At 50.0% G+C, this 71,529-nt stretch overlaps 3 protein-coding genes across 3 annotated transcripts; 2 read left to right on the top strand and 1 right to left on the bottom strand.

Annotated features, from left to right (window-relative positions):
- Positions 1–39,654: 39,654 nt before the first annotated feature.
- LOC109738875 (BTB/POZ domain-containing protein At1g67900-like) lies at positions 39,655–42,811 on the top strand. The gene is made up of 2 exons (XM_040402227.3): positions 39,655–40,593; positions 42,707–42,811. Exons 1-2 carry the CDS (start codon positions 39,841–39,843, stop codon positions 42,809–42,811), a joined length of 858 nt encoding a protein of 285 aa, XP_040258161.1. The 5' UTR covers positions 39,655–39,840.
- Positions 42,812–55,213: 12,402 nt separating this feature from the next.
- Positions 55,214–59,480, top strand: LOC109738873 (coleoptile phototropism protein 1). The gene is made up of 3 exons (XM_020297974.4): positions 55,214–56,410; positions 58,669–58,992; positions 59,071–59,480. Exons 1-3 carry the CDS (start codon positions 55,625–55,627, stop codon positions 59,341–59,343), a joined length of 1,383 nt encoding a protein of 460 aa, XP_020153563.1. The 5' UTR covers positions 55,214–55,624; the 3' UTR covers positions 59,344–59,480.
- A 157-nt stretch (positions 59,481–59,637) lies between these two features.
- LOC109738874 (uncharacterized) lies at positions 59,638–63,039 on the bottom strand. Its single transcript, XM_020297975.4, has 6 exons — positions 62,683–63,039; positions 62,355–62,589; positions 62,104–62,266; positions 61,796–62,013; positions 61,325–61,697; positions 59,638–61,232 (listed from the first exon to the last, which is right to left on the bottom strand). Exons 1-6 carry the CDS (start codon positions 62,842–62,844, stop codon positions 59,876–59,878), a joined length of 2,508 nt encoding a protein of 835 aa, XP_020153564.1. The 5' UTR covers positions 62,845–63,039; the 3' UTR covers positions 59,638–59,875.
- Between the last annotated feature and the right edge of the window lie 8,490 nt (positions 63,040–71,529).

Genomic DNA, 71,529 nt, shown 5'->3' with positions numbered 1-71,529 from the left:
GGTTTGATTTATGTCGTCATGCACGCCCTTCATAAATCGAACCATCACCGAGGAAGTTCAATGCTTTCGAGAGGGAAATCACCAAGATTGAAGGGGAATCCAAATTTCCGTCCTAGTTTGTCATTCAGTTTTTTTTCCAACGATCAACATACCGCCTCAAATGCAACATGTTCAAATTTGACATTTTTTCTGAACTCATTTACCATATTTAGGGGATTATGTGCATTTTCTAGGCATTAATTATGCACATAATTCAAATTCGAACAATCGGTGCATGAAAAGGTGCACAAGAATGGTCTGGAAAACCATGCTCGTGCTATTTAGTACGTTCTCGTGTCTTTTATAAGGAATGGGCAGATATTTCAAGGAAATGTGTGGCAATAGTCAACCATAAATGCGTCGTTTACTGGGTTAACAACTGTACAAAAATGAAATACATGCTTGTAAAACATGATGCCTGGTGTGGTGCCATGGTATGGCCTCACCGTGCCCTAGTAAAAATGTTGTCATGCACGCCTTTCGTAAATCGAACCATTACCGAGGAAGTTTCATGGTTTCGAGGGGGAAATCACCAAGATTGAAGGGGGATCCAAATTTCCTTTCTCCTTTGTCCACGAGTTTTTTTCCATGATGGACATACAACCTGCAAATCGCCGTGTTCAAATTTGGCACTTTTCTGGGTTCATTTGACATATTTAGGGGATTATGTGCATTTCCTAGGCATTAATGCACATAATTCAAGTTCAAACAATCGGTGCATGAAAGGGTGCACAAGAACGGCCTGGAAAACCATGCTCGTGCCATTTAGTAAATTCTCATGTCTTTTACAAGGAATGGACAGATACTTCGATGAAATGTGTGGCAATATTCAACCACAAATATTTGCTTGTTTAGTTTTCAACTATAGAAATAATGAAATAAATGCTTGAAAAACATGACGCTTGGCATCGTGCCATGGTATGACTTCACCATGCCCTGGTAAAAATTTGAGAAGGTTTGTCTTATGTCGTCATGCACGCCCTTCATAAATCGAACTATCACCGAGGAAGTTCCATGCTTTCAAGAGGGAAATCCCCAAGATTGAAGGGGAATCCAAATTTTCGTCCTAGTTTGTCATTCAGTTTTTTTCCAACGATCAACATACCACCTCAAATGCAACATGTTCAAATTGGACATTTTTCCAGGCTCATTTACCATATTTATGGGATTATGTGCATTTTCTAGGCATTAATGGACATAATTCAAATTCGAACAATCGGTGCATGAAAAGATGCAGAAGAACGGTCTGGAAAACCATGCTCGTGTTATTTAGTACATTCTCATGCCTTTTACAAGGAATGAGCAAATATTTCAAGGAAATCTGTGGCAATAGTTAACCATAAACGCGTCATTTACTAGGTTAACAACTATACAAAAAATAAAACACATGGTTGGAAAACATGACGCCTGGTGTGGTGCCATGGTATGGCCTCACTGTAACACCCTGAGAATCATGCTACAGTAACTCCCTGTGATTAAGCTAATCATGTTGCTAAACAGGGCTTGATCACATTTCTTTTCAAACTCCTAGATCAAACTTCAATTAAATTTAAAAGTGGAAAATACAAGTTTTCAAAAATTTAAACAAAAATGTTCGGTGGGTGCCAAATAATACACTGGTAATTATGGTGGAGAAAACACATTTTTATGAAATACCTAAATACTTTTAAATGAAATAAAACAGCAAAGAAAATAAACAAATAAAAAGAAAACAGAAAACAGAACAAACAGAGCAGAAAAAGAAAAGGAGAAGCCCTCCCCCCCACTGGACCCGTGGTCCATCTGGACCGAACCCCCGGCCCAAACTGGGCCGCCACCCCCCGACCCCCGGCCCAGCCCACTCTCCCCCTCGCCCCCTTCCCTGTTCCCCCGACCGGGGTCGAACAGTGTCCGTCCCCGCCGCACCCCCTCGCCGGCGACGGGGAGGATAAGGGCGCCAGCTCCCCCGCCTCCTCGGGCCTCTCTCCCACTCGCCCCCGCTCGTCCCTCGGCCTCTGCGCCTCCCCCCCGCCAGATCCACCTCCCTCTCCCCTTCGTTCCCCTCTGCCCGAGCGCGCTCGCCGCCGTTCACCGTCGAACTCGCGGCCACCGTGCCCCAATCGCCACCTCGCCGTGTCGTACGCCGTCGCCGCCCTCGACTACGTCACCTCCGCCTCTCCGTTGGAGCTTGGAGCCACTGCACCGGCCGCAACGAGCTCGTCTTCAACCTTCGGCCGCCGACGATCGCCGCCCCGTTTCGCCGCCTCGAGCCTCCCCGAGCACGCTGCCGTCCCCCTACAGCCTCGCAGTGAGCCTCTCCTTCTCCTCCCCCTCTCCGTTAGCTCGCCCGCGCTCCGTAGCTGCTCCCCCACGCGCGCCCGAACGCCGCGCCGCGGAGCTCGCCGCCGGCGGGTCTCCGGTGACCTTTTAGTCACGGGCTCAAGCCCGTTGCACTCCCCACCGTCCATAGATGCCCCCAGCCCCTCCGCTTGCTCGATAGGCCGCCGTAGCCGCGTTTCCGTCGGGCACCCGTAGCACCTCGCCGCCGGCGAGCTCGTAGCGCTCGCCCCCGGCCATTCCAGCCCCTCCGACCACCGCAGTTGGACGCGCGACGCCGAGCCGCGTCGAACGCGCCCAGCCACGCCCCCGCAAACCCACCGTAGCGCAAACCCGCACCCCCTCCCGAACCGCGCCGCCGCGTTTGGCTCGCCGGAGCCGCTCCGGCGCCGGCCGCCGACATGGCTGGCCTGGGGCCACCCCAGTGCCCCTGCCAGTGGCCCCCACGGGCCCCAGTTGACTGGGTTGACCCAGTCAACTGCTGACTGGGCAGGCCCAGCCACTGACATGCGGGCCCCGCCGCAAAATTAAAAAAAAAGGAAAAAGAAAAATGTTTTATAAATAAAAATAATTAGTTTAACTAATCACTCACTGACATATGGGGCCCACCCCTCTAATTAGACTGTTAGATTAGTTTAAATAAGTATTAAACTAACAGAGGCTGACATGTGGGTCCCACTGGACCCACCTGTCTGGTTTGACTGGTCAGCCGACCTGTTGACCTGCTGACGTCAGCATTGCCTCATGCTGACGTCATATTTCATTTTTGCTTAATATAAATAATTCCAGAAATTCAAATAAACTTTGAAAATTCATATCTTTTAAACCGTAACTCGGATGAAAATGTTTTCTATATGAAAGTTGCTCAGAACGACGAGACGAATCCGAATACGCAGTCCGTTCGTCCACCACAACCCCCTAACCTATCGAACTAGCAACTTTCCCCCTCCGGTCCGTCTGTCCGATAACGCGAAACATCGGGAATACCTCCCGGATGTCCCCCCCCTTCGCCGGTACCACCTACTGTCGCGTTAGGACACACCTAGCACCATTCATTGTCATGTCACGCATCGTCATGCTTATGTTTGCATTGTATTTACTGTTTCTTCCCCCTCTCCTCTCCGGTAGACTACGAGACCGACACTGCTGCTGCCCAGTTCGACTACGGAGTTGACGACCCCTCCTACTTGCCAGAGCAACCAGGCAAGCCCCCCCTTGATCACCAGATATCGCCTATTCTTCTCTATACTGCTTGCATTAGAGTAGTGTAGCATGTTACTGTTTTCCGATATCCTATCCTGATGCATAGCCTATCCTTGCTACTACTGTTGTTACCTTTACCTGCAATCCTACATGCTGAGTATAGGATGCTAGATTTCCATCAGTGGCCCTACATTCTTGTCCGTCTGCTGTGCTATACTATCGGGCCGTGATCACCTGGGCGGTGATCACGGGTATATACTTATATACTACATTCATGACACATGTGATGACTAAAGTCGGGTCGGCTCGTAGGAGTACCCGCAAGTGGATCTTTGTGGCGGAGCGACAGGGCAGGTTGAGACCGCCTAGGTGAGAGGTGGGCCTGGCCCTGGTCGGCGTTCGCGGTTACTTAACACGCTTAACGAGATCTTGGTATTTGATCTGAGTCTGGCCATTTGGTCTATACGCACTAACCATCTATGCGGGAGTAGTTATGGGTATCCCGGCGTCGTGGTATCAGCCGAAGCCTTCTTGACGTCAGCGACTGAGTGGCGCGCGCCGGATTGGACTGGAACGCCACTAGGCTAGGTCTGCTTCCGGCCGCGTACGCAACGTGCAGGTGTGCATAGGGCGATGGGCCCAGACCCCTGCGCGCATAGGGTTAGACCGGCGTGCTGACCGCTCTGTTGTGCTTAGGTGGGGCTGCGACGCGTTGATCTTACGAGGCCGGGCATGACCCAGAAAAGTGTGTCCGGCCAAATGGGATCGAGCGTGTTGGGTTATGTGGTGCACCCCTGCAGGGAAGTTTATCTATTCGAATAGCCGTGTCCCTCGGTAAAAGGACGACCCGGAGTTGTACCTTGACCTTATGACAACTAGAACTGGATACTGAATAAAATACACCCTTCCAAGTGCCAGATACAACCCGGTGATCGCTCTCTAACAGGGCGACGAGGAGGGGATCGCCGGGTAGGATTATGCTATGCGATACTACTTGGAGGACTTCAATCTACTCTCTTCTACATGCTGCAAGATGGAGATGGCCAGAAGCGTAGTCTTCGACAGGACTAGCTATCCCCCTTTTATTCTGGCATTCTGCAGTTCAGTCCACTGATATGCCCCTTTACACATATACCCATGCATATGTAGTGTAGCTCCTTGCTTGCGAGTACTTTGGATGAGTACTCACGGTTGCTTCTTTCCCTCTTTTCCCCCTTTTCTTTTCTATCTGGTTGTCACAACCAGATGCTGGAGTCCAGGAGCCAGACGCCACTGTCGACGACGACACCTACAACACTGGAGGTGCCCACTACTACGTGCAGCCCGCTGACGACGACCAGGAGTAGTTAGGAGGATCCCAGGCAGGAGGCCTGCGCCTCGTTCGATCTGTACCCCAGTTTGTGCTAGCCTTCTTAAGGCAAACTTGTTTAACTTATGTCTGTACTCAGATATTGTTGCTTCCGCTGACTCGTCTGTGATCGAGCACTTGTATTCGAGCCCTCGAGGCCCCTGGCTTGTATTATGATGCTTGTATGACTTACTTATGTTTTAGAGTTGTGTTGTGATATCTTCCCGTGAGTCCCTGATCTTGGTCGTACACATTCGCGTGCATGATTAGTGTACGGTCAAATCGGGGGCGTCACAAGTTGGTATCAGAGCCGACTGCCTGTAGGAATCCCCCTTTCCACACTCCTTGGCCGAAGTCGAGTCTAGACATTACAAAACATTTTACTAACATGGCTGTGTGTCTTACGGGCCCACGTCGCCATTGGGTGGTACTAGGATCTTTTACTCCTCGACCTTTACTCTGGGACTCTGAACTCTCTTCTACTCGGGTTAAACGAATTTACTAACTCTAACACTAGGATCCCGTGACCGTATTCACCCCAAAGTTGGATAAGCCATAGTTGTTTCTTAGAATGGTATTTTGAACAATTCACACACTGTCATTTGACTCCTTTGAAACGTCTTTGCTTTCAGATGGAACCCACGAGGCAGGTCGTGCGCCACACGACGGCCATTGGTGCCTCGGGATCACCTGCGGTGCTAGCTGAGATGATGACCTATCTGGGTTATCGCTGGCACCCTGAGTACACCGTCCACGAGGAGTACCAGGACTTTAACCAGGAGCAGTACCGTGCCATCGTCCATCTCTACTCTCGGGAGTATGACTCCACTACTGTGCTGCACACCGCACATGGTGTTGGTATGACCATCGATATGGCTGTCCACGATGCTGCCTATGCTGCTCTGACACGTCTTCGTGGAGAGTATCGGGAGTTGGACACCTCCCCTTTCAGGCACATTGCTATCGCCTCTGATGTTGGTGCGGAGGGATACTATACTGTTGCCTACTCCACTGTCACCCGAGAGCCCTTCTACCATCAGCACCTGGTTCTGCATGCTGATGGGCTGGATCGAGCTAACCGAGCTCTTCGCCACGAGATGTACACCACCCGTCAGCACCTTTACCGTGCTCTGACGCTGCTGCACCCCTTTGTCCGGTCTGGGCAGGTACCGCGTACTGCGATCTACCCAGCCAGGACCGTGATGCCCCACGGTGTCGGTTGGCCAGAGGTGGGAGGCTACTCTCCCGCACTTGGTCCTCTTCTGCCACCTGAGCGTCGGGCTCTACGCCTGAGTATCCGCGGCCCCCAGCCTGCTGACGTGGAGGACTATCCGTTGCCTCACTACCAGCTGTCGGGCTACGATTACCTCCACACTACCTCTTGGGACTGATGTAGGCTTGCTTGTAGTGTTAGATGCATTCGCCGCGAGCCTGTGTGCCGCCTATGATGTTTTAGTCTATGTACTGAACTCTATGTACTGAACTCTATGCATGACCCCTTTTGTAAGTTATGCCGACTACTATGTAGTAGCTATCGTGCTCCTTTCATTATGCATGTTTCATCATGAATGATTCTTGTCATTGCAAATTTCTCAATGCTGAACTACCCCTGTTATATATTAGCAGGATGGTTAGACCAGGTGGTCGTGGTCGTGGTGGCGATGCCCCACCACCACCTGAGTACATGGCTGGTATGATCCAACAGTTTGAACTGATCCGCCAGTTCATGGAAAATATGATGGCTCAGTTTCCTCGCCCCAATATGAACCAGCAGCCAGCCCAAGTGACTCTTCAAGATTTCATACGCCTCAACCCAACCATCTACCGCAGCTCAACTCAGCCTCTGGATGCTGATGACTGGCTCCGTGACATCACCTACGAGATGGAGTCTGCTGATGTAGCCCCTGCCAGCTATGTCACTTTTGCTTCCTTCTTCTTGAAGGGACCCGCAGCTCAATGGTGGGACAGCCACAGGCGTACTCTGCCAGCTGGAACAATCATCACATGGCCAGACTTCCAAGCTGCTTTCCGTGCCCGCTTCATTCCTCAGGGAGTCATGGACCGGAAGAAGCGTGAGTTCCGCAACCTCACCCAAGGCAACAAAACTGTCGAAGCTTATCAGCGGGAGTTTCTGGACTTGTCCCGCTATGCTGAAGAAGACATTGCAACTGATGCACGCGGACAAGAGAAGTTCCGTGATGGCCTTCAAGCTGACATCAAGCTCGCACTTCTAGTGCATGACTTTGATGATTTCGCCACCTTGGTGAATAAGGCCATCAATGTCGAGACTGGTCTGCAGGAATACCAGAGCTCTCACAGGCGCAACCGTGACACGGGCTCATCTTCGGGCTCGCCCGCACAGAAGCGTAAGATATGGATCCCGAACAGCATGTACCGTCCAAATGCATCTGCCCCAAGGCAGACCTATGCTGCACCTCGTCTGCCTCCACCACCATCTAGGCAGTCAAGACTTCCAGCTCCACCATCCCAAGCTCCTGTTCCCACTCCGAATAATGGCTTGTGCTTCAGGTGTGGTCAACCAGGGCACCGTGCTAAAGAATGCAACCAGAACCAGAATCAACTGGCCCTTCCAGCGACTGGCCGTGGTAACAATCAGCCCCGCAACAACAATGCTAAGTCTTATGGTCGTGCTCATGCCAACCACGTTGATCTCAACGAAGCTCAAGACCAGCCTGCTACTGTGATGGGTACACTCCTCGTAAATTCAGTACCAGCATCCGTTTTATTTGATACAGGTGCATCGCATTCATTCATGTCAGAAGATTTTGCATACAAGCACGACGTTAAATGTGAGGAGATGAACACTTTGGTACTGGTCAAAACCCCCGTGGGACAGTGTCAAACCTCCTTGGTTGGCATCGATGTTCCCGTGGAAATCGAAGGGCTGGAATTCTATGCCTCTCCCATTATCCTGAAGTCGTCTAACATCGACCTCATTTTGGGTATGGATTGGTTGAAAGCGCATACTGTTTCTATAGTTTGCGCCACTAAGACCGTCCATCTGCTACACCCTTCTGATGAAATAGTTGCTTACCAAGCTCATCTGGTGCAAAATGCCGAGGCAAGGCTCTATGCATTGAATGCATTGAACGCTGCACCACTCGAGGGCATTGAAAACATTCCCGTCGTGCGCGAATTCCTCGACGTCTCCCTGAAGAACTTCCGGGGATTCCCCCTGCTAGAGCTGTCGAATTCATCATCGACTTGAAACCAGGCACCACTCCCATAGCCAAGCGACCCTACAAAATGCCGCCGCATGAACTCCTTGAGCTTAAGGAGGAAATCGACAAGTCTCTTCGCAAAGGATTCATTCGCCCAAGTTGCTCTCCTTGGGGAGCACCTTCTCTCTTTGTCAAGAAGAAGGATGGGACAAACCGGTTAGTTCAAGACTACCGTCCTATAAACCAAGCTACCATTCAGAATAAATACCCTCTTCCTCGGATCAATGATCTGTATGATCAACTGGCGGGTTCGTCAGTGTTCTCTAAGCTCGACTTGAGGTTGGGCTACCACCAGATCCGTGTTCGCGAAGAGGATATCCCAAAGACCGCCTTCGTGACTCGCTATGGTTCATACGAGTACACCGTCATGTCTTTCGTTTAACCAATGCTCCAGCCACCTTCTCTCGCCTGATGAACTACATATTCTTGGATTACCTCGACAAGTTCGTCGTGGTTTATCTGGATGATATCCTGATATTTTCCACGAACGAAGAAGAACATGCTGAACATCTTCGACTCGTGCTGGAAAAGCTACGAGAGCATCAACTATATGCCAAGTTCTCCAAATGTGAATTCTGGCTACCCGAAGTAACCTATCTCGGGCATGTCATCTCTAAGGATGGTATTGCCGTCAACCCTGAACGAGTTCAGGCTATTCTTGATTGGACTCCTCCCAAGAACGTTAAGCAAGTCAGAAGTTTTCTCGGTCTCGCCAGCTATTGCCGTCGATTCGTCGAGAACTTCTCTAAGATCGCCAGGCCTCTGACTAACCTGTTGCATAAGGGTGTCAAGTTCCAATGGACAGACAAATGTCAGGAAAGTTTCCAGGCACCCAAGGACAAGTTGACTTCTGCTCCAGTTCTAGCTCCACCTGATACTAAGAAGGACTTCGTCATTTACTGCGACGCTTCCCGTCAAGGATTAGGCTGTGTCCTAATGCAAGACCGCAAAGTGATTGCTTATGCCTCTCGGCAATTGCGCCCTCACGAAGAGAACTACCCAGTTCACGACCTCGAACTTGCTGCTGTCATTCATGCGCTGAAGCAGTGGCGACATTACCTTCTCGGTAATCGTTGCGAGATCTTCACTGACCACCAAAGTCTGAAATATCTGTTTACTCAGCCAGATCTGAACCTCCGTCAACTGAGATGGATGGAGCTTGTTGCAGACTTTGACTTGGGTATTTCCTATACGCCAGGCAAGGCTAATGTAATGGCTGATGCCTTGAGCCGCAAGTCTTACTGCAACCACCTCCAGGTTCACAAAGTTCAGCCCTCGCTTGTTGAAGAATTCAGGAAGCTGAACCTCCATATTGTTCCTCCGGGTGCACTCGCTCCCCCTCCTAAGGAGTTTGGCAAGGTGAACCTCCACGTTGTTACCCAGGGTTCCCTCAATAACCTAGTTGCCAAACCAGATCTCGTGGATAGCATCAAAAGGCTACAGAAGTATGACTCTGAAGCCCACAAGATTAAGCGCTACCTCGCAGAAGGAAAGCCCTCATTCTTCACCATTGCTGAAGATGGCACCCTATACTTCAAGGGCCGCCTAGTGGTGCCATGTGCAGAGAAAAACCTGGATATGACACAGGAACTTATGAAAGAAGCTCATGATACGCCTCTGTGTATCCATCCTGGTAGTACAAAGATGTACCAAGACATCCGTCAGAGATTCTGGTGGTCTAATATGAAGCAAGACATTGCTCGTTATGTTGCTGAATGTGACGTTTGCCGTCGTATAAAAGCAGAACATCAAAGGCCTGCTGGAACTCTGCAACCTATCTCTATTCCTGAATGGAAATGGGACCATGTTGAGATGGACTTCGTCACTGGATTTCCCAAATCACAGAAAGGTAATGATGCTATTCTTGTCGTCATTGACCGGCTTTCCAAAGTTGCACATTTTCTGGCGGTCAAAGAAACGATCACTGCTAGCCCGTTGGCAACGCTCTATATGTCCAGGATTGTTTCACTCCACGGTATTCCATTGGTTATCAGCTCAGACCGTGGCAGCTTATTCACTTCAAGATTCTGGGCAAGTTTCCAAGAAGCTATGGGAACTCATCTGTCATTCAGTACTGCATTTCATCCTCAATCGCAAGGGCAAGTTGAACGCGTCAATCAAGTTCTCGAAGACATGCTTCGAGCTTGCGTTATTTCCTTCGGCAAGAAATGGGAGGAATCTCTCCCGTATGCTGAGTTCTCTTATAATAATAGCTATCAAGCTAGTCTGAAGATGGCCCCCTTCGAAGTGTTATATGGACGAAAGTGCCGAACCCCTCTGAACTGGTCAGAAACTGGGGAACGTCCACTCTTCGGTCCGGATATTATCCAAGATGCCGAAGAACAAGTCCGCATTATTCGTGAGAATCTCAAGACTGCTCAGTCACGTCAGAAGAGTCAGTATGACCGTCATCATAAAGACATGGTCTATCAACCTGGCGAAAAGGCTTATCTTCGAGTCACACCTATGAAGGGTGCTCACCGCTTCGGGATCAAGGGCAAACTAGCTCCTCGCTATATTGGCCCATTCACTATTCTCGAAAGGCGTGGAAAAGTGGCATACCAACTGGAGCTACCGCCGAACCTTTCTCAGGTTCACGATGTGTTCCATGTGTCACAGCTCCGCCGTTGCTTCAAGGATCCAATCCGAGCTGTGGATCATGAAGTGCTCGAATTGCAGCAAGACCTCTCCTATAAGGAGCATCCGGTCCGCATTCTCGACCAAGCTGAACGCCGCACACGTCAGAAGGCGATCAAGTTTCTCAAAGTCCAGTGGTCGCACCATTCTGAAGATGAGGCCACTTGGGAACGAGAGGATCGTCTGCGCGAAGAATACCCCGCACTGTTTCCTTCTACCTCCTAAATCTCGGGACGAGATTTCTTGTAGTGGAGGAGATTTGTAACACCCTGAGAATCATGCTACAGTAACTCCCTGTGATTAAGCTAATCATGTTGCTAAACAGGGCTTGATCACATTTCTTTTCAAACTCCTAGATCAAACTTCAATTAAATTTAAAAGTGGAAAATACAAGTTTTCAAAAATTTAAACAAAAATGTTCGGTGGGTGCCAAATAATACACTGGTAATTATGGTGGAGAAAACACATTTTTATGAAATACCTAAATACTTTTAAATGAAATAAAACAGCAAAGAAAATAAACAAATAAAAAGAAAACAGAACAAACAGAACAAACAGAGCAGAAAAAGAAAAGGAGAAGCCCTTCCCCCCCACTGGACCCGTGGCCCATCTGGACCGAACCCCCGGCCCAAACTGGGCCGCCACCCCCCGACCCCCGGCCCAGCCCACTCTCCCCCTCGCCCCCTTCCCTGTTCCCCCGACCGGGGTCGAACAGTGGCCGTCCCCGCCGCACCCCCTCGCCGGCGACGGGGAGGATAAGGGCGCCAGCTCCCCCGCCTCCTCGGGCCTCTCTCCCACTCGCCCCCGCTCGTCCCTCGGCCTCTGCGCCTCCCCCCCGCCAGATCCACCTCCCTCTCCCCTTCGTTCCCCTCTGCCCGAGCGCGCTCGCCGCCGTTCACCGTCGAACTCGCGGCCACCGTGCCCCAATCGCCACCTCGTCGTGTCGTACGCCGTCGCCGCCCTCGACTACGTCACCTCCGCCTCTCCGTTGGAGCTTGGAGCCACTGCACCGGCCGCAACGAGCTCGTCTTCAACCTTCGGCCGTCGACGATCGCCGCCCCGTTTCGCCGCCTCGAGCCTCCCCGAGCACGCTGCCGTCCCCCTACAGCCTCGCAGTGAGCCTCTCCTTCTCCTCCCCCTCTCCGTTAGCTCGCCCGCGCTCCGTAGCTGCTCCCCCACGCGCGCCCGAACGCCGCGTCGCGGAGCTCGCCCCGGCGGGTCTCCGGTGACCTTTTGGTCACGGGCTCAAGCCCGTTGCACTCCCCACCGTCCATAGATGCCCCCCAGCCCCTCCGCTTGCTCGATAGGCCGCCGTAGCCGTGTTTCCGTCGGGCACCCGTAGCACCTCGCCGCCGGCGAGCTCGTAGCGCTCGCCCCCGGCCGTTCCAGCCCCTCCGACCACCGCAGTTGGACGCGCGACGCCGAGCCGCGTCGAACGCGCCCCGCCACGCCCCCGCAAACCCACCGTAGCGCAAACCCGCACCCCCTCCCGAGCCGCGCCGCCGCGTTTGGCTCGCCGGAGCCGCTCCGGCGCCGGCCTGGGGCCACCCCAGTGCCCCTGCCAGTGGCCCCCACGGGCCCCAGTTGACTGGGTTGACCCAGTCAACTGCTGACTGGGCAGGCCCAGCCACTGACATGCGGGCCCCGGCGCAAAATTAAAAAAAAGGAAAAAGAAAAATGTTTTATAAATAAAAATAATTAGTTTAACTAATCACTCACTGACATATGGGGCCCACCCCTCTAATTAGACTGTTAGATTAGTTTAAATAAGTATTAAACTAACAGAGGCTGACATGTGGGTCCCGCTGGACCCACCTGTCTGGTTTGACTGGTCAGCCGACCTGTTGACCTGCTGACGTCAGCATTGCCTCATGCTGACGTCATATTTCATTTTTGCTTAATATAAATAATTCCAGAAATTCAAATAAACTTTGAAAATTCATATCTTTTAAACCGTAACTCGGATGAAAATGTTTTCTATATGAAAGTTGCTCAGAACGACGAGACGAATCCGAATACGCAGTCCGTTCGTCCACCACAACCCCCTAACCTATCGAACTAGCAACTTTCCCCCTCCGGTCTGTCTGTCCGATAACGCGAAACATCGGGAATACCTCCCGGATGTTCCCCCCCTTCGCCGGTAACACCTACTGTCGCGTTAGGACACACCTAGCACCGTTCATTGTCATGTCACGCATCGTCATGCTTATGTTTGCATTGTATTTACTGTTTCTTCCCCCTCTCCTCTCCGGTAGACTACGAGACCGACACTGCTGCTGCCCAGTTCGACTACGGAGTTGACGACCCCTCCTACTTGCCAGAGCAACCAGGAAAGCCCCCCCCCCTTGATCACCAGATATCGCCTATTCTTCTCTATACTGCTTGCATTAGAGTAGTGTAGCATGTTACTGTTTTCCGATATCCTATCTTGATGCATAGCCTATCCTTGCTACTACTGTTGTTACCTTTACCTGCAATCCTACATGCTGAGTATAGGATGCTAGATTTCCATCAGTGGCCCTACATTCTTGTCCGTCTGCTGTGCTATACTATCGGGCCGTGATCACCTGGGCGGTGATCACGGGTATATACTTATATACTACATTCATGACACATGTGATGACTAAAGTCGGGTCGGCTCGTAGGAGTACCCGCAAGTGGATCTTTGTGGCGGAGCGACAGGGCAGGTTGAGACCGCCTAGGTGAGAGGTGGGCCTGGCCCTGGTCGGCGTTCGCGGTTACTTAACACGCTTAACGAGATCTTGGTATTTGATCTGAGTCTGGCCATTTGGTCTATACGCACTAACCATCTACGCGGGAGTAGTTATGGGTATCCCGGCGTCGTGGTATCAGCCGAAGCCTTCTTGACGTCAGCGACTGAGTGGCGCGCGCCGGATTGGACTGGAACGCCACTAGGCTAGGTCTGCTTCCGGCAGCGTACGCAACGTGCAGGTGTGCATAGGGCGATGGGCCCAGACCCCTGCGCGCATAGGGTTAGACCGGCGTGCTGACCGCTCTGTTGTGCTTAGGTGGGGCTGCGACGCGTTGATCTTACGAGGCCGGGCATGACCCAGAAAAGTGTGTCCGGCCAAATGGGATCGAGCGTGTTGGGTTATGTGGTGCACCCCTGCAGGGAAGTTTATCTATTCGAATAGCCGTGTCCCTCGGTAAAAGGACGACCCGGAGTTGTACCTTGACCTTATGACAACTAGAACTGGATACTGAATAAAATACACCCTTCCAAGTGCCAGATACAACCCGGTGATCGCTCTCTAACAGGGCGACGAGGAGGGGATCGCCGGGTAGGATTATGCTATGCGATACTACTTGGAGGACTTCAATCTACTCTCTTCTACATGCTGCAAGATGGAGATGGCCAGAAGCGTAGTCTTCGACAGGACTAGCTATCCCCCTTTTATTCTGGCATTCTGCAGTTCAGTCCACTGATATGCCCCTTTACACATATACCCATGCATATGTAGTGTAGCTCCTTGCTTGCGAGTACTTTGGATGAGTACTCACGGTTGCTTCTTTCCCTCTTTTCCCCCTTTTCTTTTCTATCTGGTTGTCACAACCAGATGCTGGAGTCCAGGAGCCAGACGCCACCGTCGACGACGACACCTACGACACTGGAGGTGCCTACTACTACGTGCAGCCCGCTGACGACGACCAGGAGTAGTTAGGAGGATCCCAGGCAGGAGGCCTGCGCCTCGTTCGATCTGTACCCCAGTTTGTGCTAGCCTTCTTAAGGCAAACTTGTTTAACTTATGTCTGTACTCAGATATTGTTGCTTCCGCTGACTCGTCTGTGATCGAGCACTTGTATTCGAGCCCTCGAGGCCCCTGGCTTGTATTATGATGCTTGTATGACTTACTTATGTTTTAGAGTTGTGTTGTGATATCTTCCCGTGAGTCCCTGATCTTGGTCGTACACATTCGCGTGCATGATTAGTGTACGGTCAAATCGGGGGCGTCACACTCACCATGCCCTGGTAAAAATTGGCGAATGTTTTCCTTATGTCGTGATGCACGCCTTTCATAAATCGAACCATCACCGAGGAAGTTTCATGGTTCCGAGGGGGAAATCACCAAGATTGAAGGGGGATCCAAATTTCCTTTGTCCTTTGTCCACGAGTTTTTTCTATGATGAACATACAACCTGTAAATCACCGTGTTCAAATTTGGCACTTTTCGAGGTTCAATTGCCATATTTAGGGGATTATGTGCATTTCCTAGGCATTAATGCACATAATTCAAGTTCAAACAATTGATGCTTGAAAGGGTGCACAAGAACGGCATGGAAAACCATGCTCGTGCCATTTAGTAATTCTCATGCCTTTTACAAGGAAGAGACAGATATTTCGATGAAATGTGTGGCAATAGTCAACCACAAACGTTTGTTTATTGGGTTTTCAGCTATAGAAAAATGAAATAAATGCTTGAAAAACATGACGCCTGGCATGGTGTGCCATGGTATGACCTCACCATGCCCTGGTAAAAATTTGAGAAGGTTTGGCTTATGTCATCATGCACGCCCTTCATAAATCGAACCATCACCGAGGAAGTTCCCTGCTTTCGAGAGGGAAATCACGAAGATTGAAGGGGAATCCACATTTTCTTCATTCTTTGCCCTGGAGTTTTTTTTACGACGAACATACACCCTGCAAATCACCGTGTTCAATTTTGGCATTTTTCTGGGCTCATTTACCATATTTAGGGGATTATGTGCATTTTCTAGGCATTTAGCGCATATAAATAAAATCTAGCTACAGGTGCACGGGTGTGATGTGAGGGTCGTGGATTGCCGTTCGATCGCGGCGCATCCTACGGTGCACACACGCGATCTGTGTGGCTGGGGTTCCAACCAATCATAACGCAACACACAACAGGCTCAGCGCACACTGTTTCCGGAAGCGACGGAGATGAACCGTGTGCGATAATGAACGAGCAAAATTGTAAGGAAAGCCAAATTTCTGTTGTCGTTTGTCATTGAGCTCTTGAATACCACCGCACTATACGGCTGCCCGGCCCCTCCATCCTAGAGCTCTCTCCAGGCGTCGTCCATGGCACTGATACGTCTCCAACGTATCTATAATTTTTGATTGTTCCATGCTATTATATTATCTGTTTTGGATGTTTATGGGCTTTATTAAACACTTTTATATTACTTTTGGGACTAACCTATTGACCCAGAGCCCAGTGCCAGTTCCTGTTTTTTCCCTTGTTTCAGTGTTTCGAAGAAAAGGAATATCAAACGAAGTCGAACGGAATGAAACCTTCTGGAGAAGTTGTTTTTGGAAGGAAAGCAACCCGGGAGACTTGGAGTCCACGTCAAGAAAGCAACGAGGGAGGCACGAGGCAGGGGGGCGCGCCCACCCCCCTGGGCGCGCCCTCCACCCTCGTGGGCCCCTCGTGGCTCCCCTGATGTATTTCTTCCGCCTATATATACCCATATACCCTAAAACGATCGGGGAACAGAATAGGTCGGGAGTTCCGCCGCCGCAAGCCTCTGTAGCCACCAAAAACCAATCGGGACCCTGTTCCGGCACCCTGCCGGAGGGGGGAACCCTCACCGGTGGCCATCTTCATCATCCCGGCGCTCTCCATGACGAGGAGGGAGTAGTTCACCCTCGGGGCTGAGGGTATGTACCAGTAGCTATGTGTTTGATCTCTCTCTCTCTCTCGTGTTCTTGATTTGGCACGATCTTGATGTATCGCGAGCTTTGCTATTATAGTTGGATCTTATGTTTCTTCTCCCCCTCCACTCTCTTGTAATGGACTGAGTTTTCCCTTTGAAGTAATCTTATCGGATTGAGTCTTTAATGATTTGAGAACACTTGATGTATGTCTTGTCGTGCGTATTTGTGGTGACAATGGGATATCACGTGATTCACTTGATGTATGGTTTGGTGACCAACTTGCGGGTTCCGCCCATGAACCTATGCATAGGGGTTGGCACACGTTTTCATCTTGATTCTCCGGTAGAAACTTTGGGGCACTCTTTGAGGTTCTATGTGTTGGTTGAATAGATGAATTTGAGATTGTGTGATGCATATCGTATAATCATACCCACGGATACTTGAGGTGACATTGGAGTATCCAGGTGACATTAGGGTTTTGGTTGATGTGTGTCTTAAGGTGTTATTTTAGTACGAACTCTAGGGCTGTTTGTGACACTTATAGGAATAGCCCAACGGATTGATTGGAAAGAATAACTTTGAGGTGGTTTCGTACCCTACCATAATCTCTTCGTTTGTTCTCCGCTATTAGTAACTTTGGAGTGACTCTTTGTTGCATGTTGAGGGATAGTTATATGATCCAATTATGTTATTATTGTTGAGAGAACTTGCACTAGTGAAAGTATGAACCCTAGGCCTTGTTTCCTAGCATTTCAATACCGTTTACGCTCACTTTTACCACTTGTTACCTTGCTGTTTTTATATTTTCAGATTACAAAAACCTATATCTACCATCCATATTGCACTTGTTGTTGGGGAACGTAGTAATTTCAAAAAAATTCCTACGCACACGCAAGATCATGGTGATGCATAGCAACGAGAGGGGAGAGTGTTGTCCACGTACCCTCGTAGACCGATAGCGGAAGCGTTATCACAACGCGGTTGATGTAGTCGTACGTCTTCACGATCCGACCGATCAAGTACCGAACGTACGGCACCTCCGAGTTCTACACACGTTCAGCTCGATGATGTCCCTTGAACTCCGATCCAGCCGAGTGTTGAGGGAGAGTTTCGTCAGCACGACGGCGTGGTGACGATGATGATGTTCCACCGACGCAGGGCTTCGCCTAAGCTCCGCAACGGTATTATCGAGGTGTAATATGGTGGAGGGGGGCACCGCACACGGCTAAGAGATCTCAAGGATCAATTGTTGTGTCTCTGGGGTGCCCCCCTGCCCCCGTATATAAAGGAGCAAGGGAGGAGGAGGCCGGCCCTAGGAGGGGGCGCACCAAGTGTGGAGTCCTACTACGACTCCCTAGTCCTAGTAGGATTCCACCTCCCATATGGAATAGGAAAAGAGGAAGGGAAAAAGAGAAGGAAGGAAGGGGCGCCCCCCTTCCCTAGTCCAATTCGGACCAGAGCAAGGGGAGGGGTGCGGCCACCCTTGAGGCCCTTTTCCTTCTTTCCCGTATGGCCCAAGAAGGCCCAATACGTATTCTCGTAACTCTTCGGTACTTCGAAAAATACCCGAATCACTCGGAACCTTTCCGAAGTCCGAATATAGTCGTCCAATATATTGATTTTTATGTCTCGACAATTTCGAGACTCCTCGTCATATCCCCGATCTCATCCGGGACTCTGAACTCCTTCGGTACATCAAAACTCAATAAAACTGTCATCGTAACGTTAAGCGTGCGGACCCTACGGGTTCGAGAACTATGTAGACATGACCGAGACACGTCTCCGGTCAATAACCAATAGCGGGATCTGGATGCCCATATTGGCTCCCACGTATTCTACGAAGATCTTTATCGGTCAGACCGCATAACAACATACGTTGTTCCCTTTGTCATCGGTATGTTACTTGCCCGAGATTCGATCGTCGGTATCTCGATACCTAGTTCAATCTCGTTACCGGCAAGTCTCTTTACTCGTTCCGTAACACATCATCCCGCAACTAACTCATTAGTCACAATGCTTGCAAGGCTTATAGTGATGTGCATTACCGAGTGGGCCCAGAGATACCTCTCCGACAATTGGAGTGACAAATCCTAATCTCGAAATACGCCAACCCAACAAGTACCTTTGGAGACACCTGTAGAGCACCTTTATAATCACCCATTTACGTTGTGACGTTTGGTAGCACACAAAGTGTTCCTCCGGTAAACGGGAGTTGCATAATCTCATAGTCATAGGAACATGTATAAGTCATGAAGAAAGCAATAACAACATACTAAACGATCGAGTGCTAAGCTAACGGAATGGGTCAAGTCAATCACGTCATTCTCCTAATGAGGTGATCTCGTTAATCAAATGACAACTTATGTCTATGGCTAGGAAACATAACCATCATTGATTAACGAGCTAGTCAAGTAGAGGCATACTAGTGACACTCTGTTTGTCTATGTATTCACACATGTATTATGTTTCCGGTTAATACAATTATAGCATGAATAATAAACATTTATCATGATATAAGGAAATAAATAATAACTTTATTATTACCTCTAGGGCATATTTCCTTCAGTCTCCCACTTGCACTAGAGTCAATAATCTAGTTCACATCGCCATGTGATTTAACATGAATAGTTCACATCACCATGTGATTAACACCCATGGTTCACATCGTCATGTGACCATCACCCAAAGGGTTTACTAGACTCAGTAATCTAGTTCACATCGCTATGTGATTAACACCCAAAGAGTACTAAGGTGTGATCATGTTTTGCTTGTGAGATAATTTTAGTCAACGGGTCTGTCATATTCAGATCCGTAAGTATTTTGCAAATTTCTATGTCTTCAATGCTCTGCATGGAGCTACTCTAGCTAATTGCTCCCAATTTCAATATGTATCTAGACCGAGACTTAGAGTCATCTAGATTAGTGTCAAAACTTGCATTGACGTAACCTTTTACGACGAGCCTTTTGTCACTTCCATAATCGAGAAACATATCCTTATTCCAGTAAGGATAATTTTGACCGCTATCCAGTGATCTACTCCTAGATCACTATTGTACTCCCTTGCCAAAATCAGTGTAGGGTATACAATAGATCTGGTACACAGCATGGCATACTTTATAGAACCTATGGCCAAGGCATAGGGAATGACTTTCATTCTTTTTCTATCTTCTGCCGTGGTCGGGTTTTGAGTCTTACTCAATTTCACACCTTGTAACACAGGCAAGAAACTCTTTCTTTGACTGTTCCATTTTGAACCACTTCAAAATCTTGTTAAGGTATGTACTTATTGAAAAAACTTATCAAGCGTCTTGATCTATCTCTATAGATCTTGATGCTCAATATGTAAGCAGCTTCACCGAGGTCTTTCTTTGAAAAACTCATTTCAAAACACTCCTTTATGCTTTACAGAATAATTCTACATTATTTCTGATCAACAATATGTCATTCACATATACTTATCAGAAATGCTGTAGTGCTCCCACTCACTTTCTTGTAAATACAGGCTTCACCGCAAGTCTGTATAAAACTATATCCTTTGATCAACTTATCAAAGTGTATATTCCAACTCCGAGATGCTTGCACCAGTCCATAGATGGATCGCTGGAGCTTGCATATTTTGTTAGCACCTTTAGGATTGACAAAACCTTCTGGTTGCATCATATACAACTCTTCTTTAATAAATCCATTAAGGAATGCAGTTTTTGTTTATCTATTTGCCATATTTCATAAAATGCGGCAATTGCTAACATGATTCAGACAGACTTAAGCATAGATACGAGTGAGAAACTCTCATCGCAGTCAACATCTTGAACTCGTCGAAAACCTTTTTGCGACAATTCTAGCTTTGTAGATAGTGATACTACTATCAGCATCCATCTTCCTCTTGACGATCCATTTATTCTCAATTGCTTGCCGATCATCGGGCAAGTCAACCAAAGTCCACACTTTGTTCTCATACATGGATCTCATCTCAGATTTCATGGCCTCAAGCCATTTTGCGGAATCTGGGCTCACCATCGCTTCTTCATAGTTCGTAGGTTTGTCATGGTCTAGTAACATAACCTCCAGAACAGGATTACCGTACCACTCTAGTGCGGATCTTACTCTGGTTGACCTACAAGGTTTAGTAACAACTTGATCTGAAGTTTCATGATCATCATCATTAACTTCCTCACTCATTGGTATAGACGTCACAGGAACCGTTTCTTGTGATGAACTACTTTCCAATAAGGGAGCAGGTACAGTTACCTTATCAAGTTCTACTTTCCTCCCACTCACTTCTTTCGAGAGAAACTCCTTCTCTAGAAAGGATCCATTCTTAGCAACGAATATCTTGCCTTCGGATCTGTGATAGAAGGTGTACCCAACTGTCTCCTTTGGGTATCCTATGAAGACACATTTCTCCGATTTGGGTTTGAGCTTATCAGGATGAAACTTTTTCACATAAGCATCGTAACCCCAAAATTTTAAGAAACGACAACTTTGGTTTCTTGCTAAACCTCAGTTCATAAGGCGTCGTCTCAACGGATTTTGATGGTGCCCTATTTAACGTGAATGCAGCTGTCTCTAATGCATAACCCCAAAACGATAGTGGTAGATCGGTAAGATACATCATATATCGCACCATATCTAATAAAGTACGATTACGACATTCGGACACACCATTACACTGTGGTGTTTCCAGGTGGCGTGAGTAGTGAAACTATTTCACATTGTTTTAACTGAAGGCCAAACTCGTAACTCAAATACTCTTCTCTACGATCAGATCGTAGAAACTTTATTTTTCTTGTTACGATGATTTTCCACTTAACTCTGAAATTATATGAACTCTTCAAATGTTTCAGACTTATGTTTCATTAAGTAGATATACCCATATCTTCTCAAATCATCTGTGAAGGTGAGAAAATAACGATATCCGCCACGAGCCTCAATATTCATTGGACCACATACATCTGTATGTATGACTTCCAACAAATCTGTTGCTCTCTCCATAGTTCCGGAGAACGGCGTTTTAGTCATCTTGCCCATGAGGCATGGTTCGCAAGCATCAAGTGATTCATAATCAATTGATTCCAAAATCCCATCAGTATGGAGTTTCTTCATGCGCTTTACACCAATATGACCTAAACGGCAGTGCCACAAATAAGTTGCACTATCATTATTAACTTTGCATCTTTTGGCTTCAATATTATGAATATGTGTATCACTACGATCGAGATCCAACAAACCATTTTCGTTGGTGTGTATGACCATAAAAGGTTTTTATTCATGTAAACAGAACAACAATTGTTCTCTAACTTAAATGAATAACCGTATTGCAATAAACATGATCAAATCATATTCATGCTCAACGCAAACACCAAATAACACTTATTTAGTTTCAACACTAATCCCGAAAGTACAGGGAGTGTGCGATGATGATCATATCAATCTTGGAACTACTTCCAACACACATCGTCACCTCGCCTTTTACTAGTCTCTGTTTATTCTGCAACTCCCGTTTTCGAGTTACTACTCTTTAGCAACTGAACCAGTATCAAATACTGAGGGGTTGCTATAAACACTAGTAAGTACACATCAATAACATGTATATCCAATATACCTTTGTTCACTTTGCCATCTTTCTTATCCACCAAATACTTGGGGCAGTTCCGCTTCCAGTGACCAGTCCCTTTGCAGTAGAAGCACTTAGTCTCAGGCTTAGGTACAGACTAGGGCTTCTTCACTTGAGTAGCAACTTGCTTGCCGTTCTTTTGAAGTTCCCCTTCTATCCCTTTGCCCTTTTCCTTGAAACTAGTGGTCTTGTTAACCATCAACACTTGATGCTCTTTCTTGATTTCTACCTTCGTCGATTTCAGCATCGCGAAGAGCTCGGGAATTACTTTCGTCATCCCTTGCATACTATAGTTCATCACGAAGTTCTACTAACTTGGTGATGGTGACTAGAGAATTCTGTCAATCACTATTTTATCTGGAAGATTAACTCCCACTTGATTCAAGCGATTGTAGTACCCAGACAATCTGAGCACATGCCGCCTCCGCCTCCCGGCCCGCCGCCTCCAGCCCCCCAGCAGCCGGCTGCTCGACCAGCAGTCGGAGCCATTCAGGATGAGTTCCCAGATGAGCACGCCGCCTACGTCGTCTTCACGAGCCAGTTTGAAGACAAGCGCAGCCGGCGCCGACAGCACCAAGAGGTCAACGCGGTCGCCTCCAGCAACCCCGAGTTCATGCATTGGTCTGAAAGGCCTATCAGCTGGAGCCGGGCCGATCACCCAGAGGTGATGCCGTCTCCTGGCTCCTACGCGTTGGTGTTGGACGTCACCCTCGCGACGGAGAGGCGAGTTGCCCGATTCTCCCGCGTGTTGGTCGATGGCGGAAGCAGTATCAACATACTGTACCGCGACACCATGGAGAAGTTGAACCTCAAGGCGAGGCAGCTCATGCCAAGCCGGACCGTGTTCCATGGCATCGTACCCGGCCTGTCCTGTTCCCCAATCGGCAAGATCAAAATGGATGTTCTCTTCGGAGACAAGGATCACTTTCGCCGAGAAGCCATCTGGTTTGAAGTAGTGGACCTAGAGAGCCCTTACCACGCCTTGCTTGGCCGACCTGCCCTGGCCAAGTTCATGGTTGTGCCCCACTACGCCTACCTCAAGATGAAGATGCTGAGCTCGAAGGGAATCATCACTGTAGCCGGCGACTACAAGAAGTCCATCGAGTGCGCTGCAGCCAGCAGCCGACTGGCCGAGTCCCTCGTGGTTGCAGAAGAGAAGAAGATGCTGGAGCGAGTTGTGGCCATGGCCGGCAAGCAGCCGGCCCTGTCCCCCAACCCCAAGGAATATGATGCGCAGGGCTCCTTCCAGCCGGCCAAGGAGACGAAGAAGATACCTCTGGACTCGGAGAACCCGGAGAGGTTTGCTGTCATTGGTGCAAACCTGGACAGTAAATAGGAAGGCGAGCTTGTCGACTTCCTCCGTGAGAATCGAGACATCTTTGCATGGTCCCCAAAGGACATGCCGGGTGTTCCGAAGGATTTCGTCGAGCATAAGCTACACGTCCGAGCGGACGCGAAACCAGTCAAGCAGCCTCTCCGCCGATTGTCGGAGGAGAAGAGAAGAATCGTAGGAGAAGAAATAGCCCGGCTCCTGGCCGCCGGCTTCATTATGGAAGTGTTTTTCCCAGAGTGGCTTGCCAACCCGGTCTTGGTGTTGAAGAAGAACAACAAATGGCGTATGTGTATAGACTACACTAGCCTCAACAAAGCCTGCCCCAAAGATCCGTTTGCCCTACCATGGATTGATCAAGTGATAGACTCCACAGCCGGATGCGAGCTGTTGAGTTTCTTGGATGCCTACTCAGGATACCACCAGATCAAGTTGGACCCAGCGGACCGCCTGAAGACCGCCTTCATCATGCCATTCGGAGCTTTCTGTTACCTGACTATGACATTCGGCTTGAGGAATGCCGGTGCCACTTTTCAGCATTGCATGCAGAAATGCCTCCTCAAGCAACTCGGCAGAAATGCCCACGTCTACGTAAACGATATTGTGATAAAGACGGAGAAGCGCGGCACCCTGCTGTAAGACCTCAAAGAAACATTTGCCAACTTGCGCCGATTCCAGATCAAGCTCAACCCCGAGAAATGCGTGTTCGGAGTACCAGCCGGCCAGCTTCTAGGCTTTTTGGTCTCCGAACGCGGCATTGAGTGCAACCCTGTGAAGATCAAGGCCATTGAGAGAATGGAGATTCCCACCAAGTTGCGAGATGTTAAGAAGTTCACCGGGTGCCTGGCCTCCCTAAACCGCTCTATCAGCCGGCTAGGGGAGAAGGCTCTCCCCCTGTACCGACTCATGAAGAAATCCACTCACTTCGAGTGGAACGACCAAGCAGACCAAGCCTTCCATGAGTTGAAGAAGATGCTGACCACTCCACCTGTCCTGGCGGCGCCGACTGCGAAGGAGCCCATGCTCCTCTACATTGCCGCGACTAGTCGAGTGGTCAGTACAGTCATCGTGGTCTAGTGCCCAGAAGAAGGCCGAGCCCAGTTAGTCCAGAGGCCGGTATATTATTTAAGCGAAGTACTGTCCACCTCAAAGCAAAACTACCCGCACTACCAGAAGATGTGCTATGGAGTGTACTTCGCCGCCAAGAAGCTGAAGCCCTACTTTCAAGAGCATCCAATCACGGTCGTATGCACCGCCCCACTTGCCGAGATCATAGGCAGCCGGGATGGATCCGGCCGGGTGGCTAAGTGGGCCATTGCGCTGGCTCCTTACACAATCTTCTACCAGCCCCGCACCGCCATCAAGTCCCAAGCATTGGCCGACTTCCTTGTCGACTGGGCCGAGACCCAGTACCTACCGCCGGCTCCCGACTCCACTCATTGGCGGATGCACTTCGACGGGTCCAAGATGCGCACCGGCTTGGGAGGCGACATCGTCCTCACCCCTCCCAAAGGCGACAAGCTCAGATACACGCTGCAAATCCATTTTGCCGCCTCCAACAATGTGGCCGAGTACGAGGCGCTCATACACGGGCTCCGGCTAGCCAAAGAGCTCGGCATACGCCGGATCCTGTGTTATGGCGACTCGGACTTGGTGGTCCAGCAGTCATCTGGCGACTGGGATGCCAAGGATGCAAACATGGCGAGCTATCGATTCCTCGTCCAGCAGATCAGTGGATACTTTGAAGGGTGCGAGTTCCTCCACGTGCCACGGGTCGACAACGACCAAGCAGATGCCCTGGCACGGATCGGCTCCACCCGACAGGCCATACAAACCGGTGTCTCTCTCCAGCGCCTCCTCAAACCGTTTATCAAGCCGTCTCCAGAATCGGACTCTATCTTCGTACCACCCGCCCCTGATGCAGCCGGATCCGACTAGAGGAACTAAGTAGGCGGCTCGGGGACTTCGACGAGCGGCCCAGGGACTGCCATAGTCGCACCCGGCTCGGGGACTTCAGAACCCGGCCCGGGGATTGCAGCAGTCGGCCCGGGGACTGCAGCGACAAAAGAGGCGGTGGCCGACTCCAACTCTCCACCACCCAACCCACCCACCCGGGTCACAGTGGCCGTACTGACCATAGAAGAAGTCACAGCTCCATCATGGGCCCAGCCCATCCTCAACTTCCTAGTCAACAGAGAGCTGCCGACTAATGAGATCTCAGCAAGACTAGTGCAACGCCGAGCCGGAGCATACGCAATAATAAACAGAGAACTTGTCAAGCGTAGCGTCACTGGAGTCTTCCAGCGCTGCGTCGAGCCAGAGAAGGCATAGCAATCCTCAAGGACATCCACCAAGGCGAATGCGGCCACCACGCAGCCTCAAGATCACTTGTCGCCAAAGCTTTCCACCATGGTTTCTTCTGGCCGACTGCTTTGGAAGATGCCAAGGAATTAGTCAAATGCTGCAAAGGATGCCAAGCCTTCAGTTCCAAGCAACACCTGCCGGCTTCTGCACTCAAGACCATCCCCCTCACCTGGCCCTTTGCCGTTTGTGGGCTGGACATGGTAGGCCCATTCAAGACAGCCCGCGGCGTCATGACATATCTGCTTGTCGCCGTGGACAAATTTACCAAGTGGATTGAAGCAAAGCCGATCAAGAAACTGAACGGGCCGACTGCCGTAACATTCATTGCAGACATCACTACTCGGTATGGTGTACCACACAGCATCATCACCGACAACGGCATGAATTTTGCCAAGGGAGCACTGGCACGTTTCGGCGTGACACAGGGCATCCGACTGGACTTAGCGTCCGTTGCCCACCCGCAGTCAAACGGCCAGGTCGAGCGAGAAAACGGCCTCATCCTCTCCGGCATCAAGCCCTGACTGGTCGTACCACCGGAGCGTTCGGCCGGCTGCTGGCTCGATGAGCTGCCGGCTGTCCTCTGGAGTCTGCGTACTACCCCAAACAAGTCAACCGGCTTCACTCCGTTCTTCCTTGTATATGGTGCCGAGGCTGTCATCCCAACTGACATCGAGTTTGACTCGCCTCGGGTCACCATGTACACGGAGGCGGAGGCCAAGGAAGCGCGAGAAGACGGCGTCGACCTGCTGGAAGAAGGCCGGCTGTTAGCACTCAGCCGGTCCGCCATCTACCAGCAGGGTTTGCACCGTTACCACAACCGGAAGGTCAAGCCAAGATCCTTCCAAGAGGGCGATCTTGTGCTCCGGCTGATCCAGCGAACAGCCGGCCAGCACAAGCTCTCTGCCCATTGGGAAGGCCCTTTCGTCGTCAGCAAGGCCCTAGGCAACGACTCCTACTACCTGATCGACGCACAGAAGCCAAGAGCACGCAAGAGGGATGATTCCGGCAAGGAGTCGGAACGACAATGGAACGCCAACCTCCTGAGAAGATTTTATAGTTAAAAGCAGTATGTATCATGCTACCATTTTGTATTAAGTACGAAGCAACGGCCCCCCCGAGGCGCACTCGGGGACTGCCCTCCTTTATCTATGAATGACAAGTGTCATATCCATGAATGTATTATTACATTTGATTTTCTATCTGGCACCGGATTCGACTAGTCGGCCCGGGGACTGGCCGCCTTAAGTTATATTAAAAGTTCTACCTGAAGTCAGACAAGTAGTGTGCTAGCACCCGAGCCCTCTCTTGTTGTAAGTCGCAGCTCGAAGAACCGACTGTCCGACTGGCAAGAGCCAAAGGCAGAAAGGATGCCCACACGAAAAACGGCTAAGGACTAACGAATTTATATAACGCCAGCCGGCCTCCAACCACGCCTACCGGCTGTCAAAACAGCCGGCTGGCCGGCCTCCCAGTCACTTCGCTACAATCCAACAAAGCTAGAGTACTTGCCCTCCCAACTGGCCAAGCACTTCTCCAGCCACAGACTGCAGAGCAGCTGTCCGGCTGGGAAGGCGGCAACCAAGGGAGGGCGGCAAAGGAAACAGCCGAAGGATGAAAAACAAAGAACAAGGGAAAGCCAAACGCATGCATGATTATATTTACACATAAGGCCCTCAACAGGCCGGCAGTCAATATAGTTCGAATACACCCCAGTGGGTGGAACTGTGCAAACTTAACAAAATACTGTTCCAAGAGTAATAAAACAGGAAAGTAGAGGCAGCAGATTAGACTAAGGGTGCAGCAGGGGAGCCGGGCTGGTCGGTGGAGACGGCGGCGCCGGCTGGAGGAGTGGCCGGCTGACGAGTCTCGGCTTGATCATCGCCGGCTGCAGGCGGTGCGCTCGCACGTGCCTTGTTGCTGGAGGCACGGTCAAGCTGAGGCTGACCGGCCCCTCCACCATCTGGCGCGGCGTCTTCACCCTCCTCCTCCTCCTCGCCCTCGTCGCTGGAGTCGATCTCCTCCGCCGAATCCTCGCCATCTGCCGGGTTCAGCCCGAACCACTCCTCCAGCTGGGCAACGCCGTTGTCGTCCACCTCAGGAGCAAAGGCGCTGGTGTCGGTGTAGTCGGCGATCTCCGAGGCTCGCTAGATGATAGCCGGCCGCACCGGCTCCAGCTCCGTGTCGGCCTCCTGCTGCCAGGTGGCCAGCTGGTCCAAACTCAGCTCGGGATACCAGGCCTTGACAAACTCCAGCGCCCGCCTGGCGCCTGACCGAGCCGCAGAAGCCTTCCAGGCCTCGAAGCAGCCGGCCGCCACCTCCAGCCAGTCGGCAGTCCGACTGGGAGTGCGGGGAATCACCTCACCGGGCCAGAGAGCGGCCAGCACCTGCGCCCCAACACGCTGAAGCTGGCGGAGCATGCGGTGAGCCGGCTGGAGGCGGGCTTGAATCGCCAAGAGCTGTTCCTCCAACGACCGGCGAGCGTTCGGCGCGATCTTGGCGCCAGCCTGCCTTTGCGCCTCGCGGTGGGCCTCGACGACCTGGTTGGCGGCAGTAGAGTAGCCAGGGAAGTACTCTGCGCAAGAAAGACAGAGAAAGAAGAGAAAAATACCAAGTCAGAAAACGAACCACACGGCAAGCGGCAAGCAAGGGACGAAGAAGAGGGCGGCCTACCGTCAACCAAGTCTTCGATCTGGCCGTAGCCGTTGATCAATGACTGCCTCGCCTCGGCCTAGCTCGCCGCCTCCGTCTCATATTCGGCTTGAAGGGCGGCCTCGCTGTCCTGCACTGCCTTCAGGGCCGCCTTGTGGCTCTCCTCCTGGTCGGCTAGTTTCTTGGCCAGGCGGTCACGCTCCTGGGCCAAGGCGTCAAACTCGGCTTCCTTAGCGCGAAGGGCGGCCTGAGTCCCACCCAGCTGCTCCCTCAGTTTGGCGTTGGCCGCTGCAGGCATGGCAGAGAAGAAAGAAGCAATAAGGAAGAAGTCGCCAAGAAAGATCCGACCCGACTGCTCAGCAGTCGGCCCGAATCTCGGGGACTACACCCGGTGGGTGCGCTGACGCGCCCCCACATGAGATAAAAGATGAAGCACTTACCCCGGCTCTCAGATAGATCAGCATTCTTCTGGGTCAGCTCCCGAGCCTGGGAGTTGAAAGCAGCCGCGCGGAGGTTGTGGTAGTCCTGCAAGACAGACGGAAAAGCGAATGAGAACAAGATAGCAAACAAAGCCCGCTAAGAAGTTTCAAGACGCCTGCTCAGCAGCCGACTCGGAACTCGGGGACTACACCCAGTGGGTGCGCTGACGCGCCCCCACGGAAGAAACCAAGGTCAAAAAGCAAAAACAGGAAGACTTACCCGAATGGCCGCCCGCGTCGCGAGGAACTCGTCGTTGTATTGCCTCAGCACTGCGGCCTGGGACTGAAGCCGGTTCCGGACTTCTTGCGCCGCCACATTCACCACAGCCGACCCTCCACCCGGAGTCCACCCCGAGCTGGCGCTGGCCGCCTCCACGTCCTGGGCCGACGAGCTGGAGCCCGAGGCCTTCTGCGGGTCCGGAGCCGAAGTGGCCTTCCCCGCGCGCTGGCGCGACGACGACTGGACCACCAGGTCCGTCCTTGCAGCCGGCTCGCCCCCAGCCGATTGCGCAGGCGGCACATTAGGCCGGCTGCCTTGGGCCGCCCCAGTCGGCGAGGACGGTGCCGCCTCCCTCTCCGGGACAACGACGTCGTCCTCCCTCTCCAACCACGGCAGGTCGCCGCCGGCTTCCTCCGGCGGGGGCTCCGGGACCTCGGGCGCCGCGACACGTAGAGGGGTGACAAGTAAGGCCCGCTCCGCTGTTGCTGCGGCCGCGGCCTCCGTATGGGCCTTGGCCGCCGCATCGGCACGCGCCTTCGCCTCCTCCTCCTCCTCCCATGCCGCCTTGGCGGCAGCCGCCTTCAGCTCCTCCGCCTCCCGCTCCTCCCACGCCTCCCGCGCATTTCGCTCTGTCGCCGCCTGAAGCTCGGCGCGGGGGTCCACACGGCGGGTGCTCCCGGATCCTCCCGGCGATCCAACCACGGAGGCGGCAGCAACCCGCTCAAGAGAAAGCGGAGCCCTGATTTTTGAGAAAGGACAAGGATTCAGAAATCAACAAGAAAAGAAGAAAGAGTATGCAAAAGAATATACACTTATGATAACACCGTCTGCGGCTGCTTCGCCACCTTGCGGAAACAGGCCGCCTTCGCGGCCGCCTCATCCCGTCTGGTCGCCGCCGCCCCGCCCTTGGACTTCTTCGGCCGACTGCCGAACAAGCCCGACGCGGCCCAGCGCTTCTGCCCGCCGCCCCGAGCAGGCGGCGCAACGGAGGAACCCGCGCCATGGCCGGACGCCGGCTGGCGGCGTGGGACGATTTCCGCCTCGTCGTCATCCGGTCAGTCGTCGAAGCTGACTCCAAGCCCGGAGGCGCCTGCTTCGCCGCCTCCCGCCTCGGTGTTGTCATCCATGGCGGCCGTCCCCAAGTCGTGATCCTCCAAGTCATGCTCCGCCCGGTCGGGAAGAAATCGGCGATCCGCCCCCAACCCGGCCGCAGGTCGAAGGAGAGGGCTCTGCCAAGACGTGTCGACTGGTCAGAGTCGGCCAAGAAAAACTCGGCGACGAAACTAAGAGAAGAAAGGATAAAGAGAGCATACCGTAGGCGGGGGATGTGCACGGGAGTATGGCTCCTTGCCAAACCGCCACTCTGTGGAGAGCTTGCAGTTCGCAAGATAATTCACCATATGAGCCACCTCGTCGTGCGGCATATCCTTGGTGCACATCCGACTCGGATCGAGTTGGCCGCTCATCTGACAGATCAGATGAGGGCGGCTTTGAAGCGGAAGCACCCGGCGCGCGACGAAGGCGGCCAGTAAGTCGGACCCAGTCAGGCCCTCCGACTGGATCATTACCCGGAGTCGGGCGACGGCCGCGGCTCCAGCCGGCGACAGCGTCACGGCCCGATAGGACCACTGGGGCCGCCTCCCAGCCGGCGGGCCGGCTACGTAAGCCGGCAGGTTGACGTAGTCACCTTGCGGGGCGACGTTCCTCATGTAGAAGTACGACTTCTGCCAGCGCTTCACCGACTGGATCTGCGTGATGACGGGGAAGAGGTTGTCGGCTGCCGGCCTCCGCATCGCGATGAAAGCGCCGCTCTGAGCCGGCACGCCCTGCATGCGGGTGCCGAGCTGGGTTTGGAAGAATTCCCCCCAGAGCTCGAGGGTGGGGAGAACGCCAAGAAAGCCTTCGCACGGAGTGACGAAGGCGGACAGCAGCACCACCGTGTTCGGGGTGAGGTGGTGCGGCTGGAGTTGATAGAAGTCGAGGAAGGAGCGGAAGAAAGCGCTCGCCGGCAGGCCCAGGCCGCGCAGGAAGTGCGAGCGGAAGATTACCCGCTCGCCTTCCTCCGGCGCCGGCGTGATCTCCTTCTCCGGCGCGAGACGGACCCGCACCTGGTCCTTGCCGGGCAACCGCCGCGTCTTGCGGAGGAAGTCGATGTGGTCCATATGGACGTTGGAGCCGTCCCAGTCCCCGCCGTACTGCATGGTGGTGAGAAGCTAACAAGGAAGGGTGCGGCGGCGGAGAAAGCACGGCCCTGCGGCGGCAAAGCTGCGGGGCGGAGTAAAGATTGGTGGGACGGCGCGGCGGCGAGGCGTTGCTGCGAGGGGAAGCAGGAGGAAGAAGATGGCGGAGAGGAGAAGAGCGTGCGAGCGTCTGCCGCTTCCCCTTCCCCCTACTTATAGCCTCGTGCGGCGAAGCCGAGGAGGCGAGGCGTGGAGAGGAACGTGGGATTAACTACGTCCACTCCCCCACGTCCCGCGATTATTGCGCCCTAACGGCATGCGGAAACCGCCGCCGGAAGACGTGCGGACAGCTCTGGGCCACAGAGAATCCGCGCCTGGGCCTAGGCGTAGGAGTGGTGGGCCCCCGGCCTGCGGCGACGTCCTGTCGCGCGCGTGGGTTGGCAGCCTTTTTTCAGCCGGAGAATGCCACGTGGTTCGCGGGCGGCGAGCGGCCGGCCCGCAGCCCGGCGTACGCGCCAACAGACTCCCGCCTTCCGACTTTAGAAATTTCGCCAAGACGGCGCGCCCAACCGAAGCCGGCTCCCAGCTGCTGGCTCGTCAAGATAAGAAGCTGACCGAGCTTCTCGACCTCCTCTCAGCCTTGAAGCCCAACCAGCTTTGGGGACTACTGTCGGAGTAAATGGCCACGGGTAGCCTAACCGACTCCCCCTGGCTCTTCAAAAAATTATCAGGCCATTCGAGCCTTCAAGCATCCAGAGCATAGGGCCGCCTTCCCCCGGCCGGCTATCCCCAGGGCCGATTACCAGAAGGCGACCCGGCTCAGAAACCTTCCCAAAGAAAGCTACGAGATAGCCGACTCCAGGAAGCCGGCCCCAAGAGGACCGACTCCCAGAAGCCGGCCATGAAGAAAGCCGACTCCCAGAAGCTGGCCAAGACTGCGCCCACCAAGACTGCATCCACATAACGGTGATAAGACGGGGCGTGGCCGCAGTACAGCCCACTACCCCCGAATCCCAAAACAGGCATGGCCACAGGGCGCCGTACGGGCCAGCCATCTCCCGTCTGGCGCGGTACTGTAGCCATGTTGACCTCGATGTCACCCACGACAGGCGCCAGTACGGCCCGCGGGTGGCGGGCCCCTTTAGCCAGAGAGACGCTCGAAGGCGGCCCAGCCTCCCCTAGTCGGCCAGGGGCGTGGCCGGCTCCCAATAGCCGGCTACCTCCCTCCCTCGAAACATGTGCCTCATTAAGGAGACAAGACAAGGTAAGGCTACAGTGAGAGCCCGCAAGGCGGCAACACTGTGGCCACGCTTACCTCGACAAAGCCCTCGTCATCAGAGGCGAGGCAACAGTAACCAGCCGCCGACAAGGCCCCCAAGCAGTGGGGCCGGCCTGTCGGCCAAGAGGCCGGCAGCCGGCGGGACCCACCAGTCGGCGGGCCCCAGTGGCCGGCGGAGAAGCCGGCGAGCACAGACACTGACGGCTGGGACCCGCGCCCAGCCGGATTACCATTGTACCCCTGGGGGGTAGGCCTATATAAGCTCCCCGGGACACCCATGCAAAGGGTGGACCGGAGAGAGTTTCACACACCACATAGAGAGAAAAGGAGAGCTAGCCTTGCCCTTCTTCCTCCCCTAGCCAAACAGCTCAAGGAGCACTTGTAGCTACTTGTATTGATCTAGTGATCATGCGGAGACCCCGCAGAGCAAGACTAGGGGTGTTATCTCCACGGAGAGCCCCGAACCTGGGTAAGATCCGCCGGCGTGCATGTCTTCCCCTTATCCCGTTTCCAGGCACCGGCGATGTCTTACTGGCTCCCACAATGATAAGCCACCCGTTGGCATATGTCGCACCTACCACCCGACAGTGATGCATATAGTATAATCATACCCACAGATACTTGAGGTGACATTGGAGTATCTAGGTGACATTAGGGTTTTGGTTGATGTGTGTCTTAAGGTGTTATTTTAGTACGAACTCTAGGGCTGTTTGTGACACTTATAGGAATAGCCCAACGAATTGATTGGAAAGAATAACTTTGAGGTGGTTTCGTACCCTACCATAATCTCTTCGTTTGTTCTCCGCTATTAGTGACTTTGGAGTGACTCTTTGTTGCATGTTGAGGGATAGTTATATGATCCAATTATGTTATTATTGTTGAGAGAACTTGCACTAGTGAAAGTATGAACCCTAGGCCTTGTTTCCTAGCATTTCAATACCGTTTACGCTCACTTTTACCACTTGTTACCTTGCTGTTTTTATATTTTCAGATTACAAAAACCTATATCTACCATCCATATTGCACTTGTTGTTGGGGAACGTAGTAATTTCAAAAAATTTCCTACGCACACGCAAGATCATGGCATCCCGCCTCGCCGCATTCCTCGCCGCCCACGACCGCACACATGGTAAGGAAGCGATGGCATCTCGCCGTGCCGAGTTCATCGCCGCCGGCCAGACAGTTACATGGGCGGACTTTGAGGCTGCCATGGCCTAATGGGTGGTGGATCTAGAGGCGGCCAAAGCCGCACAGAAGGAGTGGAAAAGGCATAAAGCAGTCAAGAAAAGAGAGTCCCGCTGCCGCAAGAAAAAAGAGGCCGCACACCATGGTGAGGAGAGCTTGGCGGAGATCGAAGCACGGTGGGCCGCCGCCTACAAGGCCGGGAAGGAGAACGCTGGCGTCTGGCCAGCATGCCCCGATGGCAGCATGTGAGAAATAGTTTAAGTTTGTAGTATTAGAGCAAATTACCAGTAGAATTTAAGTTTGTAGTATTAACGTACAATGTCGGTAAGAGCATCCTTTGAGGGCTTTGAGCGTTGATTAGCATATGTTCCCGTGTGTGTTTTTTTATCTTTAGAAGATCGCAAAACACATGGTTTCTATGTCGTACCCGTCTGCATTTTTTGCGTTAATGATCCATAAGTCAGTTACCTGTGCGATGTTTCCTAATAAACCAGGCGTGCCATTGACCGAAAAAAATCAACTACACGTGTACAGTTTTTGAAGACGGGATCTGCCAACTTTCTTTTTTCTCGCACACGAGTATTTTATGCGCTTCGTCTGTGTTGTGTGTTTCCCCCGCCCAAGTTTCAAGTTTCGCAGCGAAATTTTCATTAGGCGCGTGATTTCAAAATTTATTCCTCCAACCTCATCCCCACCCTTAGTATCCCCCCCCCCCCGCGCCTCCCCCTACCGGCATCTCAAACCGCCGCCGCCGCAACCACAGCTTCAACCACATCTACGTTCTGCTCGGATCCAGTCAGGTAACCCACCAATCTCTATCATGGCCCCGACCCGATTGCTTAAATGGCGCCTGCGAAATATCCTTGTGCCTCCAAATCCCCACCGCCAGGAGCTGGTGGCGATCCATGGCGCGATGGCCACTTTGCGTGTTTACCATGTTCTACTTAACATGCCTGTCCATGTACTTACGCAGGGTCATAACGGCCGATACTGTTGTTTGCCGTCGAGGTTAGCTGCATCCCATGTCTTACAGTATTTCACATCATTTGTGCAATTGCAGTTTAACTTCTACCATTTACTGGTTGCCTGTAGGTATACATGTCAGTGCCACTGATCCACGCTTCAACCCGGAGGAACAGCTCGCCTTCGCCATCGCTGACTTTGGGCGGGCTCTGGCCAAGATGAAGTGCCCAACAACTACCTCTCAGGACTTACCAAGTATGTACTCACCAGTTCAATCTTACCAATACCACATGCAATTAATGGCTATGTTCTGTACGGTCGGTGTATTAAGCATGTTCTAGTAAACATGCCTAACACATTTTTGCTACTTTCCCTACCTTTTTATAGACATCTGGGCCATTCTCTGCTCTTGAAGCACCTGCCTTGTGATGTTTAACTATGCTAATTGCATTTTTATCAGTACCGGTTTCAATGTCTATTAAGTCTGTTGCAATTAACAGTTGAATCCATTTTCAAACAGTTGTATTTCAATGGCTACAAACTTACAAAACATGACTTAGGATGTTGTTAAGCCTGTTGCAATTAACAGTTGTGTCCATTTTTTAATCTGTCCATTTGCTACCATGCTACTCTCCGCAATGAAGATATACTAGAGATGTTGCCCATTTGCTATTTTTGGTCGATGTTAACCATGTTGTACTTAACATGCCTGTCCATGTACTTACACAGGGTCATAACGGCCGATGATGTTGTTTACCGTCGAGGTTAGCTGCATCCCATGTCTTACAGTATTTCACATCATTTATGCAATTGCAGTTTAACTTCTACCATTTACTTGTTGCCTGTAGGTACACATGTCAGTGGCACTGATCCATGCTTCGACCCGAAGGAACAGCTCGGCTCCGCCGCCGCTGACTTTGGGCGGGCTCTAGCCAAGATGTAGTGCTCCAGCAACCACCTCTCAGGACTTATCAAGTATGTACTCACCAGTTCAATCTTACCAATACCAGTTGCAATTAATGGCTATGTTCTGTACGGTCGATGTATTAAGCCTGTTGTAGTAAACATGCCTAACACGTTTTAGCTATTTTCCCAACCTTTTTATAGACAACTGGGCCATGGCAGCACCTGCCCTGTGATGTTGAACTCTGCCAATTGCATTTTTATCAGTACTGGTTTCAATGGTCATTAAGCCTGTTGCAATTAACAATTGTATCCATTTTAAAAGAGTTGTATTTCAATGGCTACAAACTTACAAAACATGAATTAGGATGTTGTTAAGCCTGTTGCAATTAACAGTTGTATCCATTTTTTAATCCGTCCCTTTGCTACCGTGCTACTCTTTTGCAATGAAGATATGACTACCGATGCTGCCGTTTTATTACCATTTGCTATTTTTGGTGGATGTTAACCCTGTTGTAGTTAACATTGGCTTTCCATGTACTTACACAGGGCTACAATGGGCGATGCTATTGTTTGCCGTCGAGGTTAGCTGCATCCCATGTCTTGTACACCATCTATTCCTAAATATAAGTATTTTTAGAGATTTCAATATAGACTACATAAGGAGCAAAATGAGTGAATCTAGATTCTAATCTAAACTATATCTATAATTCTATATATATCCGTATGTAGTTCATATTGAAATCTCAAAAAAAAATACTTGTACTTAGTAGGTAGTTGCATTTTACATCATTTGTGCAATCTCAGTTTAGCTTCTAACATTTACTGGTTGCTTGTAGGTACATATATGAGCGGTACTGTTCCATGCTTTGATCCCTTTTGCGTATGGGGCAATGAGATATTCATGAACAAGCGTCAAGTGAGGAAACTAAGAAAGATTGTTAGGCGAAAGAAACAGGTGATTGGAATTAAGCTCTTTATTACACTTTGTCCAAGACAGCAGTGAACTTTAGGATGGTAAGTCATGTGTTGCCTTTTCCCCCTGCGCACAACAAGTTACTCTATTAGACCTCAGTATCTGATATTTTTCTCTTTTCACTGGTTTGCGAAGCTATTTACTGATGATTACCTTGCAAACTACATGACCGAAGAGGAGCAAAGTAAGGTTAAAGTATATAATTCATGCTACCATGATAATGCTCTAGAAGTCTTCCTAAAGGCGGTGAAGGATGCGGGGGATCGTCACAAGGGGTTGGACAAAAGTGGTTCGTGCCTATGGCATGCAGTTTGTGGTTCATCATAGTTAATTGCTGCCTAATCCTGTAATTACTGAACATATTGTACTGACAATTTTATTTATGGATTCGTTGTTGAACCATTGTGCTGAGAATTTGAATTGCACGTTTCATATTTCAAAATTTCCAATTCGAATATAAATTACAGACAAAAATAAAAATATACATGAGCTAATAAAATAATGTGCACACGGTTAGAAAGAAAACATCGTGTGCGAAAGAAAACAACCTTGCAAACGGTTCTGACAGTAAAAGCGATTGTGATGGATAGCCCAATGCCATACAGTTTTCTACATCAAATCATGTGTGATGTAGTTCATAAAAGGAAACAGTTAACCAAGGCAGAGCGTGTGTGATAGTTACACCTTTTACACACGAGCGTATACATAAAACTGTGTGGGACGTACATACGAACGGAAACGTTTTCCCTGGATTGACTGTGTGGGATGTACATAAGAACGGAAACGTATTCCTTGGATTGACTGTGTGTGATAAACATACGAACGAAAATGTTTCTTTAGGATTCACCGTGTGGGATGTACATACGAAGAGAAATGATTGGGTTTCGATGCCTCGCCCGATCGCACATGGCCCCAGCCTGTGTCCCAGGAGGGCCTATCCCCGACGATTTCTGGGTCGTGTGGGAAGGACCCCCTATCGCCCACACTCACTTGGCGACGGTTCCAAATACCGTCGCGGAAAGGGGTTAAAAACCGTTTGTATAGCACCGACGCATACCAGTGAATTGTGAAGATCACTTGGTAGATTGGGACAATTGACAACACCTTATTCTCTTGCATATCCATCGTTGTATTGTGCGCCTTGGTGGTGGATGACACGAAGAAGATGGTGAAGAAGTATCCTTTTATCTGGCTCCAAATATCTTTCAAGTTATCAAAAGGCTCTGGATCATCTTTCCAGATCTCCACATTCACCACAACCACTTTTCTCTTCAGGCCAAAACAAGGATATCCTCCCACTTGCACAACATTAATGTGTGGAGGGAACTTAACCAAATATGATAAATCATTAAGCTTCCTTATTTCCATGGCCAGTTTGTCCTATATATATCTTATGAAAATCTCCTTAGCTAGCTTCTCCTAATTAGTAGCCTCACCATACTCTACATAAACTACTCCCCAATTCTTGGTGAACAACACATGCATCACATCAGGTTCACTAATCTCTACATGGTAAAAGCCCAACCCTGTTGTAGCGCTTCCAATATACTTGCCATATGGCGAGGCTTCTTCCTAAGAGGAAGACCTCAACCAAATGAGCAGAGATTTGGCAAATAAAACACACTTGCCCTCTAGGTCAACCTTCCTTGTGATGACCAAGCCCCCCACAACTATAGCAGTGAACCTCAACATATTTAGTTGGAGCACCAGATGTAAGTACAACATTTTTTGTTCTTCCTCTAAACATGCTTGCTTTGTTGTTTGATATTCCAGTTATTTGAAACATCATTATTTTTTATGTACCCAGTTTTCTAGGTAAAAACATTTCCTTATCTCTACAATAATGGGGGAATATAGGTTATTATTTAATTTGGAAATTATATCACTCGAAGTGAGCGCAATATATTGAATCAATGTTAATGATAATAACACAACCTTATTTTGTGTTTGCACAACTATGATGTTTTTGTGGGGCCAAAATAAGCAAGATCGTTTTAAAAACTCTAATGCATACTAGCTTTAGCGACAAAAAAAAATCTACAATGCAAGATATTCAAACTAGAGTGAAAACTCGTGTGCACCCGGATGAACGGTGAAGTCGAGAAATAGTAAAAAGCAATATAAAGAATTGATTTTTTTTGCAACAAATAAGTTCATGTGGTCTCAATTCATGCTTTTTTAAAGAAATAACATTTGTGGTGCTCTACACAAAATAAAAGAAAAACATCGGTGTTTATAAATCTTTACATTCCTCGTGCCCAGAAAAACAAAATCAGCGTCTAAAAAGATTCAAAAATAGTTTTCATAGCAACAATTTTTTTAGAGCACCAAAATTTTCATTTATTTACGAAAATTTGCACAGAGTTCAAACACGTGAACATGTTTGTTGGTAAAAAAACCAGATTTTTTTAATTTATTTTATGTTTTCCTTTCTATTATTTTGTTATTTTGGGTGCATATGAGCCTCAGATCCAAAATGTCCTCCCCACTACTTATTTTGATGAAATCAAGCCGTAGAAGTTAGACCTAGGCATACCTCAAGCGGAAATAGTGCCAATGCAGCATTTTAAATATCAAATAAGTACTCCCTCCGTTTCAAAATAGATGACCCAACTTTGTATTAATTGTGTACTAACTTTAGTATAAAGTTGGGTCATCTATTTTGGAAGGGGGGAGTAGATTATTGCTTATTGTGTGTGTTGCTCCCTAGCCCTCCTGGGATCACATTGAAGTCACTGTTGTTCCATGGTGATTTCATCAAATTTGAAGCTCCACGACTCCGGCTTTAGTATAGACAACTTGTGATTGCATGGGCATGACTGCGTGCGTGTACGTGCATCAGTGTCGGTGTTTCTGAAAAAAATACAACTGACATTTTGTATGAGAGTTAGGCAACGTGCAACCTAATTAGGCATGTGTAATACTGTACAAACGGCGATGAACATATGCATATACCCAGGAGCACATCACGTCCAACAAGGACAGATGACGCACATGCCGCTGTTGGAGCTGGACCAGAGATTGATGGACAGTAGTAGCTTGCACATAGTGCTACGTACAACCACCATGAATTTTACTCGGAAAACACAGCCCCCGTTTATCATGGGCAGCCACATATGACATAGTACGACACGCAGCTCCAAAGGTGGGTGTCGCCATCTCTCGCCCACAGCCTCGCCTGCTCTTTGGTCCATACTCCGATCTCCGATGCACGCACCGTGAAGCGTGAACCTGAAGTAGCTCAGCTCCGAGCTCGCGCGCCGCCCCGCCCCGCCATGAAGTCGTCGTCTCAGAGCCACAGCCCCAGGACCCCGTCGCCGCGCGCTCGCGGCACGGCGGCGGCCCCCGGCGCCGACCACGCGCGCTCCTCCTCGGAGCCATGGGTTCTCGCATGCGTGGACGACACGTGCGTCAACGACGTGGAGAGCTTCGCGCGCACCGTCGCCGCCGTGAAGTCCAAGCCCCGCCCCGACCTGCTCCCGAGCGTGCTGTCCCACTACGCCGCCAAGTGGCTCCCGGACGTGGCCACGTCCGCCTCGGGCCGCTTCCTGCCCCCGGAGAGCCCCACCGCCACGTGGCTCAAGAAGCGTCTACTCCTGGAGACCCTCGTCGCCGCGCTCCCGCCGGACCCGCCCAGCGGCGCGGCCGCCGACGACGGCATCACGTGCGACTTCCTGCTCAAGCTGGTCCGGGCGGGGAGCATGGTGGGCGCGGACGCGGCACTGCTGCGGGAGCTCGAGTCCCGCGCGGCGCGGCGGCTTGACCAGGCGACGCTGGCAGCCGTGATGATACCGGCGTTCGGGCACGCGCCGGGCGGGTCGACGCTGCTGGACGTGCGGCTGGTGCGCGAGTTCCTCAAGGAGGGCGGCAAGGGCAGTAACCAAACTTTACGATGTCAAACTGTGAGAAGCTATAACCAAAGATCATTCATACGCATGCAAGTACGCACAATTGAAAGCACTGTTTTACATTCTCGTCCGCATTCATCTGTCGCACACAAACGGAAAACTGCCTTATCATCAGCCGTGGTTACTATTGTGTTTGGTCACGGGAGCTCCGACTGCTAGACAACAAAATGTTATCTGTATTCACGCACGGCAAAAGCCGCATATATCTAACTAGCAAAAAAGCCCGTGCGTTGCAACGGGAGAAAACACACAACACACGCTCTTAACCAAACAACCATCACTCAAGACCATAATAGGTCCTTCTTCTTTATTTTAGCGACGCATTATATTTGTGTTGCCGCTTATCCTTCTTCTCATCCTCGCCGGTGGTGGTCTTAGTGTTCACACAAACCAAAACGTGTTAGAATGTGGTTAATCCTAAGACGTCTCTCTCTCTCTCCCTCTCTCCTCCCTCTCCCTCTCTCTCGCTTTCTCTCACACCCGCGATGAGAAATCTGTTGTTTTCCCTGCGACGTATTCAGAGGTATGCATGTGTAGTTCTCAATGTTTTCTTTTCCTTATATGATTATAGTGGGTGTTTATTTGCAATCCGGATCGCCGCCTGTATGAAAGAAAAATGTATCGTGCGCTATAGTTATACGTTTGCTTCCAAAAAAATATTTAAAAAATATTTAACAGGTAAAATTAACATCATATACAGATTTCACACTTTTTCTAATCAAATTTCATGTATAACATATTAAAATCAGAGTTACGGTTTAAAAGATACGTATAATTTAGAAAACCATTTGGTTTGAATTAAATATCTTCCAAAATAATATTTATAAATACTTAATAGGTTAAAATAATCTTATATTCATATTCTACATATTTTTCTAATCAAATTTCATATATAACATGTTTAAATCGGAGTTACGGTTTAAAAGGTATGGATGGTTTAGAAAAGCATTTGTTTGACTTAAATATGATCCGCGGATGTAATACCTAAAACGTTAGGGGGTTTTCAAAAAACTGTAAAATAACAGTTCGGTGTGACTTAAATCTGGACTGCGGGTTGATTTCATGAAAACGCAGGGGCGTTTTTGCAAATTAGCGCGACGGACGGGTAGAAACTCTACGTGCTTTATTATTAGGTAGAGATTAATCCCTCTTGTCTATATAGTCCGGTGCCTTTTATTCTCATCCACGCCACTGTTTGCTTGTTTGTTTTTTCTGGGTGGTACTAGAAGAAATACCCTTTGGTTTCTGGTTGTATATGCATTTTATATGGTGATTTTTTTTATAATTAAATAAAAAGTCAAAATAGTCAAAAGTATTTTTAGATTAAACTTGACTTTGTTTTGCACCAGTATATAAATTTTCACGGAAAAAAACCAACATTGACTTCAGGGCAAAAAAGACAAAAAATATTTGCTATTATAGGTCACTATTCACACTATTTGGATTGAAAATTTATCTTTTTTGAAAAGAAGTCAAAGGGTGATTTTATTTTCGCGAAAATTTTCTCACAAGTACAATAAAAGGTCAAGTTTATTTCAAAAATATTTTCAGATTTTTTTGATTTTTTATTGAATTGCTAATTTATTTTTTCGTATAGGGTGTATATACACCCAAGAACCAAACGTTCTCATCCATGGTACTAGCAACTTAAGTGCTCACATTCGCTCAGAGTAGAACTAATAACACCCCCTTCGGATTCATCTCATAATACCTGGACGAAGTTGCCAGGCTGGGGATCTTGCAGACACGGCCAGAGCATGTTCTGTAGATATTTACGGCTGATTCGCTGCCATAACAAACATGATTCATCTTTTAGTTACATGGGCATTGCCGCATGCGTATCACAAGTTTTTCGGATCGAAGTACGGCAGAAACGATAAAGAAAAAAATTCACAAAATGAACTGTCTTTGCGCCTAACCGTCGGGCGCTACATAAAAGGGTCAACCGTGTGAAATATTTTCATCAACAGTTCAGTTTGTGAAAGGCTTTCCTCTCAAGGTCAAATGTGTCCATTTTGCCTCGAAATGGATCCCGACAAATCAAAGTGGATATCATCTGCCGCTCCATTGTTCCCTGTAGTTTTACAGTGTTGTCCCTATCATATCATCCATCCCAAATGTTGGCACTGCTGCGTTATGGAGAGAGGACGGATGCACGTGCAAAACTAGTTCCTTTTTTTTAACTGAACGCACGTTCAGTTTCTTAGCTCGTGGTTTGTATGGATTGTGGCAGGCGCATCCGGGCGCCGCGAAAGAGGAGAGCAAGTCGCTGTGGAGGCTGATCGACGCGTGGAAGCTGTCGGTGGAGGGGGCGGCGCACGCCGTCCAGAACTACTGACTGCCGGTGCGCTCCGTGATGCAGGTGCTCTTCTCGGAGCACGGCAAGCTGAACCGCCTCGCCGACCAGGGCGCCTCCTTCATCGGCGTCAGGATTTTATTAATTTTATTATTTGTTATTGCTAATGGATGAAGCAATTTATCTAACTGCTCTTATCACTGCGACTGCCATTACAAGCCTTTTGGTTTTCACATTTTAGACGGCAAACAAGCGATATACTTTCACCTTCTGGCCATCTTTCCTCTTTTGCAACTGCACGGTTATGACAGTTTACATCGCCTGCGAGGTAAAAATAACAACCCCACCTGTTTATTTTGTATTTCAAATTTGATATGTCCACTTTAATTCTAACTATAAAGATCACTTGTTTGCAGTGGCGGAGCTAGACAGAAACCACGGACGGCAAAACACAAAAGATGAAGAGATGGAGCCAAACGCTATTTCCTCCCAAATTAAAGCCATTCAACAAAAAATCTTCAGGGATCTCTCCAAGGCGCGCGCGGGGGGGGGGGGGGGGGGGGGGGGGGGGGGGGCTCTCCAACCCACCACGTAGCTACGCCGTTGCTTGGTTGACTGGGACAACTAGCAACACCTTATTCTCTTGCTTGTCCACCGTTGTATTGTGCGCTTTGTGGTGGATGACAAGAAGGAGGATTTCAACGGATTCAAAAATCAGGAGGAAGAACCCGTGATTCTTCCAACCACGGCGTCGGATCGTGATGAGCTTCGAATGGCCAGAGGTCGTGGTTCTTCTATCGGCAGAAAGATGAAGTGCACGAGCTTTAAATGGAGGGGCCAGAGGTGGAGCAAGAAGGTGTCCTTCATCCCACGGAGATTCAATCCGCCAGAAAGATGAAGAACACGAGCTTCAAATGGAGGGGCTAGAGGAGCAAGAAGTGATGGTTCTTCCCATTGGTGATTCTTATTGCGAGCAAGATCAAGACCATGAGGTATAAATTGACGAACCAGAGGTGGATGAAGGCGTGGTTGTGCTTCCCTTGGCAGGCTTTGTTCGCGAGCAAGATCAAGCATGTGAGGTTCAAATAGAGGAAGAAGGAAAAATACAAGAAATAACCACTACAGAAAACATGATGGTGTCGAAGGACTCGTGGGTGCAGTGGGCATTCGTGCCGAAAATCTCGTGGTCGTCTCAATTCAGTTTGTATTTATCACCGCGGCCGCCTTGATCGCCAGCAGGTTCACCGTGCCCTTCCTGAATCCCCGCCATGTTCATGGACACCGCTGCTGGGCCACATGGATATGCACTATGGCGCTCCTCCTATCCCATGGCTGGTGTCTTTAGCCCTGCGCAAATACAGGCGTAAACGGCTTGTGAACGTGGCCATTTTGGCTGCTTTTACCATCTGCAACGTGGGAAGCGACATCGCGAAGCCCGGGATTTTTTCAGGTAACAATTCTTTCTATTGCTTTATTTATTTGTTTTGTTTCGTTGTGAAGCAAAAGAGTTTTTTAGATGGGCTCCAAAACTCACAAGCAGCATGTATCACCGCAACTCCTCCTGCCATCTCAAAGCATCTCCAACTGTTTGGCCCCCCAGCGCACCCGACGATGGGCTTTGGGCGTTTGCACCGGCGGTTTTTTTGGCCCGGGGGGAATCAAGTTTCCAGCCGCGCCCCCAGGATTCGGCCCCAAACACATAAAAAATCAAAGTTCTCTTTCCCGCTACCAAAAAATGACACAAGTTCGGCGATCATCATGCCACAGGCGGTGATCATCATGCCACAGGTCGGCGATCGAACATATCCAAAGTCCAGCGATCAAAAGGGTAGGAACCATAGACATGGAACTCAAATGGCATGCTCCTCCGCCCTGGGGCTGGGAGAGGATGGCGTCGGCGTCAGCGTTGTGGGCACAACTTCAGTGCTCGGTGTTAGCGTAGGCGTAGGCATGGGCATGGGCGTAGGGGCAATGGGCGCCGCCGGTCCTGCCATCTAGTTCAAGATGAGGCCGCGCACCGCCAGGTACCACGCCTTCACCTGCTCGTCCATCGTCGACATGTCTGCTCCCACCAGGAACGCCAGGTCGGTGTTCCTCTTCTTCGCGGCGACGCTGGTCCTGAGAAGTTCGGGCTTGACGTCCTGCTTCGTCATCAACGCCGACCACCTCGCCTCGGATTTCACCTCCCTCTTGGCGGCGTTGCTCTTGGGGTTGAAGCCGCAAAGCACGTCGCCATCGACGTACCCAGGCGAGGCCGCGTACCCCCATAGTGGAGGCGAGAAGTTGGTCGGCGACGCGATGCTCTGATGGCTCCCCCACGCACCTTGTGGGCACTGGTCGGCCTGTTGAGGCGGAAGGTTCGCCATCCCTGCGCGAGATGCCTCCTCCTGCTTCGCCGCCGCATCTCTGGCCTTCTTCATGTTGAGCATGTTCCGCCGATAGGTGGTGACCGCCGCCCGACGATAAACGTTGGCCTTCCATTGGGCGTTCGTCAAGCCCAAGGGCCTTGGCATCGGCGCCCTCGGCTTCCTCTGCTTTGGCTGGACGGAATCGGTGGCTAGGCGAGGGGGTGCATACTTCTTCGGCGGCATGGTGGGCGGATCTGGGGATAATGGCGGGAGCGGCGGGGGAGAAGTGGGCCGGTAATGGGAAAATGGAGGGAAAGGGGAAAAATGATCGATGTCACCGATAGTGCGGGCCCACGCGCCTTTTCACTTCAGCCGGTACCTCCAGGTGCCCCCTGGCGCGCTGGGTTTCGCTTGGGTTCGTCGGTTGTAATTTTGGCCCAAACCGGCAAAAAATGAGAACCTGGGGGCACGGCTGGGCCATTTTTTCACCGTCGACGGTAAAAAAGGCACCCTGGGGGGCTGTTGGGGGCGACTGGAGATGATATCAGTAGTGGCGGAGCTTCAGTAGGATGCCAGAGGGGGGAAACACAAAGTATGAATGTTTTGGGGGGGCTAATGAGGAGATTTTCATCTAACTATGGGGAAATGCAAAACGGTGCTCGAGCTCATATGCTCTTGAAATCACAGCCGCACAGCTAACTTGAGATTGGTGATCTTCATTGTATTTGGTAGTGTATTATGATATTATTTTGATTTTTGGTGTTTGCCATGTGAAAGCATTGATAACGTTGGAGCCCACTGAGCACATGCATCATTTCAATGCTGCCTGGCCGCATTTATTAGAAATCTCAACCCCCCACCGAACCCCACTGGACAAATGCATACTTGATTCACATGTTAGAACCCTGGGATACATCTCTCTCCACAGCCTGCTGTGGCGATTTTTTTTGTTACCATTTGAATTGGGGCATGAGCAGACCATATCATAATTAAGAGTGAAGAGTTTCGACAGTGCAATCTATTACTGGTTTCAAGGAAAACATGTTCATATTTTCTACTATGAGAGAGGCACAGCTGCATAAGATGAAAGCATCATCAGGAGCACAATTGTGGAACTGAAACCAATAAACCATCACAGGAGCAGAATTGCAGAATTGCTCCATGTGGTACTTGTTATGTCTTTTGTTGTCTACATCAAGCATTCTAATCGTTGATGTTGAATAATGTACATGACTTGGATTGCTGGCTGCAATAATTAAACGGGTAGATGTTTAGTTTGCTCGCACTAAGCTTCTCAAATAAAGATCTGATTCAGGTGGCTAAGCCAGAATAGGAGGACGACAAGTCATGGACTATTCGACCAAGCATCGTCTGATCATGGGCCCACCGTACAAAACAGGCACGTACAGACGACGGATTACCCAATTTTCTAGCGAACCGTATCAGCAGGGAAAAAGGCCCTGGCACAGATCCCTACCCAGCTTTCTTCGGTCCAGATTCCAGGAGCAGTTGGGCTTGGGAGCCAAAACGCTGCTCCCGTAACTATGTCCCTCCAAATAAGTTCCTTCGGGGATTTTCCCTGGGTTGTGGAATGGGTCAGCCCTCTCATCTATACACATAGCTACACACATGCCCTCTTTGTACATTCTATGTCATATTACTCTACACATTCAAGATGGTTAGGGTGTTATTAACTTTATTATTTTTTATTGCTAATAGATGAAGCGATTTATCTATTTGCTCTTCTCACTGCGACTGCCATTACAAGCCTTCTGGTTTTCACATTTTGGGCATCAAAGAAGCGATATGCTTTCACCTTCTAGCCACCCTCCCTGTTTTGCGGCTGCACGGTTGTGATAGTTTACATCGCTTGTGAGGTACAAATAACATCCCCACCTATTTTGTGTTCCAAATTTTATATGTCCATTTTAATTCTAACTATGAAGATCACTTGGAAGCAGTGGCGGAGCTAGATAGAAACTATTGGGGGCAGCAAAACGAAAGGATGAAGAGATACGGGGCCAAAGGCTCTTTTTCCCAATATAAGCCCTTCAATAAAAACTTCAGGGATCTCTTCAAGGCTGGGGGGCATGCTTGAATATTAGGTCATTCAATGTATATAGTAGTTAGTATAATTTGTCATACATTGAACAACCAACTACTGCTTAGTTTGTCCCAAAAAATCAATTAGATATTGTTGTTTGGATATAGACAATTAATAGTTTTTCATACATTAGGCAACTATGTTCAAATCATGGCTCTGCATCCGTGAACAAGGAATGCCAACCCTACATGGCTGGGGACTAAAATGGTTAGGTTTTAGTACTCTCTCCTATCTACTCACTCCGTTCCTAAATATAAGCCATTTTAGATACGTCAATACAGACAACATACACTCTAAAATACGTCTATATACTTATGTATGTAGTCCATATTGAAATACCTAAAAAGGCTTATATTTAAAAACAGAGGGAGTAAATTAATTGACGTTAGTTTAGTATAAAGTTAGTACAACACCCGTGCTCCATCCACACAGTTGAGTTGCTGCAGAGATAATGCAACGTGTGTTGGGCATGGTTCAAACTAAAAGCACCAAGGATCAATCACTAGTACACTTGATGTATACAATGTCTGGATGAAACTACAGGTTGGAGATGTACTTTGCTCCATCTTTAATATTTAGCTGTCGACTTGTCAACAGTGCTTGGGGTTACAAAGCATGGTGTGAAAAAATAGCATACATGAACTTTCTGCTATAGCTTACAGGTAGAGAATGAGTTGAGTGTTTCAAGCGGTTGTTACTTTGCGGGTGTTTGACATGTGAGAAATAGATTGCTGAGCTCAACTCAATTACAGACATATAATTCAAATCAGAAAAGGAACAATATAATAGATTGACTAGGATAGAGGGACAATGTTAGCAGCCTCTCACTGGTCTACCTTCATCGTCCAAATCAACATGGATAAAGTAGTCCAATAAGAAATTCGAGTTCTGGGTCATCACTCCAATCTGAAAACATGAATTATGGAAGCGAAAAAAGTGACACGGGGACACAAAGTGAACATTGTGAGCTGGATGTCGGCTATGATTGCGTGGGTGATCTATGTGCCTCATGGTGTGGTTGCTCAAGAGACAAATGACCCAACAGCAAAATTTGGATCAGTAGAGGAAGAATGGATCTGTCTTCGGTTAGGAAAATAACACGAAACATTTTCAAAAAAGAAACAACATGATATTTTTCTTTAAAAGAAAAGAGTCACACGACGACTGAAATCTGAATAATATCCAACAATGATTATACTGACAATTCTATTCCCATCCTAAGATACATGTTCCAAGTAAAATGACATGAAACATCTAGAGATAATTAATAGATACCTCTGTTGTCTTGCATGTCATGCTTGATGGCAATTAGACATGCTTATTATCAGTACAAATCATTGGCCCTCAGATCATTTCTCTCTTCGTGTGCGTGTTTTTTGCACTTACTTTGTGCTATGTTCATTACAAGTGGTCATATAACGCACATACATGATTTGATTAGTAGGAATCTGGGTTTAGCAAGGTTTCTGAAGAGCACTACAAGTTTAAGCAAGTGTATTTAAGTCAAGTTGTTTATCAGTTCTGGCATATCACTCTCAGAGATAAGGGCCTTTCAAAAAAAACTCTAAAGTGATAAGGCATGCTTGCATTTGTACGCAGACCACATATTTGCTAATCCCAACTCACAATTCTGTATATACTAGAAAAGTTGGACGTGCTTTGTTGCATTGTTGGTGCTGTTGGGCTCTCGTAATTTTTTTTACTCTCTCTGTTTCAAAATTAAGGTGTATTAGTTTTTTGAAAAATCAAACCTCTTTAAGTTTGACCAAATTTGTAGAGAAATACATCAATATAGATAAAACCAAATCGGTGTCATTAGATTCTTCATGAAATGAATTTCCATATTTTATTTATTTAGTACTGTGGAAATCGGTATTTTTGGCTCCGAACATGGCCAATTAAAGAAATTTGACTTTTCAAAAACTAATACACCTTATATTTTGACACCGAGGGAGCATTTGGTCGGAGACGATTGAGTGTGCTTTCTTTCTATTTATAATACGGTGTTTTGGTGGTGTTATCCGATGATCAACTCGTACATATCTGTGGAAATTTTTTGTGTCGGTGGCTGCATGCACTATATTGGTGCAACGGCGTCACATGTCGACACTTTTTTTTTGGGCGGTGAGAGGGTACGCGAGATTGATAACGTGTTTGTAGGCCGGTTGATTTGAAAAACCGTTTAGCCGGTCAAAATTGTGAACCAATTTCAAAATTGAATACCTCAATCGAATAAAAGAACATCATAATTAAGGAGCATCATGAATTAAAAGAATTTAACAAAAAAAAACTCCTTCAAAAATTGTTGACCGGTCAATTGATTATGTGACCTTTAAAGTTAGAGAGCAGAGTGGATCCGCGTGCCCCAAATCCTATCTCTTGTATTCCCGTCTAGGTCTAGCTACCACGTTTGCTCCATGAGTCGTGCCTGAGATATGCGGGAGCCATGGGTGCTCTGGCGGCGGGAAGGCAGCCCGTGTCCAGTACGTCGGCCATGCATGCATGTATTCCCGACGAGAAGAATACAAGAAGGCGACAGGCTTCTTGGTCCGTGCCGTTGCGTCGTTGTCAGGGTAGGTGCGTACTACCACCTGTACACCAGCCCGTTCTCGACGTTATGGTTCACTCTGATTTTGCAGGTACGTGCACGGGGTCGACGCAGCCCGCCGAAGCTGTGCGTAGTTGTGCGAGTAAATTGCACAGAAGTATCATAATTGGGGTATTGGAATTAGATTGGTACCAAATTTGGCAATTTTTACATGTCAGTATCAAGTCTGGGGCTAGACGTTACAAAAAGTCTAAATCGCGTATAAACATGTATTGACAGTGTATCTGACCGGCAGGGCCCGCCTGTCAGCTGCTGACGTGGCATTTTTTTTTTGCAGAAACCCCACGCACGGCGGCGCCCGGTCTGGATCGAGGGGAGGATCCCTCGAGCCCGAGCTCCCACTCGCATCACCGCGGCCCCCGCTTGCGCCGGAGCTGCCCCTGCTCGCACCGCCGCGGCCTCTGCTCGTGCCGCCGTGGCCTCTACTCGCGCCTTCCCTCTCCGCCGCGGCCTCTCCTCGCGTCGTGGCCTCTCCCCCCTCCGCTGCAGCAGCTCGAACCCCAGCAGTCGACCGCGCCTTCCCTCGCCGTCGGCCAGATCCCCCGCCCGGCGCCGTCCCCCTTCCCCCCTCCTCCAGCGACCTCCCCCTTCCCATCAACCCACTCAGCCGCCGCCATGGATCCCTTTCTGTCTCCCCCCTCTTTCACTCGTGGGGATGACGGGAACCAAGGCGGCGCGTCGAGAGAGAGAGCTTCGGGTGAGAGAGAGTGAGAGAAAAGAAAAAATGGAAGGAGGAAGAGAAGGAGAGAGGCAGGGTGCGGGGACGGCCTGGTCCTGGGCGCCGGTGGTGGTGCTCCGGTGTGCCGGCCGGCGGCGCGGCGAGGAGGAGGCCAGGGCGGGGCGGGGGTTACGGGAGGTGAAGGAGCTCGGGCTCAAGGGGCTCCTCCCCTCGATCCAGATCGGACGCCGCCGCGCGTGAGGACGAAGGAGGTGCGGGGGGTTTCTGCAAAAAGAATGCCACATCGGCAGCTGACATGCGGGCCCCGCCGGTCAGATACACCGTCAATATGTGTTTATACGCGATTTAGACCTTTTTGTAACGTCTAGCCTCAGACTTGGTACTGACACGTAAAAATTATCAAACTTGGTACCAATCTGCTTTCAATGCCTCAATTGTGTTCTTTTGTGCAATTTACTCTAGTTGTGCACTGCCTCTGCCTGCCTGCTCTGCTCGCCTCGCACACGCGGAATATTTGCGCTGCGTGCATTTGAACGTGCAGTGCGTTGTCGCCTCCGCGAATTCACTCGCACGCCAACGGCCCCTGACACCGACGGCTTATCCGTTTTTCTCTCTTCGATCGTTGCTGCCAAATAGGAGTATGAGCATATACAACGCAGCACCAGCGGGTAGTATCTCAGTTGGCGAGGACCATGCCTGCATGCGTTCGTGCATGCACCCGTGACATGCACCCGTGACATGCATGATGACATAATGTAGACAGTAAAACATCAAGCAATATGATGATAACCCATTATTTTATCCTTAGTGGCAACAATACAATACGTGCCTTGTCTCCTTTTGTCACTAGGATACAGATCACCACAACATTAGAACCCACTACAATGCACAACTCACTCTGAAGAAATACCCATCAAACTTGGACAAAGTAGACAAATAGATCGGAAAGCATACAAATCTATTTAATTCTACAGCAACTAAACCTCAAAAGATTCAATTGAATTCAATGAACAGTCTAATCATAAAGTGACAATTCACCATATCCCAACAAACACACCACCGATTACATTGAATTTATCTCGATCATGTGAGGCAGCTCATGGGGACTTGCTATTGAACATCAGATAGAGAGAGCCATCTAACACTGATATGGACCCTAATGTCCTAAGGGAACATGGTTGATAAAAAATCCTCCCGTGGTGCACTCGGATGAACAGTGAAATCGAGAAATAGTAAAAAAAGTATGATCTTTTTTTACAAGAAACATGTTATGCGCTCAACTCATGCATTTTTTTGAGAAATAACATTTGTGGTGCTCTACACAAAAGAAAAGAAAAAATATCGGTGTTTTATAAATCTTTGACATTTTTGGTGCCCTAGAAAACAAAATCAGTTTCTAAAAAGATCCAAAAAAATTGTATAGCAACGACTTTTTTAGAGCACCAAAAAGTGCACATACTTCCAAAAATTTGCACACGGTTCAAACACGCGAATATGTTTGTTGCTTAAAAAGAAGATAGTTTGATTTATTTTACATTTTTGTTTCTATTTTTGTTCTTCTGGCGGCATATGAGCTCGGGAGCCAAAACGTTCTCCTCTCTACTTATTTTGATGAAATCAAGCTGTAAAAGGTAGACATAGGCATACCTCGAGCGCATCAAGCACGTGAGGTCCAAATTGATTATTGTGTGTGTTGCTCCCTGGCTCACGAAGGATCATATTGAAGTCATTGTTATTCTATTTTGGGTTGTTGGATGAAGATCTGGTGGTCCAGGTTAGAAGTGGCTAATGCAAATGTTTTTTAGGTACCTCACAAATAGAGGCTCCCCTTGAAAGATGAAGACCACAAGCTTCAAATGGAGGGGCCAGAGGAGGAACAAGGTGCGCTTCTTCCCATGGGTCATTCTAATTGTCAGCAAGATAGAGAACACGAGCTTCAAATGGCAAAAACCAGGGGAGCAAGAAGGCGTCGTTCATCCCACGGGTGGTTTTGTCCACCAGAAAGATGAAAAACGTAACCTACAAATGGACAAAGCAGAGGAGCAAGAAGTCATGGTTCTTCCCATTGGTGATTTTGATGTGAGCAAGATCAAGCACGTGAGGTCCAAATTGATGAACCCGAGGAGGAAGAAGGTGTGGTTGTGCTTCCCTCGTCTAGCTCTATTCGCCAGCAAGATCAAGCACGCGAGGTTCAAATGGAGGAAGAAGGTTAAATGCAAGAAACAGCTACTAAAAAATATGGTAGTGTCGGAGGAGTTGCGGGTGCAGTGGGCATTCGTGCAGAAAATCTACGTGATCATCTCAATTTAGTTTGTGTTCATCACTGCATCCGCCTTGATCGCCAGCAGGTTCACCGTGTCCTTCCCGAAGCTCTGCCATATTCGTGGACGCCGTTGCTGGGCCACGTGGATATGCATTGTGGAGCTCATCCTATCCCTGTGGCTGGTATCGTTCACCCTGCACAAATATACACATAAATGGCTTGTGAATGTGGACATTTTGGCTGCTTTCACCATCTACAACGTGGGCAGCACCATCGCCAAATCACAAATCTTTTCAGGTATAACAATTATTTCTATTGATTTGTTTGTTTATTTTTGTTGTTGTGAAGACAGTGAGTTTTGAGATGGGCTCCAAAACTCACATGCAACATATATCACCACAATTCTTCCCGTCCCTCCAAAAATTCCTGGAATCCTTCGGCTGGGGGGGGGGGGGGGCATAGCCCCCTCAGCTATACACATAGCTACGCCCCTACATCTCAGTTCATTGTTCAATGGTAATAGATGAAGTGATTTATCTATCTACTCATCTCAGTGCGGCTGCCATTACAAGCCTTCTGGTTTTCACATTTTGGGCGGCAAACAAGCGATACGGTTTCACCTTCTGTCCACCCTTCCTCATTTGCAACTGCACGGCCGTGAGAGTCTACATCGCATGCGAAGTAAAAATAACACCCCCGCCCATTTTGTGTTTCAAATTTAATATATCCATTTTAATTCTAATTATGAAGATCACTTGGTAGATTGGGACAATTGGCAACACCTTATTCTCTTGCATATCCATCGTTGTATTGTGCGCCTTGGTGGTGGATGACACGAAGAAGATGGTGAAGAAGTATCCTTTTATCTGGCTCCAAATATCTTTCAAGTTATCAAAAGGCTCTGGATCATCTTCCCAGATCTCCACATTCACCACAACCACTTTTCTCTTCAGACCAAAACAAGGATATCCTCCCACTTGCACAACATTAATGTGTGGAGGGAACTTAACCAAATATGATAAATCATTAAGCTTCCTTATTTTCCATGGCCAGTTTGTCCTATATATATCTTATGAAAATCTCCTTAGCTAGCTCCTCCTAATTAGTAGCCTCACCATCCTCTACATAAACTACTCCCCAATTCTTGGTGAACAACACATGCATCACATCAGGTTCACTAATCTCTACATGGTAAAAGCCCAACCCTGTTGTAGCGCTTCCAATATACTTGCCATATGGCGAGGCTTCTTCCTAAGAGGAAGACCTCAACCAAATGAGCAGAGATTTGGCAAATAAAACACACTTGCCCTCTAGGTCAGCCTTCCTTGTGATGACCAAGCCCCCCACAACTATAGCAGTGAACCTCAACATATTTAGTTGGAGCACCAGATGTAAGTACAACATTTTTTGTTCTTCCTCTGAACATGCTTGCTTTGTTGTTTGATATTCCAGTTATTTGAAACATCATTATATTTTATGCACCCAGTTTTCTAGGTAAAAACATTTCCTTATCTCTACAATAATGGGGGAATATAGATTATTATTTAATTTGGAAATTATATCACTCGAAGTGAGCGCAATATATTGAATCAATGTTAATGATAATAACACAACCTTATTTTGTGTTTGCACAACTATGATGTTTTTGTGGGGCCAAAATAAGCAAGATCGTTTTAAAAACTCTAATGCATACTAGCTTTAGCGACAAAAAAAAATCTACAATGCAAGATATTCAAACTGGAGTGAAAACTCGTGTGCACCCGGATGAACGGTGAAGTCGAGAAATAGTAAAAAGCAATATAAAGAATTGATTTTTTTTTGCAACAAATAAGTTCATGTGGTCTCAATTCATGCTTTTTTAAAGAAATAACATTCGTGGTGCTCTACACAAATGAAAAAAAAACATCGGTGTTTATAAATCTTTACATTCCTGGTGCCCAGAAAAACAAAATCAGCGTCTAAAAAGATTCAAAAATAGTTTTCATAGCAACAATTTTTTTAGAACACAAAATTTTTCATGTATTTACGAAAATTTGCACAGAGTTCAAACACGTGAACATGTTTGTTGGTAAAAAAAGAATTTTTTTATTTTTTTTATGTTTTTCTTTCTATTATTTTGTTCTTTTGGGTGCAGATGAGCCTCAGAGCCAAAATGTCCTCCCCACTACTTATTTTGATGAAATCGAGCCGTAGAAGTTAGACCTAGGCATACCTCAAGCGGAAATACTGCTAATGCAGCATTTTAAATATCAAATAAGTACATTATTGCTTATTGTGTGTGTTGCTCCCTAGCCCTCCTAGGATCACATTGAAGTCATTGTTGTTCCACGGTGATTTCATCAAATTTGAAGCTCCACGACTCCGGCTTTAGTATAGACAACTTGTGATTGCATGGGCATGACTGCGTGCGTGTACGTGCATCGGTGTTCGGTGTTTCTGAAAAAAATACAACTGACATTTTGTATGAGAGTTAGGCAACGTGCAACATAATTACACATGTGTAATACTGTACAAACGGCGATGAACATATGCATACACCCAGAAGCACATCACGTCCAACAAGGACAGATGACGCACATGCCACTGTTGGACCTGGACCAGAGATTGATGGACAGTAGCTTGCACATAGTGCTACGTACAACCACCATGAATTTTACTCGGAAAACACAGCCCCCGTTTATCATGGGCAGCCACATATGACATAGTACGACACGCAGCTCCAAAGGCGGGTGTCGCCATCTCTCGCCCACAGCCTCGCCTGCTCTTTGGTCCATACTCCGATGCACGCACCGTTGAGCGTGAACTTGAAGTAGCTCAGCTCCGAGCTCGCGCGCCGCCCCGCCACGCCCCACCATGAAGTCCTCGTCTCAGAGCCACAGCCCCAGGACCCCGTCGCCGCGCGCTCGCGGCACGGCGGCGGCCCCCGGCGCCGACCACGCGCGCTCCTCCTCGGAGCCATGGGTTCTCGCGTGCGTGGACGACACGTGCGTCAACGACGTGGAGAGCTTCGCGCGCACCGTCGCCGCCGTGAAGTCCAAGCCCCGCCCCGACCTGCTCCCGAGCGTGCTGTCCCACTACGCCGCCAAGTGGCTCCCGGACGTGGCCACGTCCGCCTCCGGCCGCTTCCTGCCCCCGGAGAGCCCCACCGCCACGTGGCTCAAAAAGCGCCTGCTCCTGGAGACGCTCGTCGCCGCGCTCCCGCCGGACCCGCCCAGCGGCGCGGCCGCCGACGACGGCATCACGTGCGACTTCCTGCTGAAGCTGCTCCGGGCGGGGAGCATGGTGGGCGCGGACGCGGCGCTGCTGCGGGAGCTGGAGTCCCGCGCGGCGCGGCGGCTGGACCAGGCGACGCTGGCGGCCGTGATGATACCGGCGTTCGGGCACGCGCCGGGCGGGTCGACGCTGCTGGACGTGCCGCTGGTGCTGCGGCTGGTGCGCGGGTTCCTCAAGGAGGGCGGCAAGGGCGCCGGCGGCGGCGCCGGGGCGAGGGTGGCGAGGCTGGTGGACGCGTACCTGGCGGAGGCCGCGCTGGAGGCCGAGCTGCGGCCCGCCGAGCTCGAGGAGCTCGCCCGCGCCGTGCCCGCCCACGCGCGCGCCGCCGATGACGCGCTCTACCGTGCCGTCGACACCTACCTCAAGGTGACCATGCATACATTTTTATCTTTCTCGATCGATGTTGCACTTTGTACTTTTGGTCAATCGCCAGAAGACTGCGTGAAAACTTGCGAGGCCCGTAGTACATGTGTTTTTGCGTTTGACCACTGCATTTTGCATGGGACAGCGTACCAGAGTGGTAGAAGTACATGGTGAACCACTATAGAGTACTGTAGTAATCTCCATGCTGGCATAAAGATCATACTAGCAAAAACAAAAAAATTACTGATATGGTAAATAACCCAACTTTACGATGTCAAACTGTGAGAAGCCATAACCAAAGATCATTCATGTGCATGCAAAATACTCCACCACAGTTGAAAACACTGTTTTGAATTCTCGTCCGCATTCATCTGTCGCAGACACCAGGAGATTTTGTCATAAAACCAAACTGAAAATGCCTCATCATTAGCCGGAGTTACTATGCCTGTTGGTGTGTTTGGTCACGGGAGCTCCGACTGCTACACAACAAAATGTTGCCTGTTGTCACGCATATCTAATTAATCCCTTTCGTCTCTAGTCCGGTGCCCTTTTGTTCTCATCCACGCCACTGTTTGTCCTTTGTTTTCCCGTGTAAGCAACTTCAGTGCTCACACTCAACAGTACAACTTACCACTACGATATTCCCTTCGGATTCATCTCATAATGTGTGGACGAAGTTGTCAGGCTGGGGATCTTGCAGACGGCCAGAGCATGTTCTGTAGATATTTACAGCCATATATAGCTGCCATGGCAGACAAGATTCATCTTTTAGTTTCATGGGCATTGCCGCATGCGTATCACAAACTCAGAGCTTTTCGGATCGAAATGCATCCCGACAAATCAAAGTGGATGTCATCCGCTGCTCCATTGTTCTTCGCATTTCACAACGTTGTGTTGTCCCTATCATATTCATCCATCCCAAATGTTGGTATGCGTTGCTGCTCCCTGAGAGAGACGGATTCGCGTGCAAAATTAAGACAAGAAAAAGAAAGATGTTAATTCTCTTTTTTTTTTACTTGACTGAAGCATGTTCAGTTCAGTGTTGTCATTTTACAGTTTCTCAGTCTTTTAACTAGGAGTAAACGCTTGGTTCACCTCTAGTTGGTGACCCTTCTGAATTTATACGTATTATAATATCAGGTTTATCTCTCTCTACTCCGACGCCTCAATTCTCTGAAATCTTATAGAATTCATGTGTTTTAAAATCATGTTGGAATTCATTGGGCGTGGCATCACAATCCTACGTTCTTTCTATTTCTAGATTTATAAACTCCTGACCCGCAAAAAAAAAGATTTATAAATTCCCACAATCCTAAGAATCCCCGAAGGGGTGGGCTAGAGGAGGAAGAAGAGTGCCCAACCGTTCAATTTCTATCCAACCACTAGGACAAAATCCACTTAGGATGATTTTTTTTCCATAAGCAAAGTCGGGGAAGGTGTGTACCATGCAAAAGTTAGGCCTCTGGACCATTCACATTTTTTGGGGGTGTTTAATAGTTTGCCCTATATTGTGTCAATGGAGGTGTACCCGGGGCCCCACGAATCCTTCTCCAGGGAAATTATCAAAGTGGGGGAAAGGTGGCGGATGATCAATTTTCCCCGCAAAACCGATATATGCTCCTTATTGTCGGCGACCCGAAGCGAACAGGCGATGGGGTTCCTTGCCTCTCCTTGTCGTCGGCACTGATCTGCTTCATCTCTTGTGGCCCTCAGGGCCATGGACGTGCGACGAATCCCAGCTCTTGCCGATGGGAGGGTTTTGATGTTTTTTTTAGTTTGGTTAGGGTTTGTGTCCTGCTTAGTAAGGCGAAGCGGCAACTGCACCGGCTCCCTGAAGATGGAATATGGTTCTCCCTACTTGGCACCTCCGTCCCGACGGTGCATTTAGAGTCGTCCGAGGGTGTGTGAAGGTGTGTCTCCGACGGATCCGTGTGATTCAGTCGATGTTGTCTTTGGTGAATCCGCTTAGATCTAGTTTGCGATCGTGTGTCTACGGGTGGAGTGATGGTTGCTATTCTAGTGTGTTGGTCATGTGCCACCTTAGCACGATTACTTCACGATTTTCTACTACAACAAAGTTTGTCCGACTTCAGTCACGGAGGGCAACAAGGCGACGCCCTTCTGTTCATTCCCGTGCTTATATTCATCGCTAGGTGGTATAAGGACTTGAGTGGATTTGTACTCCCATAATATTGACGATTGATTACATTAAAAAATCATCACGAAAAGTTGTTCATTTCCAATTTCGACTGATGTACCAGGCACACCCAGGCGCCGGGAAAGAGGATCGCAAGTCGCTGTGGAGGCTGATCGACCCCCGGAAGCTGTCTGCGGAGGCGGCGGCGCACGCCGTCCAGAACGACCGGCTGCCGGTGCGCTCGGTGATGCAGGTGCTCTTCTCGGAGCACGGCAAGCTGAACCGCCTCGCCGACCTGGGCGCCTCCTTCAGCGGCGCCAGGGTCCCCTGCAGCCCGGCGGCGGCGCTGGACCTCCACTCCGGCAGCGGCCGCTGTCCCTCCAAGCGCGAGGCCCTGGCGCAGCACCAGGAGATGCGCCGCCTGCGCGAGGACGTCGCCAGGCTCCAGGTCCGTTCATCGGACATTTTCCAACTCTGGAGACAGCTCTCATCCGCCAGTGCGTACGCTGACATGTCTGGGCTGCAGGTGCAGTGCAGCGCGCTGCAGGAGCAGGTGGAGAGGCTGGGCTCGGAGAGGAGGCGTCGCGGCGGCGTCGGCGGCGTTGGCGGGTTCAAATGGAGCACGCTCTGGTTCGGCGGCGGCGGCGGCATGGGCGGCGACGTCGCGAGGATCGAGGACTCGGAGAGCGGCATGGAGCGGCAGACGCCGGCGAGCGGCAAGAAGGGCAGGGCGAGCATGGCCACGGCGACGCCGACGCCGACGCGGCGGACCCCCAAGTGGCGCAAGTCCATGTCATGAGAGGAATCGAAGCCCGCAGCGGCGCTCAATGTTTACCGGGGTTCTTCTTAATTTGTCTCTCCTTTGGTTACAGAATTACAGTTTCTAATTTGGTACTAATAGATCAAGAACTATATGAATTTAACAGTTTATAAGTCTCTCTTACTTCACAAATCATGAAATAGTAGCACACACGCCAATCTGATTGCTGCAGATCACTTACTAGAAATGTTTCCGAGATTACTGACAGAGTTCTTCAAACCTTTGCGAAATCAGACAGAGTTGTTCAAACTATGTCTTACTCACAGAAACATATAATATAAGAATTGGGTACTATCTTTTTTTCACAGATCAACAAATAGTTGTACACACACACCAATGTGATCACATAAGGGTGATCACTAAACTAACCACAAATGTTCTACAGGCAGAACTTCAGATACAAGTCTGGAAGCTCATCACTAACTTATTCAGCTACAGAAACAAATAATAGCACTTCAAACAAATAATAACACACCACATGGAAAAGAATAAACACAGGGCTGAGATAGCCTCATTTGTGTACTGCTTTCTTGATCGCCTGCTTGCATTTGCTGAGGAACTTGCTGCTGCTCGTAGAAACCGAATCCTCGTAGCCGTATCTGCGATCATCGTCGCCACCCACCTTCGGTTTCCTGCCTGCACAGTCTGAGCCTCTCCTCACTCCCAGGATCTTGGAAGGAGAGGATGGCAGGGACCGGAAACCCCTACCGCTATCGGACCTTGGGAACCATATCTTCTTTTCCACTTTCTCCTCCTTGATGTCAAAGCTATCCCTGCATCTTGGTGTGCCATGGTGAGTTGCGGCACTCTGACCACCGACATCGACGATCTCATCAACACATTCAGTGATCTCGTCAACACATTCGGTGATCTCATTCCTGCAGCTCTCGTCTTCGTCATCGATTCTACTTTGGATTTCCTGCTCATCGTCCGAACCGTTCTCCTCGGCGGCATTGTGATCTTCCGAGGAACGGTGTGCCACTTCATTTCCTTCTTGTTGGTCCTCCATGAGCATATGGAGCCACTTATCAACATGGCCCTTGCCTCTGTAGTTCATGTTTTCATTGTCTTCTGCTCTGGCAACACGTCGAGGATGAAGCATGTCATCATCCTTTTGCACTGGTAGTGACTGCTCTGTGTGGTACCTCGGCGTCCCATACACGCCGGTCGCTCTATATGGAGGACTTGGTGGAACCGAGGGGGTCCTTGGAAACGAGACTGTCTGGCTTGCATGATGAGATCTTTCGGTCTCGGACTCGAGCATGGCTGCCTTGCCCTTACCATCTCTTGACTTGATAGGTGTACCAACACCCCTTGATGCCATGCTCTCCTTTCTTTCCCTTCCCCTGCTACGATGCCGCTCTCTGACCGCCGATTGTTCTAGCTTCTCCCTTACCGACGTTCTTCCTCTGTCAGTGTAACTCCTGTTTTCATCAGTAGAGATGGACCTTCTTGGGAAGCTTATCACCTTGGAAGGTTGTTCAGTGTTGACATAACTCATTGTTGAAGTCCCTTCTCCAATCTCTTCCCCCTCCAGGGAAATGTTGTATGCATCTGAAGTCTTCTGAGCCTCCTCCAAGAAAACCCTCAGCTCCTGTTTCAGAGGGCTGCTTCTCGATACTCTTTCTGGCAAGTACCTGAAACTCTCACAGTGCCTTTCCTCTGGGATTTCATCGTCGACCCGGTACCTCTTCCTTGCTTGATCAATGAATGGCTTCACCTGCCTCTCCAGATCATCCCTGTGCTGGTACTTCTTGCGGAGCTCGGTTTCAGACGAGTCACACATTGCTCTCTGGGCCTCCAGTCTCGCCATCAGAGTACTGGTTGCAGCCTGGTTCAGCCTGAGTTGTTCCTTGTACACAACGCTCCTGCATTTTGCACCACAATGAAAAATTAGCACCAGTTAATCAAGATTCTGCAAAGAAACTAGCAGCTCTTGGTTTTGTAGGATCATCCTTACTGGTGCATGGCGTCTCTGATCATCTTCTCGAGCACTGTCTTGTAGTTGGCCTGGGCGTCTGCCAAGCGACGGCACTTCTCCACTCGCCGACGCCTCTTGATCAGCTGAGCCTCCAGGTCCTGGATGGCTACCCTCTCCTCCTCATTCTTCTGCTGCATCTCGGTCACCTCATTCTCCATTTCAGTGAGCTCAGCTTGCTTCTTCTTCGCCTCCTCTCTTTGCCTCAGCGAGTCCCTAGCCATGGCTATGGACAGGTAAGGATTGCTGATGTAGCCGTCGACATCTGGGTTGTCGTTCTCTTTCATCATCGAGTTACCACCATGGCCGTGGACTGCCAGGTTCTCGTCCTTCTCGCCGGAGAACTTCTTTGCAGCTACAGGAAAAGCAGTCCCTCAATCGTCCATAGCTCTCATATGCAGATGTGACGAAAACGAGGAAATTAATGCAAGAAATTCTCTGACAGGCGCATACCGATCAAAGGATAATTGGACCTCACTGGTCTGTTGGCGTCAAGGGATTTGAGCACCGAGTTGTCCGAGCCCCTAGCGGAGACAATGGCGGCGGGCGCGAGGCCCACTTTCTTCTTCATTTCGGCGAAATGGTGCGGGAACGCGTGCGCCTCCACCGCCTGCAGCGAGCTCAGCTCCTCGCTGGCCCCGTCGGCGAAGAGGAACGCGAATGCTCGGTTCCTGCACGTACAGTTTCAGAACAATCCGTCAGTTCGCCTGAAACCTGTTTGGGTAGTCGGGGTCAGCATGGTGCGTCAGACAGGAGGTCACCTGAAGTCGGTGTTCTTGGAGGCGAAGATGGAGAGGAACTGATTGACGGAGATGCCGAGCTGCAGATCCCACCACGGCACGAGGAACTCCAGCTTGTTGTGCTTCTTCCTGGACGCCTGCAGCTGCATGATCCGCAGGTTGCTCGGGACCGTCCTCCCTCCCCCTGCAGATCGATGAAGACCCAGCATCAGAATTCAGTTCAGAGGACAGACTAACAGAACAGACATCTCAGGTAAACGAGTTGTTCTTACTGGCGCAGGGGAACCAGTGGTGGACGTCCCAGGCGAGGGGCGAGGCGGCGTCGGCGTGCAGGTAGAGCACGTTCCCGTAGGCGTCGACGCGGAAGAGCGCCGGGTCGAAGCCGGCGTTGCCGAGGTGGTCGAGCTGCTTCCAGAGCAGGTTGGCGAAGCCGCGCGGGTTGGCGGTGGGCGCCGCCTCCGCGTCCACCACCGGGAACGTCTCGTTCAGGTCCTTGGCCCGCAGCACCTGCACGCACCAGACCAGATCGGATCACGACGCGGCGTCGGGAGGAGAGAAGGGCGAGCGGATCTGCGGGGGAGAAGGCGGGCAGGTAGGTACCTCGTGGGGCTGGAGGACGTAGGGGAGGAAGGCGCCGGGCGGGCCGTGGGCGTAGGGGAGGCCGAGCGCGCCGCCGGCGCCGGCGCGGCAGAGCCTGGCGTAGGCCTTGGGGTAGCCCAGCGCGTCGTCCACCGCCCTCTCCTCCTCCGTGAACGCCGCCATCGATCTGCGCCGCCGCCGGAGTACTACCTAGTACCACTACGGAGCAATGTTGACTGCTGTGTCGGGAATCGGGATCAGGTGTCTGATGATGACTGAGGTGTGCGCGGGCTGCTGAGCGGTGAAATACAGCTGATTATTTTGGCTTTCTTCTGCCGGAGGGGAGGAGCGTTTGCCTGCGAGTCTCTCTGCGCAACGGTCGGCACGGATGGGGACGGACGGGAGCTGGTGGGGAGGGGGAGGAGAGAGCCGTTGGGTTGGGGCTGGTTCAAACTCGGCACGCGAGGGGCACGTGGGGGCGGGGCGTGTGAGGCTGGCTGGTGGGGCCGGGGCGGTGCGGCAGGACGCCGTTTCTTCGTCCGATCTTGGAGCGGGGCGACTACGTTCTGTGCACAACTGGCGTATAGTGCTGTACGAGATTGTATACCTGTATTACTTCTCCTTATTTATGGCGATGATTAATTACCGATTGATGTGGGGAAATGCTTTGATGAGTTGGCATTGATTGATTCATCCGTGCGTGTCAGAACGACACAGCATGCAGAGTGGGGGCCGCGGAGTTTTATTTAGGACGGCAGCCGGTCCACACAGCTGGATTTAAAATCAATTTTTTTTTGTGACAGGATTTAAAATGGATGGTTTGTTTCTTTCGGCCGGTTTGAAATCCGCGGTGAGCACGAGCCCAACTCGACGCCACCAACTCCCGGCGCGCAAGCCTATCGTAATCATGCGTGGCTTCAGAGGCGATCGGACGACAGCCGCGGTGGCCCGCCCAAACGAATGGCCAGCGAGTAGTCCTGGCCATGGGCAGCCCGGCCCGAACGGCCTGGCCCGGCCCGAAAAAGCCCGACCCAGCCCAGCCCGACACCGCTCTCAGGCCGGGCTCGGGCCTAGATTTTGAGCCCAAAGACCGGGCCGGGCCCGGGCCCATCGTTTTCGCGTTTTCCTGAAGGACGGGCCGGGCCGGCCCGAAGCCGGACGGGCTTTTACGTGTTCGGGCCGGGCTTGGGCCCAAAAAAAGGCCCGACGGCCGGGCCGGGCCGGGCTCGGGCCTGGGTTTTTTGCGTCGGGCTTGGCTAGGCCCGGCCCGAAGCCCGGCCCGGCCCGAGGTATGGCCAGGTATACCAGCGAGGCTGAAGCTGCTTGGACCGTGGCGGCACTCTCCGTGTGAACATTTTTTGAACCCGTTTTCTGCATATTCTTTTAATTGTTTGAACCCTTTTTGAAATTGTGAGCGATTCGTAAAAACATGAACAATTTTTTAAAACCTGAACAATTTCTGCAATTCCAAACATTTTTAAAAAAATATTTAACATTTTTTGAATTTTTGTTTTTCTTAAAAAAGGAAAGGATAAAACAAAAGCGCGGTAGAAAACCCAAATTTTTTTTGTTTTAGGAGCCTTCTAGAAAGTTTCGAAAACAGGTAAAAACAGACAAGAAACACTTAAGAAGGCTCGCAAACCAGGGATCGATGTAACCTATATGGGCCGGCCAACCTGGCCATTCCCGTGTGTGAAACCTTGACTATGGTCGTCCTTACTATTGTTGCCATCATATCTCGCAGGGAGCAAGGCACCAGACGGACGACGTGTCGTCTAGGCACTTATATGGAGGTGATCTGCTCCACCAAAGGTGAGTATATTTGCGTGGAAGCTCGTATCAAACTCGTTGGGCACTTGGGCTAATAAAAATACCCAAACGTTGGAGCCTACTCACTCGTGTCCGCTCTGTGAGATGGAACTAAAGGATACATTCCATGTATTCTACAGGTGCCCTCGAGTGGTGGAGCTTTCACGTGCTATGGCAAAACAATGGAACTTGCCAAACATAGCCAGAATTTGGAATACTGATGATGAATGGTTCTTCAACGTGTTGCATGATCAGGGGAACATTGACCACATGCGAGTACTGACGGTCCTATGTAATCAAATAGTCCACGACAAGAGGCCTTTCCTTGTCGAAGCATCATGCAGATTTTTGCTCACCTATGACGCACCTTTAGTACCCATCAGATGATCTTGTGAATGTTAAACAGAATGTTGTTATAGATTAAGAGGCTGTTAATATTTGTAGTTATCTCCTTATCTCTTATAACAACCTATGTAATCTCGGCTATGCCGTGTCCTAGAGGCTGCATATATAAACACTCCCCCGGCCGCCCTATGGGCTATGCCGAATCCCAATCTTCTTCTACTGTTTCACATGGTATCAGGCCATCACGCGTAATCGCACGATGGGTTCCCCGACGATCTCCGCTTCCTCCTCCGCTGCTCTCTCAACCCTATCCCTGCCCGCCGCCTTCAACAGGCCGCCGGCGTCCGCCGTCCCCTCACCATCTGCTAGCCTTATCACCGCCAAGCTCACCACCTCCAACTTCCTCCTATGGCGAGCTCAGGTTCTTCCTCCTCTGCGCATCGCCGGAGCTACGGGCTACGTCGACGGCACCCTCCCAGCCCCTGCCAAGCTCCTGGAACCCGATGAAAAGGGTGAGCGCGCTCCAAACCCTACGTATGCCAACTGGTACCGTTAGGACCAGATTGTTCTCAGCTACCTCCTCGCCTCTCTCTCCGATGAAGTGCTGCAGCAGGTGCATCGGTTTGAAACGTCACGCGCCATCTGGGCGTATGTCGAGGAGATGTACAACATCCACTGCCGTGCCAGCATCGTCCAGATCAAGCTGGACATGGCGGTCTTTCGGAAGGGCAATCTCTCCATGGCGGACTACTTCGCCAAGATCCGCGCCAACGCCGACCAGCTTGCTGCCGTCGGCCGTGCCATGCGTGATGAGGACATCATCACCGCAATCATCACCGGCCTCGACAGCGACTACGAGCCACTCATCACTGCTGCCACGACTCGCCTTGATGGCATGTCTCTTGTGTTGGGGAACGTAGTAATTTCAAAAAAATTCCTACGCACACGCAAGATCATGGTGATGCATACCAACGAGAGGGGAGAGTGTTGTCCACGTACCCTCGTAGACCGACAGCGGAAGCGTTATCACAACGCGGTTGATGTAGTCGTACGTCTTCATGATCCGACCGATCAAGTACCGAACGTACGGCACCTCCGAGTTCTACACACGTTCAGCTCGATGACGTCCCTCGAACTCCGATCCAGCCGAGTGTTGAGGGAGAGTTTTGTCAGCACGACGGCGTGGTGACGATGATGATGTTCCACCGACGCAGGGCTTCGCCTAAGCTCCGCAACGGTATTATCGAGGTGTAATATGGTGGAGGGGGGCACTGCACACGGCTAAGAGATCTCAAGGATCAATTGTTGTGTCTCTGGGGTGCCCCCTGCCCCCGTATATAAAGGAGCAAGGGGGAGGCAGCCGGCCAAGGGGAGAGGCGTGCCATAGGGGGGAGTCCTACTCCCACCGGGAGTAGGACTCCTCCTTTCCTTGTGGGAGTAGGAGAAGGTAAGGGGGAAGGAGAAAGAAGGAAGGGTGCGCCCCCCTTCCCTAGTCCAATTCGGACCAGACCATGGGGAGGGGTGCGGCCACCTTTTGAGGCCTTTCTCTCCTTTCCCGTATGGCGCATTAAGGCCCCATACGAATTCCCGTAACTCTCCGGTACTCCGAAAAATATCCGAATCACTCGGAACCTTTCCGAAGTCCGAATATAGTCGTCCAATATATCGATCTTTACGTCTCGACCATTTCGAGACTCCTCGTCATATCCCCGATCTCATACGGGACTCCGAACTCCTTCGGTACATCAAAACTCAATAAAGCTGTCATCGTAACGTTAAGCGTGCGGACCCTACGGGTTCGAGAACTATGTAGACATGACCGAGACACGTCTCCGGTCAATAACCAATAGCGGGACCTGGATGCCCATATTGGCTCCCACATATTCTACGAAGATCTTTATCGGTCAGACCGCATAACAACATACGTTGTTCCCTTTGTCACCGGTATGTTACTTGCCCGAGATTTGATCGTCGGTATCTCGATACCTAGTTCAATCTCGTTACCGGCAAGTCTCTTTACTCGTTCCGTAACACATCATCCCGCAACTAACTCATTAGTCACAATGCTTGCAAGGCTTATAGTGATGTGCATTACCGAGTGGGCCCAGAGATACCTCTCCGACAATTGGAGTGACAAATCCTAATCTCAAAATACGCCAACCCAACAAGTACCTTTGGAGACACCTGTAGAGCACCTTTATAATCACCCATTTACGTTGTGACGTTTGGTAGCACACAAAGTGTTTCTCCGGTAAACGGGAGTTGCATAATCTCATAGTCATAGGAACATGTATAAGTCATGAAGAAAGCAATAGCAACATACTAAACGATCGGGTGCTAAGCTAACGGAATGGGTCAAGTCAATCACGTCATTCTCCTAATGAGGTGATCTCGTTAATCAAATGACAACTTATGTCTATGGCTAGGAAACATAACCATCTTTGATTAACGAGCTAGTCAAGTAGAGGCATACTAGTGACACTCTGTTTGTCTATGTATTCACACATGTATTATGTTTCCGGTTAATACAATTCTAGCATGAATAATAAACATTTATCATGATATAAGGAAATATATAATACTTTATTATTGCCTCTAGGGCATATTTCCTTCATCTTGGGGAGTTTTACTCCCACGCCATCGCCTTCGAACGCCGTCGTGAGTACAACGCCGCTCGTCTTCATCCCAGCGGCTCCTCCGTCAACTACGTCGCTCGGGACTCCAACGGCAACACCAACAACAACCCTCCCAATCGGGGCAAGGGCAACTACCGTGGCAAGGGTCGCGGCAACGGCGGTGACCGCGGCGTCTACAACAACTCTCGCGGAGGCGACCGTGGGAACCGTGGCGGTGGTGGTGCGCGCCAGCAAGGCGACTTCGGCGGCAACCGAGGCGGTGACCGCGGCGACTACGGCGATCGCGGTGACAACCGCGTCCAGTGCCAGCTCTGCCGCGGTCCTGGGCATTATGCCTGGGAGTGCGGCCAGCGCTACAACCACGCCTTCCAACCCCAACAATCCAAGATGGCTGGTCTCGCTACTGCATCTCCTCCTTCCATCTTAGGAGATCCCGCCTGGTTCACTGACACCGGCGCCACCGACCACATCACCGGCGACCTCGATCGCCTCATGATCCGGGAGAAGTATCCAGGGAGGGATCGCATCCACACAGCCGACGGTTCAGGTTTGCACATAGCTCATCGTGGTCATGCAATTCTTCCTACACCCTCTGCAAATCTGAAACTTCGCAATATCTTGCATGTCCCTAATGCTGACAAAAATCTTCTTTCCGTTAATCGTTTTGCCGTTGATAATCATGCTTATCTAAAGTATTACCCTACTCATTTTCTTATGAAGGATTTGATCACCAAGAGGGTTCTACTTCAAGGCAGATGTGAGAATGGGCTCTATCCCATTCGGCCATCACCTCCTCGTGCTTTGTCTTCGGTTAGGACTGCTGAAGATTGGCATGCAAGACTTGGCTATCCCTCCACGCAAGTTGTTCAGCAAGTTTTATCTTCAAATAAGCCAGCTTCATCTAGTCGGTCTTTGACCCATGTGTGTAATGCTTGTCACCAAGGCAAAGCACATCAGCTACCTTTCCCTAGATCATCGAGTGTTTCTTCCTTTCCCTTAGAACTTATTTTTTAGGATATGTGGGGACCTGCCAAAACCTCTTCTGGTGGGTTCCAGTACTATGTCTCATTCATTGATGATTATAGTAAGTTTGTTTGGATTTATCTTCTCAAACGGAAATGTGATGTGTTTGATGTCTTTCGTGATTTTCTTGCTCACGTTGAACGCCTCTTGTCTCGTAAAATTCTATGTGTTCAGTCCGACTGGGATGGTGAGTACGAGAAACTCAGCAACACATTTTTCGTCAACTTGGTCTTATGCATCACGTTTCCTGTCCACACACACACATCAACAGAACGGTTCTGCCGAAAGGAAACACCGTCACATTGTTGACATGGGGTTATCTCTGTTATCACATGCGTCTATGCCTCTTCGTTTTTGGGATGAGGCATATCTTTCAGCTTGCTACCTCATAAATCGACTTCCTAGTCGTGTCATTGGCAACACAAGTCCTATGGAAAAACTGTTTAACACCAAACCCGACTATACATCTGTCCGTACGTTTGGGTGTGCTTGTTGGCCCAACTTGCGCGCCTACAACACAGACAAACTTGCTTTTCGATCTCAAAAATGTGTCTTTGTTGGGTACAACATTCGTCACAAGGGCTACAAGTGCTTACACTTGCCCATTGCCCGCGTGTACATCTCTCGCGATGTCACGTTTGACGAACAGGTTTTTCCATTCGCTAGTCCTCTCCCCTCTCCCATACCACCCAGGGTAGCCGAACATTCCATATTGTTATTTCCGCATGACCACATGAACTATTGTACACCTGGTTTGCGTGCTAACTTGGATGCAGGATCTCCCACGGCGCAGAAAATCCCAGGCGAAACCACCACGGGATCCCAGGAGGATCCCGGTGACCGATCCGAGGCTGATCCGGTCTTGGATCCCGCGCTGTCGGCGGACAGCGACGCGTCTCCCCCCGCGCCAGGCAGCGGCGGTGCAGCGGCCTCCGCAGTGGGCCGCGTGGCGCCCACTGACGGGCCGGCCTCCCCTCCACCCACACCCGCGCCAGTGGAAGGGTCCACACCTGGGCCGGCTTCCCTCCAGCCCGACATGCCTCGGGCCGAGCCACATGTGGCTTCAGGGCGGGTTGCCGCTGCAGTTCCTGCCACCCCGCCAGCTACCGGCTCGGGATCCCAGGCGGATCTCGGTCCCGCTCGCCCTGCCGTTGGTACGGGATCCCAGGAGGATCTCCCTCCTGGATCTTCTGCTTCGCGCGGATCCGATGCTCCGCCCGGCCACACCATGGTGATGTTGGGGAACGTAGCAGAAATTCAAAATTTTCTACGCATCACCAAGATCAATCTATGGAGTAATCTAGCACCGAGGGAGGGGAAGTGCATCTACATACCATTGTAGATCGCGATGCGGAAGCGTTGGAAGAACGCGGATGAAGGAGTCGTACTCGTAGCGATTCAGATCACGGTTGATTCCGATCTAAGCGCCGAACCACGGCGCCTTCGCGTTCAACACACGTGCAGCCCGGTGACGTCTCCCACGCCTTGATCCAGCAAGGAGAGAGGGAGAGGTTGGGGAAGACTCCGTCCAGCAGCAGCACGACGGCGTGGTGGTGATGGAGGAGCGTGGCAATCCTGCAGGGCTTCGCCAAGCACCGCGGAGAGGAGGAGGGAGAGGGGTAGGGCTGCGCCAAGAGAGAGGATGTCTCATCTATATGGCAGCCCCAAAACCCCCACTATATATAGGGGAGGGGGAGAGGCTGCGCCCCCATCTAGGGTTCCCCCCCAAGGGGTGCGGCCAGCCCTAGATGGGACTTGGGGGCGGCCAAAGGGGGAAGAGAGAGGGGGCGCCCCACTAGATGGGCCTTAGGCCCATCTTAGCCTAGGGTTTCCCCTTTTCCTGGGCCCTGGGCCCCCTTGTGGGAGGCGCACAAGCCCACCTAGGGGCTGGTCCCTTCCCACACTTGGCCCATGCAGCCCTCTGGGGCCGGTGGCCCCACCTGGTGGACCCCCGGGACCCTCCCGGTGGTCCCGGTACGTTACCGATAGCACCTGAAACTTTTCCGGTGACCAAAACAGGACTTCCCATATATAAATCTTTACCTCCGGACCATTCTGGAACTCCATGTGACGTCCGGGATCTCATCCGGGACTCCGAACAACATTTGGTAACCACGTATATCTATTCCCTGTAACCCTAGCGTCATCGAACCTTAAGTGTGTAGACCCTACGGGTTTGGGAACCATGCAGACATGACCGAGACGTTCTCCGGTCAATAACCAACAGCGGGATCTGGATACCCATGTTGGCTCCCACATGTTCCACGATGATCTCATCGGATGAACCACGGTGTCGGGGATTCAATCAATCCCGTATACAATTCCCTTTGTCTACCAGTATGATACTTGCCCGAGATTCGATCGTCGGTATCCCGATACATTGTTCAATCTCGTTACCGGCAAGTCTCTTTACTCGTTCCGTAACACATCATCCCGTGATCAACTCCTTGGTCACATTGTGCACATTATGATGATGTCGTACCGAGTGGGCCCAGAGATACCTTTCCGTTTACACGGAGTGACAAATCCCAGTCTCGATTCGTGCCAACCCAACAGACACTTTCGGAGATACCTGTAGTGCACCTTTATAGCCACCCAGTTACATTGTGACGTTTGGTACACCCAAAGCATTCCTACGATATCCGGGAGTTGCAGAATCTCAAGGTCTAAGGAAATGATACTTGATATTAGAAAAGCTCTGAGCAAACGAACTACATGATCTTGTGCTAGGCTTAGGATTGGGTCTTGTCCATCACATCATTCTCCTAATGATGTGATCCCGTTATCAACGACATCCAATGTCCATGGTCAGGAAACCGTAACCATCTATTGATCAACGAGCTAGTCAACTAGAGGCTTACTAGGGACATGGTGTTGTCTATGTATCCACACATGTATCTGAGTTTCCTATCAATACAATTCTAGCATGGATAATAAACGATTATCATGAACGAGGAAATATAATAATAACCAATTTATTATTGCCTCTAGGGCATATTTCCAACAGTCTCCCACTTGCACTAGAGTCAATAATCTAGTTCACATCACCATGTGA

The sequence above is a fragment of the Aegilops tauschii genome, chromosome 3 (assembly GCF_002575655.3).
Source record: "Aegilops tauschii subsp. strangulata cultivar AL8/78 chromosome 3, Aet v6.0, whole genome shotgun sequence".
Lineage (NCBI taxonomy): Eukaryota > Viridiplantae > Streptophyta > Magnoliopsida > Poales > Poaceae > Aegilops > Aegilops tauschii.
This window is presented reverse-complemented; position numbering and strand designations above follow the sequence as displayed.

Coding starts and splice junctions, on each gene's coding strand:
- LOC109738875 (XM_040402227.3), top strand. CDS start 39,841: ATGAAGTCGTCGTCTCAGAGCCACAGCCCCAGGACCCCGTCGCCGCGC. Junction 40,594..42,706: donor CTGCCTTATCATCAGCCGTG/GTTACTATTGTG, acceptor GGATTGTGGCAG/GCGCATCCGGGCGCCGCGAA.
- LOC109738873 (XM_020297974.4), top strand. CDS start 55,625: ATGAAGTCCTCGTCTCAGAGCCACAGCCCCAGGACCCCGTCGCCGCGC. Junction 56,411..58,668: donor CCGTCGACACCTACCTCAAG/GTGACCATGCAT, acceptor CTGATGTACCAG/GCACACCCAGGCGCCGGGAA. Junction 58,993..59,070: donor AGGACGTCGCCAGGCTCCAG/GTCCGTTCATCG, acceptor TCTGGGCTGCAG/GTGCAGTGCAGCGCGCTGCA.
- LOC109738874 (XM_020297975.4), bottom strand. CDS start 62,844: ATGGCGGCGTTCACGGAGGAGGAGAGGGCGGTGGACGACGCGCTGGGC. Junction 62,590..62,682: donor ACGTCCTCCAGCCCCACGAG/GTACCTACCTGC, acceptor TGGTGCGTGCAG/GTGCTGCGGGCCAAGGACCT. Junction 61,698..61,795: donor GTCCAATTATCCTTTGATCG/GTATGCGCCTGT, acceptor CTTTTCCTGTAG/CTGCAAAGAAGTTCTCCGGC.